We start from the raw sequence: 72,089 nt of genomic DNA on the forward strand, positions 1-72,089 counted from the left end.
GATTGAAAAAATACATCTGTATGCTCAAGTTACAATGAAAAAACTGACAGGGCCCCTGGAAATTCATTAAAAAAAATTATTTTATTTTAATAAAAAAAAAATTTTAAAATGTGCCACCGCTTGAGTGGTGGTGGAGTGGCACTAGAATAGAAAAGTTGCAGCTACAGTGGCTAGTAGGAGGTGGTCCGCTACGGCGGAGCCACCATGGAGCTGCTAGCGAAGCCACTAGCAGGCCACTGAGTGATGACTGCTAATAGTGTCACTAGCAATTAGTAAACTACAGCATCCCAAAGCCTTGTGATTTTAATTTTAATTTTAATTTTTTGAAAAATATTGCCTTGAACTATGTGTAGAGGCCATATGGCCTTGTCAAGCAAAAAAATTTTGCCTCTTGGATCAACGTTGTCCAAAATGGACAAACTTTATATGGAAACTAGGGTTTTGACACCTTTTGGATCCATTTGTGAAGTCTATTTGGCCTCAAACTACTCCAAAAATTAGTGACCACCCTATTTTCTTAGGAAATACCCAAAAAACTCCAGATCTAATCCATAAAACTCTCATTCTCCCTTTTCCTCCAAATACTGAACAAGCTACAACAAATCTAACTCTAATACCATGTAGGATTTGAGAAAATATGCAAATCAAATCCACGAAGCCCAAGAATACCTACATGTAGAAAACCTATCATGGAGAAGAAAAAGACAAGAAGAGGCAAGGGTTTGATCTGAAAAACATGAAAATTGTATATTCAAATGAAGAATAGAATGAAGAGATTATAATTACAAAGAGATCAATCCTTATAAAAGGAGATCAAAACCAGAAAAGCGTAACCTAATAAGTTACAAAGGGTAACCTAAAGGTGAAAGCTATTTAATAATTATTAAATAGAGAAAGCTAAAAAATGTATAAAATGAAATCTTAAGAAGGGAGAAAAGGTAATTTAATAAATGAAATGAAATTATCCTTTTTCTCTAACATAACTATTTAAAGTAAATATAATAGACTATTTTCCTATATTTTAGAATTCTAATATTGTTTTTAAGATATAAAAACTAGCCATTATATTCTTTTATCAATTTTAAGCATATTGCATATGGTATTAGAGCTTGGGTTCCAAAATAGATTTGGGGCTCACTATAATCCAAATTAAACCTTAATTATACTAAGAAATTTGGTTCTTACCACAAGATCAATAATTATCCATACATAGTGTAGAAGGGTACAACATCCCCTTACAACTAAACATATAAACACCTTATACACATACTTCAACTATTCTCAAGTAGGCTAGTGTATGGGAACCCACTAGAACCAATTAGGAGGATGAGGTCATCTAAGGCCTTAAATGGAGCAAAAGAATATTTGAGAAGTCTATTTGATTTGTTTTTTTTGTTAGCCAAGAAATAACTTCATAATTATGATTGGTTATTCCATTTTGGCATGTTTATAAGCCACTATGGGAAAATGACCAAATAAGGGGAAAATGGGTAATATAGGGTGTGTTTTTTTTGAGTTCATTAGGGATTATTTGGCATTTTAAAATGAGATCTTCCTTACCGATCTTAAAAAGTTTTCATTTTGACAACATTCTTGCAAAATCATAAAAGTTACATTTTTGCAATTTTTGAGAAACATGGAAGTCCAAGAGTTATTTCACATATAAAACCATATAAATCCATTATTCATGTGTACTTAAGCTCTATGAGATCAAATAAAGCCATCACATCTGTAGTAAATTAGATTTTAATCTATGAAGAAAGTGAATTGAATGAAAACATATAGTTTGTAGTCCATTTTTCTATAACAAGCACTTGTAGAGACATGTAGGGATTTGTCAAAGGTTGAAATAAATTGGGACAAGTGAATGTGTGGCTTAGCTTTCTTATGCATCAAGTTTGAGGTCTCTATGTGCTAAAGTTTGTGAGAGAATTAGATATTTGTCTTACCATGTATAAATTTACTTCTAAACCTAGGATTTCAGTAAAAATGGCTAATTTAACTCTACTTTTCATTGTTAACTCTTTACAAACCTTGGGAAATTTCTATCTTCAATAGGGTACTTGTAGATTATTGAAACCATTTTTGTGTTGGTGAAGTGAATTAATTATAAATTGGTGTCCTAGAGGGTATTTGATGACAATATGCAACATGCACTACACTACAAACTCATATATCTCAGAGAGTAGGTTGAATGAGGATCTATAACTTTGGATTTAAGATGTTTTAGGATCCTTTAATTGATCAAAGAATTATTTTCTCCATCCAAAAATTAGGTCTAATTGAGGAAATTAGGTCTCTACAAATTATCAATATTAGCATGTTTTTATTGGGGGTTAGAAATTGGCATTTAGAGTTTAGGTATAACCCTAAAAAAAGGTGTTTGTAAATCCCTTTTGTTTGAAGAGTTGTTTGGGGAAATTTATAATTAAGTGGAAAAAATAGGCTAGACATGGCTACTAGGAAGTTGACAATCTTAAGAAGTATAGTGCAATGGATTGGAAGATCAAATCTAGAAATTGAAATATGTTTTATGGGAGTTATTAACATAAAATCCAAGATTTAAAAGTTCCACATGATGTTGATGTTGGAAATGTAAGAGAGTAATTGAGAGGGGAGGGGTGAATCAGTTACCACAAAAATAAATCCTCATCCCTTAGATATCAATACAAACCTCCACTGATCATGCAATATTGAATAGCTTGGTTAAGACTATAATATTATTGATGCTTGATTGACAAAGAAATATTTAAGATTAGTTAAATGGTTTTATCCTTTAGTAACTTAGTTGCAAAAACATAAAGCATAAGAAAATAACATGATCATAGATGACACCAAGATTTAACATGGAAACCCAATTTTTGAAAAACTACCTTGTAGATAGTAACAATAATTTTCACTCTTCTAAAGTGATTCCTATTAGGAGCCAACCCTGTTAAAGGTTACAAAACATATTGTTAAGTATGGCCCTATTAGAGGATTTTGATCACCCTATTAGGAGTAGCCTAGTTAAAGGTCTTCAAACACTTCAATTTTGAAATATTACCTTGTTAGAGGATTTAAAATATGACTGTTAAGCCAAATCTATTAGGATATTTCTTTAGTACTAAAAAGGTTAGAAAGCAACATCAATTTGACCTGATTTATGAACCAACTTTCTTTGTAGATTCAGATCTCTATTCTAGCTTGACCTCTAGATCCTTCTTGATCAGATGTTCTTTGCATTTTATGTTCCACACTTTCTTTCTCTACCTTGCCTTTGCCCACATATCCATCTTATTTCATATTCTTCTTGTTACATCTTATTCTCAAACCTTAACCTTTCTTATATATCATAAGCTAGGAAAATTTGGCTTGAATACCCTTTCAAAACATCAATAAACATCCAAATAGTTGACCTCAATTAATAAAATACTTAACAATTACATTTTTTTGTCACTTGGTCAACATGAGAATAGAAAACTCAATTGAAATTGTGACTTCTTTCATGCTTGACCAATCAATTAATATTGTAAGTCTTTCAATGCCCGACCACTTGGTCAATACTACAAGTAGGAATCCTTTTATTAACTAATTGCTTGATTAATACTGGAAAGTCTTCTTTACCCAACTTCTTGATTCATACTAAGATATATAAGGTTAATATTGAAAAAATATAGATTTCATGGTTAATACTAACATTTATGTAAACATCAATAAAAATATACAATTGAAGAAATTTTCCCAACTGTTGAATGTGTTTTGAGGGTATTGAAACATTTATCTAGTTGAGGCCACCTCAAGAGATATGCAATTAATAATGGATTTAGGTTGTTTAATTTTGGATAAAGACTTATTAGAGAAGAGAGAAAGTATGAGGAGAGTTGAGGAAGTGAACTTGTTCAAAACTTCCCTTATTGATATATAAACCACTATTGAAGCTTCTTGAGTGCTAATCCCACAAGAAGTTTCCTAAAGGTATAGCTCTACATAATTTTTGGTATCAGACAAAGGTAACATTCATTGTAAAGAGTATTGAGGTGTATGTTAGGATTAGGGTCAGTGAGTCAAAACTCCAAGATGGTGGTAAATTTTCAATTGTATAAGGAAGTGAAGAGAAAAAGAGTTAGAAAAGATGGTTGAAAGTCTAATTATCAAAGGTAATAAAGAAATTGAAAAAGCTAGAGGTACTCTATGAGAGACCTAATGAGAAAAGGAGAGAGTGAAGGGAAGAAGAATAAATCCCTAAAATAGAGGCATAATTGAACATTCCTTTTGATAGGGCTATTTTCAAATCCTTAAAATTTATAGATTGAAGAGTGATAGCAAGGCATACAGAATTACTAGTTTTCTATGGTAAGATGGATGAAAATACAATTATGGAATGGATTCAATCTTTGGAGAACATTTTTTTAGTGTAAGGATACTACTAATATTGAGAATTTGAAGATTAAAAATTCAAAAATGAGAGGAGCAACACTAACATGGTGGAATTTCATCCAAGATAAAAGAGTGAAGGAATGAAAGAATAGAGTTGCCACATGGAAAATAATGATGGATATAGTGAGGGATACTTGTGTCCCTGATTATTATGATATACAATTACATAGTAGAAGGCATAATTTGAGACAAAAGGAGATGGATTCTAGTTCATACACTAAATAACTTCACAAACTATGGCTTAGGTCCAAGGAAATGGAGAGTGAAAGTGTTAAGGTAGAAAAGGTACCTAAAAGGGCTGAGAATAAGCATCAAAGAAAAATCTCAATCTATTAGGACCTAATATAGTAAAAAAATATTACCAATTATCTCTTAAGGTTAAAGAGATAATAAAAACAAGATAGGAACAAAATAACAAAGGTAGAGACATAAATTAATTTAGAGGAAAGGGGCAGTTAAGAGGTAGAGGATCAGGTTTTTTTGGAATATAATGAAACTAGTCAAGAACTAAGATAGAATGATAGTAGTGGGGGGAAATTTAGAGGAAGGAAGCCAAATTTCAAAGGTAGATTACCAAGTAGAGGATCAGTTTTAATAAAGTGTTTCGACTATCATCAAGAGGGGTACATAGCCTACAAATGTCCAAATAGAGTAGAGTCAAGTTCTCAAGGAGAAAGGATGACTTAACTAACACAAGAATTAGATTGCCAAAATATAATCATGAATGATTATTGATATCCATAGAATGGAGAAGCCCTTCTAATGATGAGAAAATTTCTCAAGATATTGGCAAATAGGGATTACCCATAAAGAAATTTCATCTTTAGAACCAATTACAATGTAGGATGAAATGTATGTAAAGTGTTGAGTGATTCTAGTTAAATTAAGAATTTTGTTTCACTAGAAATGGGAGAAAAAATAAAACTAAGAAGGAAAATCCACCCTTATCTTATAAGGTCTCATGGTTGAACAAGGGTCAACAAGATTTAGTGGAAGAGCAATCATGGGTAGAATTCCAAATAGGAGCCTATAACTTGGACAAGTTCTTGCTTGATATAGTTAGCATGGATGTTTGTCATCTTCTATTTGAGATACCATGGCAATATGACTTAAAATAATTTCATGATGGAGTTGAAAAAACTTATACAATAAATAAGGATGGTAAAAACATATATTTTTTCCCATTAGCATAAGGTAGTTAAGAAGAGCCAAAAGCTAAGAAAGCCAAAATCATGTTAATGGAAGGTAAAGAATTCCTCAAGTAGATCAAATCTAGAAGAAAGACTTAATTTTAATTAGTACCAATCCTCAAGTATAACATTAAAATTGGTAATAATGAGAAAAAGAGGTAAAGTATGATGAAGGGGTAGTTATGAGAGCATAAGAGTAAAACTAGAAGTTAGTGAAGTTGGATCAAGATGTGGCTAGTATACTTGACAAATGCAAAGTAATAGTTGTAGAAGGGATTCCTAGTATTCTTCCACCCATGAGTTAAATAATCCATTTCATTTATCTCATACTAGGAGCCACTCTACCTAACAAGGTATTATATGAATGTATCCCACAAAAGAATGAAGAAATGGCAAGGCAGGTTCAAGAATCTTTAGACTCAGGGTTAATTGGTAAAAGTTTAAGCTCATGTGTAGTGCTAGCTTTCATAGCTTTAAAGAAGGATGGAACATGGAAAATTTTTACATATTCAAGAATCATAAACAAGATTAAAATAAGGTATATACTTCCAATGACAAGAATTGAAGATTTACTTGATTGCTTGGGAGGTGTTAAGTATATTTTGAAGATTGATTTAATAAGTGGAAATCATCAAATCAAAATTAGGCCTAATGGTGAATCAAAGAAAATTTTTTAAAATAATGAAGGGTTGTATGAGTGTAAATTAATTCCAATTGGATATTTTAATGCTCCAAGTACATTCATGAGCTTGATGAATGAGAACCTAAAAGATTGCATAGACATGTTTTTGACAGTGTATTTAGATGACATCCTAATCTTCAACAGAACAAAGAGGAGCATTTCAAACATTTAAACATGGTGTTGATTAGGATATATAAGTAGAAAAAAATGATTAACATTGTTGGAATTATAGATGGAGTAACTAAGAGAGCGGGGGGCGGTGGGAATCAGTTACCACAAAAACAAATCCACAGATCCCTTAGATGTCTTTAATACTTATTTACTGCTGATACTCGATAAATATTGTAAGAATGCTATAACTCGGTAGATTAACTAGTTACTGATCATATAGAATTCATAATTATTAATATTCATGCAAAATTTAAATAAAATGAACACAAGAGACACCAAATTTAACTTGGAAACCTAATATGGGAAAAACCACTAAGTACCTAGCTACCAATTTTTCACTCTTCTGAAGTGAGCTCTGTTAGGAGCCAACCCTATTAAAGGTTACAATACACACTATTAGGTGTGACCTTGTTAGAGGATTTAATCACCCTGTTAGGAGTGGCCTTGCTAGAGGCCTTTAGAACAATTCAACTGAACTGTCACCTTGTTAGAGGATTTACAAAATGGCTATTAAACCAACTCTATTAAGAGATTTCAAATCACTACTACAATTGTTTGAAAGTAACCATGAATTGACCTGAATTAAGATGCAATTGGTTTTGCTGATTACAGGTCTCTGTTCATCATCATTAGATCCTCCCTAATCAAGTATAGCTTTGTTGTTCCTCAATGATCTCTGATCATTCTTCAAAATTCACTTCCACAATAATCAGTCTTCATATCACATCAAATCCATCTCTCACCCTTAGAATTCCCAACTTGACTTCTTCTTATTTATACCATTTAGATTATCAAGTCAGCCCATTCACATGTTACATTTACCAATAAATCATACATCAGTCGGCTACAAATATTACTTTAAACAAATAGAAATTATTTCAAAAATCAATGAAATCCTTCACTGGCCAACCCTGCTCACTAAATACTGCTTCCAAAAATTTCCTGAGTTAACTGTCTTGACTCGGTTAACATTACAACTTCTACAAAATCCTTTGGCTACCAAGTTGACTCGGTAAGAACTAAATTCCTTCTTTTTCCATGAGAGCTCGGTAAGAACAGTTTATTCTTTATTTCCCTTTGATGACCGAGTGAGCTCAGTAATAACTAAATTCCTTGAAAGCTCGGTAATGACTATCTACTTTTTTTACTAACCTTCTAAGCTTGGTAGACTCTGTCCTTTGCCTTGCTGACCAACTAAGCTTGGTAGACTTTGTCCTTTGCCTTGCTGACCAACTGAGCTCGGTAGACTCTGTTTGATGACTAATATGACATTTGTGTGACATCAAAGACAACACAAAATTGAATAATTGTATCCAACAATCCCTCTCTTTGGCATTGATGGCAACACAACATGTCATAGTAGAATGAAATTTGAAAACAAGTCTTTACTGAAAAAATACTTCACTTTCTTCTTCAAACATAGCAAACTTCATCTTTCATAATAATCTCTCCATCTTATACAAACTCTTATTATATTTTAAATGTTAGAAAGATATGAAAGTATATTCTCCCTCTTTGACAACACATGCCAAAGACAACATAAATCAACAGAATAGCATTGTACTTGATGTACTGATTCATATGCAATGTCTTCATTACTTTGCTACATCAACTGATAGATCTTTAATTCTATTTCTATTGATGCATCACTAAAACTATATTTTAGTGAGCTTCAGATAGGGGAATGACCCCTAACTTACCTCTAAGATACAAGAATGCATCCTTAAGTAAAGGCATTGTGAATATGTCAGCAATTTGTTCCTTTGTATGGACATATTCCATTCTGATTTCCTTTTCTTGTACCAATTCTTTAACAAAGTGATACTTTATGGAAATATGCTTGGTTTTTGAATGCATCATTGGATTCTTGGAGATATTAATTGCACTTGTGTTATCACAAAACATAACAATAGGTTTTTTTATTTCTTGCTTCATACCTTCCAATAATTATTTGAAGCACACAATGTTTGAATAGTTTACTGCTGCTGCAACATATTCAGCCTCTACTGTGGATTGGGATGTACAATTCTCCTTTTAACTTGTCCAAGAAACCAACCTTTTTTCATGAAAGAAAGCTCCTCCACTTCTGCTCTTTTTTTCATCAACATTCCCTACCCAATCTACATCAGTGAAAACTTTTAAATCTAGATTTCCTCCAAGTTTATACCTTAATCCATAATCTTCAGTTCCTTTCAAGTATCTCATGATCCTTTTGATTGCCATCATGTGATTTTCTTTTGGTTTTGCTGAGAATCTTGCTACAATTCCTATTGTAAGGGCAATGCCTGGTCTTGTATGCACTACATACTGCAACTTTCCAATCATAGATCTATACAATGTCTGATCCACTTCTTTTGATTTATCATCTTTGGTAAGTTTCAATCTAGTACACATAGGAGTTCCAACTGGTTTGCAGTCTTCCATACCAAATTTTTTCAGTATCTCGTTGATGTAATTGGATTGAGTAATGTAGATACCATTCTTACTCTGTTGAATTTGAAGACCAACAAAGAATTTGATTTCACCAAATATTGACATTTCAAATTCCTTGTTCATTTGTTCTAAAAATTCTTTGCAAAGATCATCATTTCTTGTGAACAATGTATCATCTACAAATATTTTTGCTAAAACAATCTTATTATCTAGTCCTTCCTTTATGTACAAACTATTGTTGTCATTAGTTCTTTGAAAACCAATCTGAATAAGATAGTTATGCAATCTTTCATACCATGCTCTAGGGGCTTGTTTTAGACCATATAATTCTTTATGCAGTTTGCAAACCATGTCCTTCTCGTTTGGATCAACAAAACCTTTAGGCTATTTAATGTGAACCTCTTCATCCAATATGCCATTGAGAAATGCTAACTTGACATCCATCTAATAAACTTTGAATCCTTTGAATGCAACATATGCAAGTAAGGTTCTGACACCTTCCAATCTTGCAACAAGAGAAAAAGTTTTTCCATAGTCTATACCTTCTTCTTGAGAGTATCCTTTGCATACTAGTCTATCTTTGTTCCTTGATACCTTACCATCTTCATTTAGCTTGTTTCTGAATACCCACTTAGTTCCAATCACATTCTTTTCTTTGGGTCTAGGTATAAGAATCAATGTTTTTTTTTTTCCTCTATTTGTTTTATCTCTTCATTCATGGCTTCAATCCAACTTTCATTTTCTAATGCATCTTTGACATTTCTAGGTTCAAAATTAGCAAGTAAACAAGTGCCTTTCAACTTACTTCTTGTCATTGTTCCTTCTAATTTATCTCCAATGATCTGATTTGGTGCATGATGCTTCCTAACATACTTGGCTAACACAGGCTCCTTAGCTTTTGAATGACTTCCATTGTTATCCTTCTATGTCTCAACTTCTGGTTCTAGATCTAGTTGCTCGAGCTTGGTAGATGTTGATTTGATAGCTTCTATTTGCAACTTGGGTTCTTGCAACTCAAGAGGCATTAGCTTGGTTTGAAATTCCTATGACTTGGTTACTGAAGACTCTAGAGTTGAGGATTCCTAATTAATAGGTATACTTGGCATTGTATCAAGTTCAATGTAAATAAATCTCCTATAGTCTTCAAGTTCCCTTTTTCTTTCTTCTTCAGATCTTTCTGCAAACTCATCAACTTTCACATGTGCACTTTCTATGACTTTGTGAGTAGATAGATTCAAACATCTATATGCTTTACTTTTGCAAGAATATTCCAAAAATATTCTTTCATCACCCTTCACATCAAATTTACCTTTTCTAGATTCTTTCAAAATGTAACATTTGCTTCCAAATACTTTTAGGTATCTTACATTGAGTTTGTAGCCATACAATAACTCATAGGGAGTCTTGAATGAGTCCTTTTTCAACTGTACTTGGTTCAAGGTATGAACTGCAGTGCTGATACCTTCTTTTCAGTATTTGATAGAAATGCTCTTCTTAATCATTAAGGTTCTTGCATAGTCCATGATAGATCTGTTCCTTCTTTCAACTATTCCATTTTGTTCAAGAGTTCTTGGTGCTGAAACCTGTCTTTTGATTCCCCTTTCAATGAAAAAGTTATTGAATTCATGTGAAATAAATTCACCACCTCTATCAAACCTTAAGCATTTTAGCCTTTTGCCTATTTCCTTTTCCACTCTGGCCAAATACCATTTGAATTTTTCAAATGCTTTTGATTTCTCTCTTAGGTACATGACAGCCATCATTCTTGAATAATCATCAACAAAAAGAATGAAGAATTTTTCACCAGTATAACTTTCAATGCCAATAGGCCCACATAAATTAGTATGCACAATTTCTAAAATTTCTTTAGACTGATAGTTCTTGCTTTTAAAGCTAGTCTTTCCCATTTTACCAATTTGACAATTCTTGCATAGACCAACCTCAGGTTTCTTTATGTTAGGAATGCCTTTTACTTTCTTGAATTTACTTATTTTTACCAAGTTTTCAAAGTTTACATGACATAACCTCCTATGTGATAACCAACTCTCTTCAACTTGAGCAATAAAACATGAACATTCACCAAGTTCAAGATAAAACAAGTTACCTTTAGTTTGAGTGCCTGATCCAATCAGCTTTCCTTTGCCATCTAGTAGTCTTTCTTTTCCATGCATAAATTCCACTTTGAATCCATTATTGAGTAGTTGTGCCACACTCAACAAATTATGCTTTAGTCCTTCTACCCAATATGCATTATCACATACAAGTTCCTTCGTCAGTGAGATTCTTCATTTTCCTCTTATACAACAAGGTTCATTGTTACCAAATCTTACACTGCCACCATCATAGTCTTCAAAGTGTTCAAACTTAATATTATCACTAGTCATGTGATGAGAACAACCACTATCTATAATCCATGTATCATTTTTTCTCACATGAGAAATGAGTTCAATTTCTTCGTCACTGTCAGATTCATCTTTTACAACTATGTAAACAATTTCATCTTCTTCTTCATCATCATAATCATTAGAATCTTTAGCGATGAAACATGTTTTCTTACCTTCGTCCTTGAATGATTTGAAGTCTTTCTTGCCATTTCACTTGTGACCCTTTTTCTCATCCTTTTTTTGCTTATTTGGGCACCCAGCAGCAATATGTCTAATTTCTTCACAATAAAAATAGATTAGAGGAACCTTACCTTTATATTTTCCTTTGCCTCTTGAATATTTTCTTGCTAGCAGAGCTTCAACCACTTTAAGATCACTATCTAAACTCTGTTCTAATTCTTCATCACTATCTGATTGAGGATCCTTTAAATTTTTGCCTTTTTCTTTGAGTGAAAGCTTGGCTTCAAATGTTGATTCAATGTTCTTGGAAATTGAAACATAATTATCATAGCTGTCTAGATCAAATGTAGTCAATTTTCCAACTATGGCCTCTAAATTTATCTTATGATTTGCTTCACATCTTCTTTCTTGAACTATAGAGACTCTAATTGCATAAATGGGAAGTAGAGTTCTAAGAACTTTACTTATAATTGTCTCCTCCTTGATATCTCTTCCAGATGGTTTGATTGCACTAACACATGCTTTAACTCTTTCAACATATTTTGCAATGTTTTCATCCTCTCTCATCCTCATTTGATCAAATTGTCCTCTCAAACTTTCTACTTTGGCTCTTCTCACATTATCATCTCCTCCATAGATTTCTTTCAACTTGTTCCACATTTCAAAGGCAGTTTTGTATTCCTTGATGTCATCAAATTCTTCATAACTCAAAGCAAATGCTATATCTATCATCATGTTGTTATGGGTCCTTTTTTCAGCAATATCATTGACAAATAATGTACCAACAAGTTCTAAATATTTTTCATCAAGGTACTTCAGTCTTATATCTCCAATAGAAGCTAGATGAAGTCTCATCAACCCTTGCCATGCTGAGAAGTTGTCCCTGTTAAGTCTTGGAATTTCCCTTTTATAAGACATCCTAACCTTTGGCTTAGATCCTTGAAATATTTCCCTATAAGCACCAAAAGCTCTAATACCAACTGTTGGAATTATAGATGGAGTAACTAAGAGGGGGGGGGGGGGGGGGGAGAGGAGGGGGGGTGAATTAGTTAGAACAACAAAAAATCCACAAATCCCTTAGATGTCTTTAATACTTATTTACTGCTGATACTCATTAAATACTATAAGAATGCTATAACTCGATAGATTAACTAGTTACTAATCATCTAGCATTCATAATTATTAATATGCATGAAAAAGTTAAATAAAATGAATACAAGAGACACCAGATTTAATGTGGAAACCCAATATGGGAAAAACCACTAAGTAACTAGCTACCAATTTTTCACTCTTCTAAAGTGAACCCTGTTAGGAGCCAACCCTGTTAAAGGTTACAATACACACTATTAGGTGTGACCCTATTAGAGGATTTAATCATCCTGTTAGGAGTGGTCTTGCTAGAGGTCTTTAGAAAAATTCAACTAAACTATCACCTTGTTAGAGGATTTACAAAATGGCTATTAAACCAACTCTATTAAGAGATTTGAAATCACTGCTACAATTGTTAGAAAGTAACAATGAATTGACCTAAATTAAGATGCAACTAGTTTTGCTAATTAAGGGTCTCTAATCATCATCATTAGATCCTCCCTGATCAAGTATAGCTTTGATGTTCCTCAATGATCTCTGATCATTCTTCAAAATTCACTTCCATAATAATCACTCTTCATATCACATCAAATCCATCTATCACCCTTAGAATTCACAACTTGACTTCTTATTTATACCATTTAGATTATCAAGTCAGCCCATTCACATGTTACATTTACCAATAACTCATACATCAGTCGGCTACAAATATTACTTTAAAAAAATAGAATTTATTTCAAAAATCAAAGAAATCCTTCATAATTGGCCGGCCCTGCTCAGTAAATACTGGTTCCAAAAATTTCCTAAGTTAACCGTCTTGACTCGGTTAACATTACAACTTCTACAAAATCCTTTGGCTACCGAGTTGACTCAATAAGAACTAAATTCCTTCTTTTTCTGTGAGAGCTCAATAAGAACTATTTCTTCTTTATTTCCCTTTGATGACTGAGTGAGCTCAGTAAAAACTAAATTCTTTGAAAGCTCAGGTACAACTTTCTACTTTCTTTACTAACCTTCTAAGCTCAATAGACTTTGTCCTTTGCCTTGCTAACCAACTGAGCTCGATAGACTCTGTCCTTTGCCTTGTTAACCAACTGAGCTCAGTAAACTCTGTCTAATGATTGATATGACATTTGTGTGACATCAAAGACAACACACAATTGAACAATTGTATCCAACAAACATAGATAAATGTAATTTAATAAAAGAAGAACTTACATATTTGGGATTTTTCATATCCAAGGGAACTTTGAAGATGGATCATCATAAAGTAAATACTATTCTTTCTTGACCTACTCCTAGAACCATTTCTAATGTCAAAAGTTTTCATGGTTGAGCTACATTCTAAAGAAACTTTATAAAGAGATTTAGCCAAATTTGTGCACCTATTTTGGATATAATAAAGGGGAGATATAAATGTAAGTTCAATTGGACCAAGGAAGATGATGAAGCCTTTGAGTTATGCAAAGAAAAGGTGGAAAAATAACCTTTCCTTGCATTTCCTAATTTTAATAAATTCTTTTAGATTGAGTGTGATGCCACACATGTGGCTACAGGAGGATTCTTGAGTTAGGAGGGCAAACCTATAGCATTTTTTAGTGAGAATCTCTATGAGGCAAAAAAGAGTTATCCTTCATATGACCTAGAGATGTATGCACTAGTTTAGTCTCTTAAGAAATGTTGATACTATATGTTACCAGGAGAATTTATAGTTTACATTGATAAAAAAGACTTAAGTTTCATTAATAGTAAAAAAAAATCTAAGTCATAGGCAAATGAAATGGGTAGATACCCTACAAGAATTTACCTTCTCCATAAATCACAAGAAAAGAGTTGCAAACAAGGTGGCAGATGCATTAAATAGAAGGGAACTTAAAATAGCAGAGATCCACCTCAAAAGTGTAGGATTGGATGACTTAAAAGAAATTTATGTAGAATATGATTACTTCAAAGAGATAAATTAGGTATATGTTGATCTAAGTGGCAAATATAATCATGAATATTCTTATTTTTTTGTACAAGAAGGACTCCACTTTAAATATAGGTAGTTGTGTGTACTTGAATGTTACATGAGAACTAGTATTATATAAGAAAATTATAACGAAGCCATGTATGGTCATTATTGATTGGATAAGACACTAGAGTTAGTGAGGTGACACTATTTTGGCTCAGCTTACAAGTGCATATTAGGAAGTTTGTTGAGACATGCACTATTTGTCAAAAATCAAAGGGGAGAGCCACTAATGTAGACCTTTATTAGCCCTTACCTATTCCATCAAGGCCTTGGGAAAGTGTAAGCATAGATTTTGTGATGAGATTACCAAAAACTCAAAGAGAATTTGATAACATTTATGTTGTGGATGGATTCAGTAAAATGAATTATTTTCTATAAAGGAAACTAGGTACCAGGCTATCTTTTTATATTTAACCTATCTTCCACAAATAGATGGGTAGATAGAGGTTTTAAATCGATCCTTAGGAAAATTTCTAAGATTCCTAAAAAAGAAAACATGGATATAAGTGGGACTTTGTACTTCCCCAAGAATAATTTTCATACAATGATGTTGTCAATAGAACCATTTCATATTGTTTATGTCATGTATCCTAGGAAAGTCTTGGAGTTGAGAGAATTACCTCACACATATAAAATTAGTGTAGATTGAGAAATATTTATAAGGACAATTAAAGAGTTACATGATCATGTCAAATTACAACTTCAAAAGTCATCAAGAAAATACAAATAGTGAGTAGACTAGAAAAGGAGAGAACTTCAGTTTGAAGTAGAAGACTTGGTTCAGACATACCTAAAGAAGGAGAGGATGCCAAAAGAAAAATATATAAAAATGATAAAAGGAAGATTAGACCATGTAAAATCATTTATAAATATGGACATAATGCATATAATATTTTGTTACCAATAGATATAGGGATATCTCCAATTGTAAATGTTTTTTATCTAACACTTTTTAGAGGATAAATTAAGGATGATCTTTCCCACAAAGTATGAGATACCGATAAGGATCTCATTGATATTCCAAAATTGGGACCACTAAGATTTAAGAGGATATTAAACACCAAAGTAAAGAACATAAGGAGGATAATACCTAGTAAAATGAAAAGACAATCCAAAATTTGAGGCCATTTGGATGAAAGAAGACAAAATCACTAAACATGGCACTTCACTACAAGAGCTCATCTCAAGTGGACTTGAGACCTTGTTATCAAGATAGTCTGGTACAAGGTACCCATTGGAACCAATCAAGATGATGAGATAATCAATGTCCTTAGATGCAAAAAAAGAACATTTTTGAAATATGTTTGATTTGTTTGTTTGCTAGTCAAGAAATAAAGTATTAATTATGATTGGCTTGTCCATTTTGGCATGTTTATAAGCCAATATGTAAAAATGACCAAATGAGGACAATAGGGGATAATGTAGGATATTTCTCTTGTTATGAGTTTATTAGGGAATTTTTTTCATGTTGAAATGAGATCTACCTTATACATCTGAAAAAAGTTGTCATTTAAGCAACATTTCTTGTAGAATTGTTAAAGATACATTTTTTCAACTTTCCAATTTTTTGCAGTTTTTTATGCAATTTAAATGTCCAAGAGTCATCATTTAGGTGTATTAAATCTCTAGTAGGTAAAATTAACCCATCATGGTGGCATTAAGTTAGATTTTGATGTATGAAGAAAGTAAATTGAATGAAAACATATTTTTTTAATTGATTTTGTCATTAGAAACACCTATATGAACATGTGTAGATTTTTTAGAGGTTAAAATAAATTGGGATGCATGAAGGTGTGGCTTAAATTTCTTATGCATCAATTTTGAGGTATCTATGTGCTACATTTTATGAGAAAATTGGGAATTTGTGTTACCGAGTCTAAATTTACTTCTAGACCTAGGGTTTCATTAAAAAATGCTAATAGCTCTACTTTCCATCGTTAACTCTTCACATCCCTTAGGAAATTTCTAGATAATATATAGTGAAATTGAATATTATCTAAGTCTTTTTTGGGTTGGTGAAGGGAATTAATTATAAGGTGATGTCCTATAGCATATTTGTGACTAGTTGCAATGTGAACTACACTACAAACTCATATATCTCATAGAGTAGGTTTAATAAGGAGATATAATTTTGTATTTGGAATGATTTTAGGATCCTCTAACTAATCCAAGAGTTATTTTTTTAAATTGAGTTTGGTACTCAATAGTTGCTTCACAAATTAGGCCTAATTAGGGAAATTAGGTCTCTATAAATTATTAGTATTAGGGTTTTTGTATTGGGGGTCATAAATTAGAATAGGGAGTTTAAGTAGAGCTACAAAACAAATATTTTGAAAGCCCTTTTTTTCAAGAGTATTTTGGAGAAACTAAGAGTTGAGTGAAGAAAATAGGTTGGGTAGGGCTACTAGCAAATTGAGCACCTAAAGAAGGAAGTATATTTTAGTGGATTGGGAGACCAATTCTAAAAGTTGGAACATTTTGTTTTGGATTTATTGACATAAAATACAATATTTTAATGTCTTGCGTGGTACTGAGTTATTTCACTAGTTGAGGTCACCTAAAGAGACATGGGGTTAATGATGGATTGAGGATGTTTGGTTTTGGTTAAAGATCTATTAGAGAGGAGAGAAAGTAGGAGGATATTTGAGAAAGTGATCTTATCCAAAATTCCCCTTATTGATGTGCAAGATCCCATTGTTGAAGCTTCTTGAGTGTTAATTCCACAAGAAGTGTCCCAAAGGTGTAGCTCTGTGTCATAGGCCCTCCTTTAGTTAATGAAACCTTGGTTGTAGCTATACCTAGAATTAAATGACTAAAATGAACTTGAACAAAAAATATTATGCATGAGATCAAAGAAGCCATACTAGTGGAGCATAAATATACTTTAGAGCCAAAAATAGTAACTCAAGATACTCTTAAAAATAAATAGATGCCCTATGTTGATTATAAACTAGTTCAAGCTTAAATTATAATAATACCATCCCTATTTTATTCCATGGGAGCCAACCCCTAGTTTTTGATTCATGCCCTCTAACTTTAAAGGTCATGGGGGAGTCCATCACATATAACTTGAGGTTGGTGAGAAATTCAAGGGTATTCCTTGTAGGAGAGACCCATGTAATTATGTAATAATAAATTTTGTTATGACTATATAAAGAAAAGTTAGTGTAAACAATTTTGATGTGATCAATGAAAATAAAGCATTTATGTTTTGTGTAAAATTGATCGTAATAAATTTATATGTATGTGATGTAACACCTCAACCTTGCTTCCAAACCCCAAGCTCTCTCAGGGCTACCTTAGGTCATTCACTAGACCCACTAGGGCTTCTTCACACCCTATTTTTACTAGGACCTTGCTCAAGAGATCCTAATCCTTCAGTTGGGGGCACACCAACAAAGTAACATCAAATTTCTTACTAGCCGGCTCTAGTCCACTACTAACCCTCAAGTCCATCTATAGCTCCAAGGGTACTAGTTCTTCATACAAGGTTTTTTTAGACTCCTTCTAACATCCATAACCCTAAAAAATGCTGATTTCATAGGTTCATTCAATCTACTAGGGAAAATACACCAAATTGCTCCAAAAAGGCTACTAGGCTACTAGGAATTAGCCCTCCTAAATAGTTGGAAACAAGATTTCTTGAAAAAATTCTTAACAACACTGAAAAAAAATTACATTTTTGGATACCCTTTTTGGAGTACTTCAAGATTCTATGATTGTTCAACCCCCAAAATATTTGTACAACCAAAGTGCAGTTTTATGCCAAAAATGAGGATTTCAAGTGCTTTATCGCTGTTGTGATGGAAAACCACCTTTAAAAATGTTTCAAGACCTCTCCCTTGGACTGAATCAAGGTTATACCTTCTCCTTACTTGCTGTGTGGCTGGATTGAGGTTTTTGCATTGTCAATCCCCTCCATAGCTCATTTTTCCAACTATGATTCCTAGCCAAGTTGCATTTGGCTTGCCTACGGCATCACTTTAAAAATGCCTTCCATGCTTCCCAAGGGATCTCCTTTGATCTACATAATTTATGAGGAGTCTAGTTCCAAATCCCAAGAGGCCGTACATTTTATATAGTGGGGAAAGGCCCTAAGACTCCATTTTTTATTTGCTGCCCAGTTCAGAACAACAACCTGCTAACTTACAAAATAATTTATTCAACCACACACAACTCTCTGTAAAAACACAAAAACTAAAAACAAAATTGAATTAAAACTAATACTAACACTTCAAACTCAGAAAAACCTAAGTCTAATTTGTACAAAGCATGAAAAACACTCCAAAGCAAGAAACTATTGTAAAATAGTAAAAAATGCTGATTACAATTCTTAAACTCTCATTTCTCCTTCCTCCAACCTCTTGAAAAGGTTGAGTTCAACCTAATATAGTCTTGGCATGTAAATTTCTAACTACTTTAAGTGCTTAAAGGTCTCCCACAAAGAAGTTTCTCTTTTTGCATAAAAGTTACAAAAGTTGTCAATGACAACTTTGAAAAAAAATGAGCAATTTTTGCAATTTTGCAAATTATCTATCCAAACTTTCTCTACTTTCTACCAAACTTTATAAAAGGCTTAAGATGGATCCAAAACACCTAATAAGGACCCTAAAACACTTTCTTTTCCTATTTTTCCCTCAAAAACCAAAAATTCTCTATTGAGCCAAATGAGCAATTTTTAGCAATTAGGAGCAATATTGCATTGTGGGACTCTTCTAACCTATCTAACCTCACCTTAGGACCTAGTTGATCCTATTATTAGACTGGTGATGTGACTAGCATCACTATAAGCCAAAAATAAGGAAATACCTAGGTTGCATGCTTAGCCTACCTAGGTGCTCTTGCACCATACTGCCCTCTCCAAGGAGCTAATAAGAACTTGATGGTATCAGGTCCACAGGTATGCCAATCTTCTTGAAATCTACCTAAGAAACCCTAGTAGCCTCTGAACTTGGTTTTCCCTTCCACTTGATGAGGTGCTACATATACACCTTATGCCTTGTAGACTTCTTCACCCTTGAGTCTAACACCTTTTCTACCTCCAACTTTCTATTTGTAGGTGTTGAAGCAGGTTCAAGATCTTCATGAACATCTGGACTAATCTAAGGTGAGTCACCTTTGTATGCCACCAAGTCTTGCACATTAAAAATAGGGGATATGCCCAAATCGGAAGGTAAATCTACATTATAGGAATTTTCTCCATATTTAGTCAATAGTTTGCAAGGCCCTACCCTCGTCATTTGTAGCTTACTAGGAATACCTTTTTGAAGCCTTGCTTTGTTCAAATGGACCATCACATAGTCCCCAACAACAAATTGAACATCCTTCTTCTTTTCATCCACCTTGGCTTTGAGTTTTAGAGTGTTGTCTTGAATAGTCTTCTTGACTTGCTCCTGAATCTCCTTCATGTTTTGTACAAAGTCTTCAGCTTGACCACTAATCTTATCCATGTTTCCAAGACACCTTAGTTCACACACACCTCTTGGATGCATGCCATAAACAATTTCAAAAGGACTCTTTCTAGTAGTCCTGTTCTTGCTATCATTGTAGGCATATTTCTCTTGTGAGAAGATAACATCCCAAGTCTGACCATACTCCTTAGTTAGGCACCTAAGAAGGTTACAAAAAGTCCTATTAACTACCTCAGTTTGACCATTAGTTTGAGGATGGTAAGCTGAACCAAAATACATGTTAGTGCCAAGCTTCTTCCATAAAGTCTTCCAAAAGTGACTCATGAATTTCACATTTCGATCCAACACAATGCTTAATGGAAGTCCATGAATCCTTACAACCTCTTTGAAAAACAAATGAGCTATATGACTTGCATCATTAGTTTTCTTACATGGAATGAAATGCCCCATTTTACTGAATCTATCAACAACAACATAGATGCTATCATATCCTTGCTTAATTTTAGGCAAACCTACAACAAAATCTATACTTACACAATCCCATGGCCGGTTGGGAATTCATAGAGGCTGATAAAGACCTACATTGCTCATTCCTCCTTTTGCCTTCATACACACCATGCATTGCTCCACATACTTGGTTACATCTTTGACCAATTTAGGCCAATAATAGAACCTTTTCACTAGTTCTATTGTCTTGCTAATACCAAAATGCCCACTCAAGCTGCCATTATGCTTCTCTTGTATTAGGTTCTCTCTCATGGAACCTCTTGGTACACACAACTGGTTACCCTTAAATAGAAACCCATTTTGCAAAGTGTATTATTAAAATCTACTATGAAAGTGGTTTTCAAAGTCCATGCATACCTTATAGGCTTCAACAAAGTCCTCATCATTCTTGTAAAGATTCTAAAAACTCTCCACTCCAATGCTATGGAGCTGAATCTCTTGGACTATTAAAACCCTTCCACTTAATGCATCAGTAACCTTGTTCATTTGTCCTTTCTTATGCTTGATTGTCAAGGTGAAGGCTTGCAAATATTCCATCCACTTTAAGTGCATGTTGCTCAACTTCTCATATGTGTTGATGTAGCTAAGAGCTTGATTATCTGTAAACACAACAAATTGTTTTGGCAACCAATAGTGTCTCCATTTCCTAAGACATTGGACTAAGGCATAAAGCTCTAGGTCATAGGATGAGTACTTTTTCTTCCCCTCATTTAGCTTCTCACTATAGAAGGCTATTGGTCTACCTTCTTGACTCAAAACCCCACCCACTGCTAAGCCACTTGCATCACATTCTATGGTGAATAGCTTGTCAAAACTAGGCAATTGTAGGATGGATTGAGTGGCTACTTGGTTATTCAACATATCAAAGGACTTTTCAGCTTCTAAGGTCCACCTAAACTTAGACTTAAATCCCCCCTTTATGGTATCAAGTAAGGGTGCACAAATACCACTAAATTTTTTAATGAATTTCCCATAAAATTGGGACAATCCATGGAAGCTTCTTACCTCAGTGGTAGTGGTAGGTGTAGGCCAACTTAGGATAGTAGTAACTTTTTGCTTGTCCATCTTCAAGGTTCCTTTCGACACCACAAATTCTAGATACACCAACTCTTTCTTGAAAAAGTCACACTTCTCAAGGTTGATAGCTAGCTTCTCCTCATGAAGCCTCTTCAAAACCACTTCTACATGCTTGACATGTTCCTCTTTGGTCTTAATTTAGATGAGGATATCATCCAATTACACCACCACAAATCTACCTATGAAGTCTTTGAGCACTTCATTCACGAGCCTCATGAATGTGCCAAGGGCATTGGAAAGACCAAATTGCATCACAAGCCATTCATAAAGACCATTAGTAGTCTTAAATGTTGTCTTCCATTCATCTCCCTCCTTTATTTTGATTTGGTGATACCCACTTTTCAAGTCCAACTTAGTGAAATACATAGCACCTCCTAGATAATCCATAAGATCTTCAATTCTTGGAATAGGAAACCTATACCTAATTGTAATGTGGTTAATGGCCCTTGTGTCAGTACACAACCTCCATTTTCCTCCCTTCTTAGATGCCAAAACCATCGAGACTGCACAAGGACTTATGCTCTTTTGGATCAGACCTTGGTCCATCAACTCTTGGACTTGTCTTGCCACTTCAAGGTTTTGATCTGGAGTGAGCTTATAGGCTGCCTTATTAGGAAAAGAGGCACCTCGTACAAAGTCAATTTGATGACTTATAACCCTCCTAGGAGGTAGGGTAGTTGGGGTACCATTACTCACTATATCCTTATACTTTTTAAGAAAAGTTTGGACTTCAACCAGTAACGGTTACTTGACTAATTTTTCTTCATTAGTGAACTTCAGTATCACTACAAATCCTTGGCTCTCCTTATGCTTAATGTCTTTTACAAACTCTTTCTCTCCACATAGCAGCACTCTAGGTAATTGGGACTGTGGTTCTTCCCCTTCCAACAAAGACTGAATTTTGAAAGTCTTGGTTCCTTTTTTGAACATTATGGCATTAGCCCTACCATCATACACCACCTCCCTATCAAATTTCCATGGCCTCCCTAGCAAAATATGACAAGCATCCATTGGAAAAATATCACACAATAATCAGTCTTTATATCCTGCAATTGAGAAGTCCACTCATGCTTGCTCATTCACTAGGATGCTTTGCCCTTTGTTAAGCCATGTGACCTTGTAAGGGTTATCATGAGGTATCTTCTTTAGTTTGAGCTTTGTAATAGCCTCCTCTGATATTACATTATCAATTGATCAGAATCAACCACCACCTTGCATACTTTTCGTAGGATCTTGCACTTGATCCTAAACAATGCCCTCCTATGTCTAGGCTCATCAGGAGCTGGTTGCTTGATCAGAACCCTCCTAAACATGAGGTTCTCACCTTTTTTAGACTCAATATGGTCTATATCAGCATCCTTTCAACCTGTATTATCTTTTTGTGCATATGCTAGCCATTTATCTTGGCTTGAGGAAGAGGGTTTGTCCGGGCACCTATAGGTAGGATGGCCTAGTTGACCACAATTGTAACAATTCATTGTTGCAAAGTAAGAGCTGCTCCTACCTCCTCTACCTCTCCTTGATCCTCCTTGATTGCCTCTCCCTCTATTATAACAACCTCTTGAAGAGTGGTCACTAGTTTTCTCCATGGGCTTGAGTTCTCCTTGGTTCTTTTGATCACCTTGGTAGCCTCCTCTTTGATTTTTCTAATTACTGCCTTTGCCTCTATCTTTGAAGTTAGAATCTCCTTTCCTCTTGTTCTTTTCTTCTACCTTCAAAGCTAGCTAATGACATCTTTGGATACTGGTAGGGGCCCATAAGCTAAGCTCCTCTTGAATGTCCCACTTCAAGCCACCGAGATACCTTGCCACCTTGAGTGACTCGTCTTCTTGCTTCTTGGATCTCAAACACAACCTCTAAAATTCTTCAATATAAGAGGTCACATCAAGATCTTTTTGCTTCAGTCCTTTCCTTTTTTTATGTAGTTGGATCGCAAAGTTTTCAGGTAGGAAGTTCTCCTTGATTGTGCTTGCCATAGCACTCCAATTTGCAATTGGATTCTTGCCCATGCTGACTCTTTCATCTTGCAAATACTTCCACCATGTTAAGGCTAAGCCTCTAAGCCTTGACTTAGCCACCTTAACCTTTTGTGCCTCTAAGATACCCTCACACTCAAAGTGGTTCCCCATACCCTCTAACCAATCCATAACTGCATCAATATCCATCTTACCACTAAAAAGTGGAACTCCTTCCAAGGCTTTACCTCCCAAGGCTTTGATTTCCTTCAAGAAAGGTTATTATTGCAAGATAGGATCAGGTTTAGGTATTATTTCTTCCTCTTCTACCTTCTTACCCTTCCCATCTTCTTCTTCTTCCCTTTTTCTGGCTTCCTCTAACACTGCATCCAGTTTTTTCTTCACCTCTTCCAATGCTTCTTCAAGAAGCCAATTTCTTTCCTTTTTTTCATTAATCTCTTTGGCTAATTCCATGTTAGTCACCATCATGGATTCTCCTACTAATTCCTAAATAGCTTCAAACATCTACTACCTTTTCCCAAATCTTTAACTTGCTCTGATACCACTCTGATGTAACACCCCAACCTTGCTTCCAAACCCCAAGCTCTCTCAAGGCTATCTTAGGTCAGTCACTAGACCCACTAGGGCTTCTTAACACCCTATACTTACTAGGATCTTGCTCAAGAGATCCTAATCCTTCAATTGGGGGCACACCAACAAAGTAACATCAAATTTCTTACTAGCCAACTCCAGTCCGCTACTAACCCTCAAGTCCATCTATAGCTCCAAGGGTACTAGTTCTTCATCCAAGGTTTGTTTAGACTCCTTCTAACATCCATGACCCTAAAAAATTCTGATTTCATAGGTGCATTCAATCTACTAGGGAAAATACACCAAATTGCTCCAAAAAGGCTACTAGGAATTAACCCTCCTAAATAGCTAGAAACAAGATTTCTTGAAAAACTTCTTAACAACCCTACAAAATAATTAAATTTTTGGATACCCTTTTCAGTGTACTTCAAGATTCTATGATTTTTCAACCCCCAAACTATCCATACAACCAAAGTACAATTTTAGGCCAAAAATGAGGATTTCAAGTGCTTTATAGCTGTTGTGATGGAAAAACACCTTGGAAAATGTTCCAAGACCTCTCCCTTGGACTAACACAAGGTTATACCTTCTCCTTACTCATTGTATGGCTAGATTGAGGTGTTTGCATGCTCAATCCCCTCCATAGCTCATTTTTCCAACTGTGATTCCTAGCCAAGTTGCATTTGGCTTGCCTAGGGAATCACTTTAAAAATTCCTTTCATGCTTCCCATGGGCTCTTTTTTTCTGTACATTATGTACAAGGAGTCTAGTTCCAAATCCCAAGAGGTTGTACATTTTATATGGTGGGAAAAGGCCCTAAGACTCCATTTTTTATTCGCTGCCCAGTTCAGAATAGCAACCTGCTAATTTAAAAAATAATTTATTCAACCACACACAACTCTCTATAACAACACAAAAAATAAAAATAAAATTGAAAGACAACTAATACTAACACTTCAAACTTAAAAAAACTTAAGTCTGATTTGTACAAAGCATGAAAAACACTCCAAAACAAGAAACTGTTGTAACATAGCAAAAAATGTTGATTACAATTCTTAAACTCTCATTTCTCCTTCCTCCAACCTCTTGAAAAGGTTTACTTTGACCTAATATAGGCTTGTCATGGAATTTTATAACTAATTTAAGTGGTTAAAGGTCTCCCACAAAGAAGTTTCTCTTTTTGCATAAAAGTTAAAAAAGTTGTCAATGACAACTTTGCAAAAAAATGAGCAATTTTTGCAATTTTGCAAATTATCTATCCAAAATTTTTCTACTTGCTACCAAACTTTCCAAAAGGCTTAATATGGATCCAAAACACCTAATAAGGACCATAAAACACTTTCTTTCCCTATTTGGCCCTCAAAAACCAAAAATTCTCTATTGAGCCAAATGAGCAATTTTTAGCAATTAGGAGCAATATTGCATTGTGGGGCTCTTCTAACCTATCTAACCTCACCTTAGGACCTAGTTGATCCTATTATTAGACTAGTAATGTGGCTAGAATCACTACAAGCCAAAAATAAGGAAATACGTAGGTTTCACACTTAGCCTACCTAGGTGCTCCTGCACTAGTATGTGTTGGAATTAAGTCATGTTAGTTATTAGTGACAACACTTATTTAGATTTTGTATGGTTACCAAGCTCTTTGATAAGCCTCTAGTTTTTGCCAAGAAATTCAATGGTTACCAAGTTTCATAGTTCATACCAAGAATTCCAATGGTTACCAAGTGAATTTAGGTAGTGTGAAGTTCAGCAGTTTAGACCGAGTAGTCAGTGGTTACCAAGCTTCGTTGTGTTTACTGAGTCATCAGTTGATGTGATGTGAAGCTAGTGTCAACTGAGTGATGGGATGAGTAGTATTTAACAAGTGTAGGCATGGTAAACATGGAATTTAGTTTCTATTGAGTGACACAGTATCTACCAAGTCTCTAGTGTATACCAAGTTCAAAACTATGTTGAGTGATTAGTATGAACTGAGCCTCTAATTCTACCAAATACATGATGATGTCATGTAATGCAATGGATGTTGAGTATTAGAAATTCACCCAGTCATTTTTTAGAACCCAAGTTTCTACATTTGAGCTAACTCAGTAATATTGGTGTTATCTTGTGTTTTGGCTAACCTTGTAATTATGAGAATTGGGTTGGTATATATGTAATGAATTGTATCTTACCCAATTGTAAGAGCAGTAATGTTTGATGCATGAGAATGTGAATGTGAATCAACAATAGAGTAAAGTGTTGTGCAAGGTCAAATTAGGAGCAGTCAAGTTACATCTATCACAAAGAGGTGATCAATACTTCAAAGATCTTAATCAACAAATCAGTTGTAAGTCAAATCTACTATTTCATCCTAATAGGTGAATTAGGTTCAAATCCTTTAATAGGGTAGACTTAATAGACTTTTCTTAAATATCTTTACGGAGTGCATACTTGATTGTATGTTTGTAAAACCTCTATCAAGGTGGATCCAGTAGTCCTAATTGCTCCTAATAGGGTAGATCATTTGAAGTGATCATTGTAAACCTTAATAGGCCAACTTTATACTATAGTATTGAAGTTTTGTGGATTTCATCCCCACCCCAGTTTTACTTTCTATTTGGAAGTGTTTTGTGCTTTCAATTTCTCATGCATGTAGTAAATTAATTAATGATAAATGGATTATGTTATTAAGTGCTAAATTTGTCAAAAGTTTTGAGGTTACTGATTCAACCCTCCCCTCTCAGTAACCTAGCTAGTCTTGATTATTTATAACAATTAGTATTAGAGCTTTGTGGTTCTTAGAATAAAGTTTGATAGCTTGAGCAAAGATCAAGGACAATGGATATATTCAAACTTGACAAAGCTATTGATAATAAAAAGCTAGATCTAGAGATGGCCATAGCTCAACTCAAGGAAGCAAAAGAGCATCTTTCCCTATCCCTAAAAAGAAGGAAGGAACTTGCAAAATAGATGAATGACCACTAGTATGTTGAAGAGAAGATTGATGAATTTTTCCCTTCAAGTAGTTCAAATGAAGCAAATGATGAAATCAAAGAACTCTTAGAGAAGAATGGATCCCTACAAGAAGAGGTAAGGAAATTGAAAAGAGAACAAGAAATCCAATCAATAAGATTATGTGAAATCTCAAAACAAAGAAATAAGGCAAAAGAAGACTTAGAGGCAAGGCACAATGAAACTCAAAATCAATCCCTTGAGCAATAAAGTCTTATCAATCAACTCTCCAATGCAAATGAAGAAATCATGAGTGTGAGATCTAAAAATGAAAGGTTAAGGAATGATTTAAGCCCTAAAAGGAAAATCAATGAATTGTTTTAATTTGATCTAAATTCTAAGAAGCAACTCAATGAAAGAATAATGAAATCCCAAGAAGACATGAATCAATTGAATCAGCAAAATGAGAAAAATATGTATAGGAAAAAGGGCAAAGCAGGACTTGGATACAAAGAAGAAGGTGAATCCTCCAAACAAGGTACTCAAAGGAATCAAAGGTCTACTTGCAATTATTGTGGTAAGATAGGTCATACATAAAAAAAAAATTGGAGCAATGGAAAGGAAAAATTTAATGGAAAATGCTACAATTGTTGTTAGCATGGTCATAAAGCTAATGAATGTAAGGAGAAACCAAAGTTTCAAAGAAAATGTCACAAATGCAAGAAATAAGGTCACAAGGCATTTGAATGTAGATCAAAACCATTCAATCCACCAGAACAATTTTTAAATGCAATATTTGGTTGGGACTACAATACTTGGTGTAGATGTCATTACCGTGGAGAATATGGACACATTGGCATAAACTATGCTAGGCATCACTTGAGAAGAAAGGATACCGCAATAAGATGTTACACATGTACTAAACTTGGTCATATAGGTAAGAATTGCATGAATATAGGTAGAGTTGAGGATGAAAAGAAAGAAAAAGCTGATAACATCAAGAAGCAGATAAGACAATAGTGAATTCCTAAATCTACTGAGCAAGCTAGTTCAAGTGATGATGGTCAAGTCACTCAAGAAGTAGGTGACTCCACCATCTCAAATTAAGTCCTTAAGGAAGAAATGGAACTATATTCTCAAGGACACATCTTAAATAGTTCCAATTAGAAGGAAGCAAAAGATCCAAATTAGTATTCTAGATATAGAGGGATCACAAGAGTTCAACATCAGTATTCATGAAGCAAGGTTGGGTCATATGCTCTATCAAGCAAAGTCGGAAGTAATAAAGTTTTGTTTGGTTCCCAAGTTACAAGCTTCTACCAATAAATCTACATAGATAGTGAATGATAGGGATCACACACTATGTCATTATGGCTCTCATCGTACCAAGAATTAAATAGTAAATTTTCATCAAAAGGCAGGATTTTGACTTCATTTCCACCATGATTTTAGTATATTTAGAGCAGAGTGATTTGCAAAGCATTCAAGTGATCTTGAGCAGTATTTATAGAAAAAAAATTTTGAAGAATTTTCTTAGTTTACTGAGTGATCATGGCATCCAATAGTAGAAGTAACTAAGAGAAGAGAGAGATGGAGAATTCATAATTATAGAGAGTGCTAAAAATATTCTGATAGACACTATAGGTGTTGATGTTAATTCTTCTCAACACATTTTGTTACAATTAGAAGAGGCAGTTAATAAATTCAATGAGGATTCTATGGGATAGGATAAGCTTATGGAGAAGGCAAAGAAGAAGTTTGGAAATTAAGTGCTTGAGCATATTGCTCAGCAGATAGTTATACATCAAGTAGAACTTTCTTCAATTTTGGAAAATCTTGAAACATCCTACACAAATGTAACATTTCTTTTTGCTAAGTTATGTGATTTTGTCAAGTATACAAAGGAAATTAAGGGCAAATTGAATAAGGTTGATGAGGATTTGAAAGTTAGTGCTCAGAAGTTGCAGCTTGACCCTAATTCAAGATCTACACACCACATGAGGATCAGATTCCTATCAAATATGCAAGAAAAGTTATTGAGAGTGGAAGCAAGGATCTAGTCTACACTTATAGACATCTAGAAAATGATCCTTCCTATCATGGATACAATGCACGAGCATATTGCTTATTCAAAAACATTGATCCATGACATCAATTTTTCAATTGCAATTCATATGATAGAGCCCTCTACAAAATTCCAAGTTGCACTTGAAACCTACAAAATTTTGCAAGAAAATTGGGATAGGACATTAACTCTTATTCTTAAGGTACATTCTGAGTTTCTCTCACATTTTGGTATCTCTATATAAGTAGATTGTGTATAAATCTTTGGCATTATTGTCAAAATGGGGAAGAGACATGTACTTAATAAAGGGGGAGAAATTAAGGAGAAGAGATATTTGTGGAGAGTGACATGTATATAAGAAGGAAAGATATTGGTATATACACTCAATATGATATCATGCCTAATATGATATGTACATTATATGGGGGAGATATGTGCAAATGTATATACAACAGAATTACAAAGACAAATTTTGAAAAATCAAAAATCAAAATTAGAATGTCAGTATACATAAGTTTTGGCTAATAAGTGTTTATGTCACTAATGAAAATGGGGGAGATTTTTTGGCATCAAGTCATGTTGTTTATTAGTGACAACACTTATTCAAATTTTGTATGGTTACCGAGCTCTTCAATCAATCTCCAGTATTTGCTGAGCAATTCAGTGGTTACCAAGTTTCATAGTTCATATCAAGAATTCTAGTGGTTACCAAGTGAATTAAAGTAGTGTGAAGTCTAGTAGTTTAGAGTGAGCAGTCAATGGTTATCGAGCTTCACAATGTCTATCGAGTCATCAATTCATGTGATGTGAAGCTAGTGTCAATTGAGTGATGGGATGAGTAGTGTTTATCAAGTATAGGCATGGTAAACATGGAATTTAGTTTCTACCAAGTGACACAGTATCTCTGAGTCTCTAGTGTATAATGAGTTTGAAACTATGTTGAGTGATTAGTATGGACTGAGTCTCTACTTCTACCAAATGCATGACAATGTTGAGTAATGCAGTGGACACTGTGTGTCAAAAATTCACCAAGTCAGCTTTCAAAACCCAAGTTTCTACATTTGGGCTAACTCAGTAATATTGGTGTTATCTTGTGTTTTCACCAACCTTGTAATTATGAGAATTGGGTTGGTATATATGTAATGTATTGTATCTTACCCAATTGTAAGAGTAGTAATGTTTGATGCATGAGAATGGGAATGTGAATCAGCAACAGAGTAAAGTGTTGTGCAAGGTCAAATTAGGAGCAATCAAGTTACATCTATCACAAAGAGGTAATCAATACTTCAAAGATATTACTCAAAAAATTAGTTGTAAGTCAGATCTACTATTTCATCCTAACAAGTGAATCAGCTTCAAATCCTTCAATAGGTTAGACTTAACAATCTTTTCTTAAATCTCTTTACTAAGTGCATACTTGATTGTATGTTTGTAAAACCTCTAACAAGGTGGACCTAACAATCCTAATTGCTCCTAACAAGGTAGATCATTAGAAGTGATCATTGTAACCCTTAACAAGACAACTTTATATTATAGAATTGAAGTTTTATGGGTATCATCCCCACCCTAGTTTTACTTTCTATTTGGAAGGTCTCTGGGTCACCAAATATTGTGTTCAAAGTGTTTTGTGCTTTTAGTTTCTCATGCATGCAGTAGATCAATTAATGATAAATGGATTATGTTATTAAGTGTTGAATTTGACAAAAAAATTGAGGATATTGATTCACCCCTCCCCTCTCAGTAACCTAGCTAGTCTTGATTATTTTCAACATTATGTTTATTACTTTTAGTCATTAAGTAATAAAATAAAATAAAAATTTAGATAATAAATATGGTTGATTCCAAATATGGGAATCCATTAGAATAGTACAGATTGCCAACAGAAAGTAGACCAAGTATTACAAATGATGAGGGATGCTTAGTGTAGGATTGGAATTTTAGAACAAATAATGAAAAGTATGAATGACACTAGAAATAGGGGGAAACTAAATCACATCCTAAATCAAGGGATTACATTTCTTTTCATTTAACTTCTATAAAGGAAAAACAAACTTGTAATAAGGCACACATTCTAGAGGGAAATTTTGGTTTCAATATCATATATGAGGATATGAAGAAGGTTAAGAAACCAAAGTATGATGATTTTGTACCAAGGGATGACACATCAAAATTGAGAAGTACTTTCAGATTTGGAATTATTTTTGAAACCCAAAAATTTGGATGGGTCTCCTATCAATTGACAAGAGAGGATGTTAGGTAGTGGGAGAGAAAAAAAGTTGAGATTAAATTTTTTTTAAAGTAATGTTACTTGGATGAATTTAATAGATATTTTTTAGGTAGATATGGTTTTTTAATCTCTTTTATTAGTGAAAAATATCAGATTCTAAGAATTTAGACAATGGGACTTAACAATGAATGAGTATACAAAGAAATTCCACTACTTGTTTAAGTACATCCCTGAGCTCCAACATATTCATACCTATCATCTTTGGAAGTATATTATGATATTACACATAAGGATAGGGGGACTAGTTAATGTTCTTTCTCTAACCACCATAGTCAAAGCATATGAAAAGGTCATTTGATGTGAACTAAAACTTAAGAAAGATGACTCTATCAGGGATAAGAGTCAAGGTAAAAGTAAGTGACCAAAAAATTCTCAATCTTTCAAAAATAAAATAGATAGAGAGGAGAAAACATCTAATGTAGACAAGAAATACAATGGGGATAGGCAAGACAATAGATGAAACAAAAAGGGGACCTCTCTCAATAAAAATGGAAATGGGTCATCGAGAAGGGAAATAACAAAGAAATGACTACAAGGAGGTCATTTTACTTGTGTAGATGAAAATTGTGTCAATCAATATCCTACTAGGACTCAAAGTAGATAATATCATAGAAGCACTCTCCCAAAACAACAAATAATCTTCCAACAAAGGATCAATATTATGATAGATAATAGACAAATGAACTTCTAGATTACTCCTAATGAGGCCCATTAAAGGCCTATACATTTCCTTATTTTATGATATTTTAAAGGATATTATAGTTATTTCCTAAGAGACTTTATGGACAATCTTTTGTAGAAACTAACATATGCTTGTATCTATTTTGGTTTGATGTTTTAACAAAATGGGGTTGTACTTCTCTAATGTTATGGATAGAAATTATGATCGTAATGAAATATAAGTTAGTGATAAATGTATAAATTAATTTTTAGTCTTCTATCCTAAGTTTTATGGGTAGATTTTCTGTAGCCAATTGCCATACATATCTGAGAGTTAGTTACTATGATGAATGCTTTCTATGGATTAATGGTCTAGATATGTGTTTCAAAAAAATTCATGTGCTACTAACCTTTTTCATGAACAAGTAAAATGGAGCAATGAAGATTCATCAAGAATGGAGTTGATAGATTCAAATAATAACTGCATAAAAGAGACAATTAACTGATAACCACTATCATATGATCTAGTCAAAATAATAACTAACTCCCTATACATGAATCTAGTGTCTTATTCTCTTATATTTTTGGAAGACTTGATCCATAGATGAGGAAATAAATCATGTTTTTGTAATTCATTAAATTATTTTCCTAAATAATTGTTGTTAAAGGGATCATAAAATTAGAAAGTTGTTTTTTTTTTAATCTTCTATGAATAAGATGTCCTCATGTACTTCTTTTAGTTAGTGAAGAGTTTAATTGTAATATAAATATCATTAGTAGTACAATAGTTCACTTTTTACCAACAATCCAAGGATGGAGCATGTAATCAAGAAAGAAGAGTGGAAGGGACATAGCAACAGAGACATCACACCTAGTTTTTGACCTAGGAACGAACTACCCCATAGGGCACCCACCAAAAATAATTTATAAGGGCCTATAGAAGTCCCATAAAATTTTAGGCATTGAACCAGTCATATGAGAGAGTGAAATGACTCATGGTATTTTAAGAATGAATAAAATGAAAGTGTTAATCTCCACTCTTTTATCTTGAGCATTCATTCATTCACTCATTCAAGAGGGATTGCTTGGTGAGTGAATCCTATTAGTATTTAGTAGTTGGAATTAGTTGCCTAGTTTTCAAGAAGTAACTTAGCACTTTCTATTCCTATAGCCACTTAGTAGTAGAACTGGTAATTGTTCTAGCAATATAGGTAGATGGATTAGACTCATGTAACTAAATTTATTTAAGTAGAGTAACTTGTTTTCTTTCCAAAGTTTAGCATTTAAGATGAAAAGTATTTCATTTACATAGTTTAGTGATGGAAATTAAGTTGGTTTAGATCATATACTTTGTAGACATTATTTCAAGTTAACCTCCCTAGTTGATACTATAAATGAGTCTGATAAGTCATTTAGTTACTACTTTAGGATGTCCAATCCACAAGTTATTATTAGCAGAACCTATTTTCCAACATGATCAATTGGAATTTGCATTTTTGTGCCATTTATGGGGACGGTATCAGTCTAAACCATTCCTAAGGCTCATTTTCCTAGTTTTCAAAGAAAAGAAGTGCTATTTACATCCACTTTTCATGCATAGAAGAAGAGAATTCCTTAGGAGATTCCTTCCTCAAAATGACCCCTTTGAAATAGAAGAAATTATTTACCTTGAGCTATAAATTCCCTAAGAAGAAGACTATGAAAGAAACCAATAAGAGAACCAACACTTTGAAGAGGGTCGATAATTTGAAAATATTTTTATAGACACTCAATAGATTTTCCTTCACCCCCATCTTTTGAAGGATCATTACACTTGAAAAACCTCTTTTTGAACCATAATACTAGGATAGTCCTTTATCCCTTGTCATCTATTAACTAGGACAACAAGGAGTACTGCCACTACCACCAAGGATGACATAACCTACTTTTTCCTTTCCTATTCCTAATCTACGTGACAAAAACAATTTAATGAACATTCCAACCTATGAACTCCCAAAATTTTATGGCCTAATCAATAAAGATCTTAAAAACCTCTTTTTTTTTAGTTTGACATTCTCTATAGAATTTATCATTATACAATGTCATTTTCCCTAATTATTGTAATATAGGTAAATGAAATAAAATAGTTTAATTATTTTAAATAAATATATATATTAAATTATTAGAGTAAATGACTATATATAAACATATTATAATTTCATGATGAATAAATGTAATTATAAAAATATGTTTTATAATATAATATATTATTAAAGAATAAAATAATATATTATTGATATAATAATAAGACGTTACTAATGTAATAACTAATAAAATAATAAGGTCAAATAAATACTAATCAATAAAGATAGAAATTAAAATAATAATCAACAATAATCAATTTTTATAAATATATTAATAACACTTAACCTTAATAAAAGATAAATATGTTAATAAATGAATAAAGCATATAGACTCAATTAATAATCAAAATATTGATTAGTCATGAAGAGTCGTGACTCATGGGTAAAAAGATATAAGTATCAGGGGAATGGAGGTAATTTGGATATACTTTAGGCAGATCAAAATCATAAAAATATGAATGGGAATGAATAAACTTATAGACTATTGATAAGATAATGCATATTTGAAGGGAAATTGAATACAAATTATTCAGGGACATTATAGTGGTACCAGAGTAGGTTCTTGCTAGCCTGTGGAGTTAGATCTAAGACAAAACTATAGAACTTTATTATCAAAATCAAAATTAATATTGACTAGAAAAGATTGTACTTTGAATATTAGAAGGAAAAAATTAAAAAGTAAATAGATTATTGTCGTGTCTGGAGACTATTGCATAGTTCCATAAAAATATTTTGGAGAGAAATTAGTATGCCTAACTATCGAGGAGAATTTTGGCATTATAAATTATATATGGTAGTGCCAACCTCGGTGTGAGAGAAGATTGATAGAGGACGAAGCAGTTTAATTAAGAGGAGAATTTATTTTTATCATTTTTAAAGGGGAAAGCCTTAATATTTTCAATAAAAGGTTATTTTTAAAATAAGAAAGTTTATAATAGGTTCAAAGATCTCTGAATGGTATGCAATGTTTGTGTGGCATGTTAAAATTTCATTTTATGGTTAGACTAATTCAGTGTTTGTATAGAATATTAAAGTTTAGTTTATATTCAGACTGTAATGAATTTACACTGAATGTGATGGGTGGAGGAGAGACAGACTGTCAAAAATAGAATGTTTTTTCTGAAAAGAAGATTAATTAATGACATGAAGAGTGAATGATCAGGCAGATTGAAATTATTATGGGTGATGTTTAGAATCGATTCATATCAACCAGGCTTATTTAGGTCTATATTTATGAGAATGTTACGATGGAACTATATCATGTCGTTGAATATATTTTGGGAAGAATATAAGGTTGTGAATGAATAATTTCATTGCCAAGTTGTTACAAAGAAAAGAATAAAAAATGAACAACTCTTCTCTTGAATGTTGTGGCTCATCATGTACTATGGGCAAGAATACTTGAGGGCATGCTAACATTGTATAGAGTATCAAGATACAAATTTTAAAAGAATTATGAGGAAGAATTGAATGACACACCTTTATGTTGAAGGTGAAAATTTCAAAAATGAATGTGATTCATATCCATGCTCGAGTGTCAAAATCCTTGCTTCTACCTGAAAGGGCAACCATATTTATTGAAATTGAAATCACTTGCCATGAAGAACATGATCTTTATATTTGAATGAGCATTTTACTATCAATGGTCTCCTTACTATAGATCACGAGAAGGAAGACATTGTACAAGAATTGGGAGGAAAAATTAGTACCAGTACCAATAAAATATGTGATTTCAAGACATCACAAACTATTATCAAATTTTTAAAAAAAGATTATATATATTTCAATCATGAAAAATGGCAATAGTCATAAACAAAGTTTAAAGAACATTTGACAAAATAAATATGGAGGAACATATTAAAGGAGCTCCCTCCTAGCTGACAATCCATAGGAATAATCAAAAAAGAAAGGACGGGTAGTGAAGGAGAAGGTACGGAGATCAAAGTCAACACATTCTACTATAGTTGTACTTGCACATAGTATAGGGCACCATGGGAAGAGATCACACCGCATAGCCCCACGTCAACCACACAAGATCATATTTTGACAATGGAACCTCATATGAACACCATGAAAAATTTATAGTTGAGATTAAATATTTAAGAAAGGCATTTATGGTGGCCAAATTATTTGAACAAGAAGTTGCTTGTGTCTCATTTGATTTGGAGTCCTCTTAGTAAAGGAAATAATAGACATCAAATGCTTTTTAAGTAATTAAAACTAAAGGTGGCCCACTCAAAACCATAAATGTAAGAGGAAACACATCCAATGCATTCCAAGTGATGATATCCACACAAAAAATAAAGTAAGGGACTTAAATATTGAATGAAGATAAGGACTATTTGGTTTCTTCAAACTACCATGCCATCACAAAAAGGATCAAACTAAAAGGAGATCCTAAGTGGACTAAATACAAAGATAAAGGGAAGTATTTATTTAGTTTTTGATTTCTTTACTTAGCATTTGTGTTGATTTATCTTATAAAGGTAATTTTATTGGTGATGTTTTATCTCTAATCATCCTTTGATTCTTGTGGAATTTTTCATTTTAGGGAAGAGTTAGAGAAATCACAAAAAGGTGACATTAACCTTGAATTAGAGAGAAAATATGGAGAAATATATGCAAATTTAGGTAAATTATAATTTAATGTCCTAATTGGGGACATTACAAGTGGTAATATAATGAAATGGTAATGATAAGAAGTAATAATATAATTAAATAATGTAATTATTTCCTTAATTATTAATTATCAAAACAAAATGATTCAAGATAAATTGGAAATGCATGTTAATGAGGAAAGGATTAGGTAAGTAAGAGGGTAGGGTTGATCCCTAAGGCGAGAGAGGGATGTATTCCACTCTTGGGTTTAGGCTTATCGAGCTATGGGACCCCACTACAATACTCAAGTACTCTAGTAAGGAAATCATTAAGAAGTAATTATTCTAAAATGATCCCAAGGTTAATTTTAAGTAGTAAGAAACTAGGTGGGTAAGAGGGTAGGGTTGAGTCCTAAGGCAAGAGGGGTATATACCAACTCTTGGGTTTAGGTTTATCAAGCTATGGGACCTCACCACAATGTTTTGAGGACTATGGTATGGTATAGCATCTAGGCATGGTGAGGGATGGAAGGTATCCATTTGAAAAGCGAGGACCAAGGTCTTGTCAAGAATTTAATGTGATTTCTTTGTCCAACCCCTGGGTGACCTACCCTATACATACAATGTAATTGATAGGATATAAATATATAAATATATGAAGAATTATTTTGATTAGATAATGCAATGATAATCTTTAAAATTGATTCATTTGAAAAACAAGACAATATTATAAACCCTTACAAGTAGGGACATTACAATGGATGCTATTTTTCCTAATTAAATCTAGTAGTTTCTTTGAAAGTATACTTATATGTACTAACTTATATTCCTTGGTACAAGTATATGAATGTATATTAATGATTTTGTGGTTAAAGTTTCACAATCAAGGAATTGCATAACATGTGTATTGTGTGTCTTCATCATGTATGCTTCATGTCTTCATGCATTAATGTGTCTTCTTTGTGTATGCTTCATGTCTGCAAGTACTCATATATTCACTTCACCCATTACAACATTGAATACATGCATACCTTATGTATTATTTCATTCTAGTGTAGAACTTGTATATTGACTTCACAAGAAAGGTTTAGTGTAAATATTCATTGCTTGAGGACAAGCAATTTGAGGAAGGGTGGACTATCATATCCCCTAATTATGGTAATATAGGTGAATGAAATAAAGTAGTTTATTTATTTGAAATAAATATATATATTAAATTATTAGAGTAAATGACTATATATAAACATATTATAATATCATGATGAATAAATATAATTCTAAAAATATGTAAAATATAATATAATATATTATTAAAGAATAAAATAATATATTATTGATATAATAATAAGACATTACTAATGTAATAATTAATAAAATAATAAGGTCAAATAAATACTAATAAATAAAGATAGAAATTGATATAATAATCAACAATAATCAATTCTTATAAATATATTAATAAAACTTAACCTTAAAGAAAAACAAATATGTTAATAAATGAATAAAGCATATAGACTCAATTAGTAATCAAAATATTGATTAGTCATGAGGAGTTGTGACTCATGGGTAAAAAGATATAAGTATCAGGGGAATGGAGTGTTGGAAATATTCAAGATGAAATGTGTTACTGAGAGGGGAGGGGTGAATCAGTAACATATAAAATTTTATGCATTTTAACCATTCATCATTCATTCATCTAATCTACTGCATAAATGAAAGATCAATCATTCATAACACATGAACACAATGATTTGGTGACCCAGAAACCTTCCAATTACAAAGTAAAACTGGGGTGGGGATGATGCCCACAAAAATTCGTTATTGCAATATGAAGTTGGCCGGTTAAGGCTTACAATGATCACTTCTAGTGATCTACACTGTTAGGAGCAAGTAGGACTGCTAGATCCACCTTGTTAGAGGATTTACAAACATACAGTGAAGTATGCACTCTGTTAGGAGATTTACAAAAGACTATTAATTCTACCTTGTTAAAGGATTTTAAAATGGATTCACCTGTTAGGATGAAACAGTGGATCTACTTACAACTTGTTTGCTGATAAGATCCTTTTGCATTGATCACCTGATGTGATAGATATAACTTTTCTGCTCCTTATGCTAACCTTGTTGTATTCCTTTTGCTCTGCTGCTAATAGAAATACCTTCTTTACATGCGAACAATACTTTCTTATTTCATGCCAATATGTTCATATTCCTATTCATATATCAAAAATGATATCATACATTACATATATACCATTCCAATATTTTACAGTTACAAGGTCGGCTAAAACACACAAGTGAACAAAACATTACTGAGTCGGCCCATTAGTAAACTTGGGTTCACTAAATTGACTCAGTGACCTTCTGATACTCGGCATCCACTACGTTAGTTGGCATCATCATGCACTCAGTAGAAGTAGAGACTCAATTCATACTAGTCATAGAACATTGATTGGAACTCGGTAGCCATTGGTGACTCGGTAGATGTAGTGTTACTCGGTAGAAACTATCTTCTTTGTTTACCTTGCTTAGCTCGGTAAACACTGAATCCTTTGTTTACCTTTTTCACTCAGTAAACTCTGCTGATCTTTGATTACCTTTTTCACTCAGTAAACACTGCTAATCTTTGATTACCTTTTTCACTCAGTAAACATTGCTGAACTTTCTTTACCTTTTTCACTCAGTATCTTCTGAAATGCTCAGTGAGAACTATTTTCCTATTGAACTTCTCATTCAGTCGATATCTTCTAGAATTCTTGGTGAGAACTGTTTGCCTATTGAACTTCTCATTTAGTCAGTATCTTCTAGAATGCTCGGTGAGAATTTTTTACCTGCTAAACTTATAAGGTAACCACTGAATGCTTGGTATATACTTGAGACTAATAAGTAACCACTGAATGCTTGGTATATACCTGAGACTAAGTGATGAGCAAGATAAGCATTTAGGATAGAATAAGTGTTTGCACTAATGACAAATATATCATAATTCCAACATGGAGGTAATTCAAATATATTTCAAGCAAATAAAAATCATAAAAATATGAATGGGAATGAATAAACTTACAGACTATTGATAAGATAATGCATATTTGAAGGGAAATTGAATGCAAATTATCAAGGGACATTTCATACAACTAGCGCTCATAGGTTGAAGTTGTTTCCATCTACTCTAAAAGAAGTAGTCTTACTATGGTTTATGGGATTAGGTGTTAATGTTGTAGTTGATTGGGATGCAATGAAGAATTTATTCCTAACTAAATATAAAGAACATTTTAGGGGATATGATATGAAAGGAGATGATATTTTTAAAATGTCACAAAAGGAGGGAGATATATTGGAGAATTATTTCTCAAGTTTCATGTTCAATCTACAAAAATTGCTCAACATTAGTTCAATGAAGAATCTTAGAAGCATGTTTTCCTAAAAGGAGTCAATGATGCATGTATAGAAGCTCTAGACCTTATGTCAAGAGGTGATAATACCCAAAGAAGTTGGGATGATATCAAGAGGATATACCTCAATTAATCAAAGGAGGTTGTAAAGAAAGGAAGAGGAATTCAATCTATATCTAGTAAATCCAATGGTTTTGGGGTATCCAAATTAAATATTTCTAATCTCTTATCTAACTTCAAGAAGGACATCATCAATAATGTTTCTACCCAACTACATACAATACATGTGATGTATCAACTTCCAGGAGTCATAACATTTGACTCAGATATGGGTTTTGGCTGAAATTTTATAGGCATTCATGTGAGGAGGAGTTATTTGGATTTTCGATGGAGCTCAACTTGATAGGTGGCCATTTTGACATTTTTCCAAGAGCCTAAAATTTCATCTTGACCTTTGAAATTGAGTTTTTGTGTTTTTTTCTAGTTGTTTAGAAAGTTATTTTTTTTAATAAATCTAAAATCATACTCTTTATTTCATAGATTATTTGGCAATTCATCTTGCCTTAGTTGGGGGCTTTCCTTGGGAAAAATTAGGATTTGTAGGATAGATTTTGGAAAATTCTATTTTTTTGAAAATTTGCCAAATATGGTAATTCTTAGATTTGTAATAAGTAGGTGTTTTCTTTCATTGTAAGGGAGAATAGAGTCGAAGAAGTTGAATGAAGAATCTAGTGTTTTAAAAATCTATGTTGTGTCATTATTTTTTTAGTGTTATTTTGAAAGGGGTTTGGGCTACATCGTTTGGTATTAGAGAAAGAAGATGGCTAGGAGATGAAGAGGAGGTGTCACTCCAATGCAAAGATTTATGTTGGATATGTAGAGGCAGATTGAACGGCTGAATGAGAGAATAGATAATCAAGGAATACAAATAGCACAAGGAGAGGATGAATCAAATGAAAAGGGAAATAAAAGAGGTATTAATCATCACTTAGTCTCAAGTTGAAGATATTGTAGCTTAAATTATTAAACTATTTGAAGAAAATGACTATAAAAATAACATTGCTAGAATCTATCAAAGAAGTACGATTCTATATCAAGGTCATGAAAGAAGCTTGTGTCAAAAATCTTGGTAGAAAAAAAAAAGATCCCCATGCTTGTCATATCCTTGGTTTTTTAGCTGATTTGATGTTAGATTATTTGGTAGTACCTAAGTAATTAAATCCTAGAAGTCTAATTGTTATGATTTCCATCAACATAATTCAAGACTAGAATAACTTGGTTGATTTGGGAGTAGTTTTCAATTTCATGAAAAAATAAGTTTTTCTACAACTAAACATAATTGGTCTAAGAGAAACCCCTACTATCCTTCAACTTGTTGATATCTCTACTATTAAATTTGATGTCAAGGTTGATAACATGTAACATTAGATTTATAGAGTATCTAGTAGATTTTGTCATTTTGTCTACTAAATCCACTTTAGGATGGTATCATATCATCCTAGGTAGACTATGGTTAGCCATTATAGATTCTTGTATAGCCTATCATTCTAGAGGGATGACAATATCTGATAGGTTCAATACTAAAAATCTAGATAATCTCCCATTAAGTCTCAGTTAGAACCTAATCAATATTTTTGGATAGATCTAGGTGATAATGAAATAGAAGCTAACTAGGTAAGACAACTCATGGTAATAGACTATAATCCATTCATCTTATTTAGGAAGATGATGATATTCTCATAGCAATCCTTTCTAATTAATATGGTATTGATCCTCCACTATGTGATGATAATAATTATTCTCTTCAAGTAATACTTCCTCCTAAGAGCACACCTAACTTTCCTTCAACATCTTAACATCTTCAGAATTTTCTACTTTGTGAGATACCATCATTTAACTTTTTAGAAATAGTAATTTTAGATAAGGTGTTAAAGGTAGAATCTAGTCCAGGTAGGGAGTTGAATATTAATAAAAACCTTTCACCATCCCACCTATAAAATCTTCTCCAATTGTTATAGGAAATCCAATAGACTTTTGCAAGGGATTACATAGACACAAAGGAATTAGATCCTAAATTTTTAACCCATAGAACATACATATTCCCATAATGTGAACTTTTTCAACATCCAAAAAGGAGGGTTAATCATATTCTAAGGGACATAGTCAAAACTAATTTTTAAAAGTTAATTAATGTTGGATTTATTTATCCTATCTCTTATAGCCATTGAATATCACCTTTGGTCATAATACTAAAGAAGGGGGGGGAAAGAAGGGTGTGAGTGGAATTTAGAGAACTCAATACAACAACTAAGAAGAATTAATTTTTATTTCCTTTTATAGATAAAGTTCTTGATAACTTAGGTGGTAAAAAGTATTTCTCCTTTTTGGATGAGTTCAGTGGGTACAATCAAATTGAGATAGCACCTGGAGATCAAATAAAACCAATTTTACTTTCCTTGGGGTAGATTTTAATATTTAGTCCTATAATTTGTCTTGCGTAATGCACCTTCTACTTTCCAAAGAGTTGTAATCCATATATTCTCTTATATATCTACTATTTGAATGGAGATCTATATGCATGATGTTACTACTTATAGACCTACTTTTCAAGAAGCCCAAGATAATGGAGAAAATTTCCTTAAGAGGTGTCAAGAACATAATTTGTCCCTAAATAGTGAAAAGTGTTTCATGATGATGGAGTAGGGAGTTTTGTTGGGACACTATCTTTCTTCACTTGTCATTCAAGTGGGCCCAACAAAGATAGAGGTAATCAGTACTCTACCTAACTTAGAAAAACAAAAGGATTCTAGAAGTTTCTTAGGATATGTTGGTTACTAGATTAAGGTTTATAAAGGACTTTAGTCAAATTGAAACACCATTATATAATCTCCTTAAGAAAGAAGCAAATTTTTCTTGGACCTCAAATTGTGACAAATCCTTTCATTAGTTGAAATAAGTCTTAACTAAGGCACTTGTATTGAGAGGGCTTGATTGGAGTCTTCCATTTCACATTCAAACAGATGCTTTAGATTATGAAATAGGTATTATTATTGAATAGAAATATGGTGTTATAGAACATTATATTTATTATATCATAAAAAACTTACAAGGAGCATAACTAAACTATATAGCCACTAATAAAGAATAGTTTTTTGTTATGTATGCACTTAACAAGTTTAGGCATTATATAACTAGGTAGGAAATATTTGTGCATATTGATCATGAAGTAATTAAATATTTGATGCAAAATTTAGATATCTAAGGAAGGTTATATCAGTGGTTTCTCCTTATGAAGGAGTTTAATATAAAGATAATAGAAAAGCCAAGAAGGGAAAATGTAGTTTCATGTTTTCTCTCTTGGTTGCAAATTCTAGATGATCCTATGGATTTTGATGATAGCTTTCTAGATGAGAATATCTTCTCCATATCTTCTAATAATCGATGGCATGATGGTATATAAAACTATATTTCTATAGGAATAACTCTAGCAAATTTCTCCCAAAAGGGAGATGATTTCTTACTGTAGAGAATTTCAAATTTTCTTGGATAGTTGGATGTATGTTCTATACAGGTATAGATTAGGTGATGTATCAATGTGTCTATCAATATGAGACATATAAAATTCTTTATGCATGTCATGATGAACCATGTTTTGTTCACTTTGTGGAAAAAAGGACAACATGCATTATTTTGACCAGGTGTTATTATTGGCCTATGTTACATAGATATGTTGCAAGATTAACAAACAAATGTGACAGATGCCAATGGATGGGAAGATCTACCAAATCATATGAGATGTCCCTATAGCCATAGGTAATTGTTAAACTTATTTTTTTAGGACCTATTGAGACTTCATTGAATAGAAAATTATGTTTCCTAGTTTGCATTAATTTTGTCAGTAAATGGGTAGAGGCCAACCCTATGAAGCATGCTAGGGATAAAAATGTTGCTTAATTTTTATATGAAGTTATTTTCTACCATATTTGGTGTTGCTAAAGAGTTAGAAACTAATCAAGGTTCTCAATTTACATCCAATCTAATCACTACCTTGGTCAATGAGTATACCATTAAGCATGGTAAGTCTTCTCCTTACCATCCTTAGGCCAATGGTCAAGCAAAAATAACTAATAGGAAAATTAAAGTTATGTTGACAAAATCTATAGCCATGCACATGAAATATTGGGTAGTTTACCTTTCTAATTTAATTTGGGCCTATAGGACAACATGGAAAACTACTGCTAGCTTCACTCCTATTGAGTTAGTTTATGGAAAAACAACTATGATGCATATTGAATTTGAGCACACATCTCTTTTAATAACCTTAGAATTGGACATTGATCTTACTCAAGCTCAACATGAAAGAGACAACTTAATGGGTAGGATGAATATAGGATGTCTAATTTTCACAATACTAAGATAATTCAATAGAACAAAAAGAAATGAAAATATAGATTCATAAAAGAGAACCAATTTTTTGTAGGTGATTAGGCACTTCTCTATGATTCTCGCTATCAACATTTACTAGGGAAGTTTCAAACATGATGGTTAGACCCAATATATGAAATAGTCTCAATCTTTGCAAATGGTGTTGTGCAATTGTCTACCATATATCTTGTTCAATTCAAAATTTTAGTCAATAGTCATTGACTCAAAATCTATCATAAACCATTGACTGGAGACAAGTTCCTATAATAGTTTTAATTTCAAGAACATCTTAACTCTCTTGCAGCCAAAAGAACCAGGTCAAGTGCCCATGTTCTATAATCTCTTTGAATAATTCAAATATCTCATAATAAATAGGGACTATGATAAGATAGATAGAAAAGAAGTGCAAGAAGGTTTGGGTTTCATTACCCAAAAATGGATTAGGTTACTAGCAGATTTAAAAGTTAAGGAGCCACATTCACCTCAGAATTTGGTTATGGCCAATAGAAGGGAACCATGCTATATCATGCTTTGTAGAAGAAAAATAAGTTTTTGGATTCCTTTACGGTTTCAACCTCCTCTTCTTATGATGCCACTTCTTGGAATGAATGGAGATTTTGAGGACTAGGATATGGCAATAGAAGTACAAAGATGTGAACATCTAAGGAAAACCAAGGAATATTATTGGAGTAGAGAAGAAGCTAGTGCAGGAAAAAGTGTTGTAGCTAATTTGAGAGTAAATTCCAAGGTCAATAGTTTTATACTTTTTGGAAGATCGACAAGAGTTTAAGTTGGGGGGGATATTCAAGCTCATTAAAGGTCTATATATTTCATTATTTATGATAGTTGAAAATTTTTATGGTTATTTCCTAAAAGACTTTATAGACAATCTTGTGTATAAATTGACATGTGCATGTACCTATTTTGGTTTGATCTTTTAAGACTATGGGGCTATAATTAACTAATTATATGGATATAATTAATGATCTTAATAAAATATAACTAAGTGATATATGTGTAAATGTTTTGTCTTCTATCCTAAATTTTATTGGGTAGATTTCTTGCAGCCAATTGTCCTACATATGCAAGAGTTAGTTAGTATGATGAATTATTTCTATGGATTAATGGTATTGATATATGTTTTGACATTTGGCATGCACATGCTACTAAAAAATTTCAAGAATATGAAAAATGGAGAAATGAAGCACCATCAAGCATAGAGTTGACAAATTCAACTAGTAACTACATAAAGGAGGTAGTTAACTAACAAGCACTATCTTGTGATCTAGTTAAAATAGTAGCCAACTCCATGTACATGAATCTATTATCACGCTCTTCTATATTTTTGAAAGACTCATTCCAGAGGTGAGGAAATGTCTTATGTTTTCATAATTCATTAAATTCTTTTGCTAAATCCTTATTTCTAAAGGGATCCTAGATTTAGGAAGCTTTTTTGTTTAAATTATCTATAAAAAGCTATCATTTTGTAATGATTTTAGTTAATAAAGAAGTTGATTTTCATTTGAACAACATTAGTTATACAACCATTTACATTTCAATTTGTACTCATGATGTTTTAAGAGTGGATAAAATTAAAGTATTGATCATACTCTTTTATCTTGAGCATTTGTTCATTTACTCATTTAGGGGGCCCACTCACTGAGTGAATCCTATTAGTAATTAGTAGTCACAATTAGTTTCTTGTTTTTCTAGAAGTAACTTAGTGCTCTGTTACTCCTACAGCCACCTAGTATCAAACTAGTGGTTGCTCCTACAATATAAGAAGGTGGAGTAGACTCATGTTTGTAATTAAATTACTTTCAGTAGAGTAACATTTTTGCTTTCCAAAGTTTAGCATTTAATTTCCAAAGCACTTTATTTCCATAGTTTAATGATGGAAATTAAGTTGGTTTAGAGTATATACTTTCCATACCTATTTCAAGTTAATGTCCCTGGTTGATACTATAAATGAGTATAGTAAGTCATTTGGTTATTGCTTTGGGATGTGCAATCTATAATTTATGAGTAAAATACTCTAATTTCCAAGTTAATTAATTGGCCAGGCAAATCTAATAGAGGTGTAAGATATTCTCTAAGGAAACTCAATGTCAATTTTGATAGATACAAGGGCTACATAAAAATTCCATCACCTAGAATTCTTATTAGGTTTTCCAAAAGGATTTCTTATCTAATAAATGAATGGTCAATATAATACACAAACTATTCTAGAGCTCAACTACAGAAGTATCTATTTGAGGCCAAGGTTGAACTTCACAACTAATGGTAACATTTATGTAGCACCACTAGGGTCGTACGAAATAATTATGGGAATAAGATGGCTATTGGAACTTCTTCTTTTTTCATTTCTCCTGAATATTAGAGATTAAAATCTAAGCATCAACATCCTACATGAATTATTTATCATAACTCTATTGTAGAATGGTAATGGAAGATGATTAGTATAGAATGTGTTTAAGGATTATCTATATTAAAAAATAAGCACAAAATTATTCTAGTAGTGGTAGATAAACTCACTAAAGTACTACACTACATTATAGTAAGAAATCCTACAAATGTAGAACCCATAATAGTCCAAAAATTTGTTCAAGAAGCTTTTAGACTTTATAGTGTACTAGAAAATATTGTCTCAAATAGAGACATCAAAATGACTTCTAGGTCTTGAAAATTCCTTTTTACTTCCCTGTGAACTCGGCTAAATATCAATTTGGACTATCACCCAAAAAAAGATTGTCAAACTAGAACGGGTCCACCAAATCCTTAAGGATATACTTAGGTTGTCTTATATGGAAAATCATTACTAGTGTGGAGATGTAATGCCTCTAATTTTTGCAGTCTGTACCTTATCTATTTTGATTCAAAAGATACTTATTACTCTTATTTTGTACCTTATGATGACCTGAGGGTTAGATGTTATATTTTGACTCAGTTCCATAGATGTTATGCTGCTATGCTATTTAGTTTATCATTTTGCACGTTGATGCTATTTTGAGATGACAATAGATCTATGATGATATCTAGTTTTATGGTTTATTGGACATATTTGTTGAGTATGTTATGAGATGGATTCTATGTTATGGTTATTTACTTCATTCGTGTATCTTTACACTTCTACAAATGTGAGTAATGTAAATGGATTAAATAGGCATTTTAATACATTTTGCTTCAACTATGATATTATATGCAATTCCACTTGATCGTATGTTTTAGTGTGCAGGAATTATATCCCTAGCAATGGCCTATGGAGTTAGTGATTCAGCTATTCATATTTTACCAATGTCGTCCTTGTATGGTCAACGTACCCTTATTTTACTTGTTTAAATTAAAACCTTTTGGTGATTAGTAAATCTGAACTCATCTATATTATGTGATTAGACCTATGAGCATGTTTGTGCATTTAGAGGTTCACTCTATCACGAAAGTGTTAAATAATTTTCTATAATTTTGGTTTTTTGGGCTTTAAATCTTTTTGGATTTAATTTCTGGCAGCTTTCCCTTAAGTGAATCTTCATTATGGATAATAACCTATTTTTGTTTGGGTCAAATAAGAGTTTAGCTACTCCAGCTAGCTATTTGCAATAATCAACTATTCACTTGAAAAGTGAATAAGTATTGGAAAAGTGATTTTATTATTTACTTCTCACATTTTAGAAATAGAATCTGAGAGCAAATTTGAGAAAACCTCTTTTGAAGGATTGGCTTTTTGTTCATTCTGGTAGCTGTGAGTGTGGGAATTTTGTGAGATCAGTCTCATTAGATTCGGCTTGGGAAGACCTTGCTTTGGCCTCACTTTTGATAGATTTGGCAGGGTATTTGTTTTATCTTTCAGTATTTGTCCCTTTGTTGACAGGTAGGGCTTTTCTATTTTATTGCTTTTACTCTATTTGAGCTTCCATTTCTTTTAGCAGTATGTTAGGAGGCCGAGAACTAGTGTTCCTCTCCTTTTTTGTATGTTGGTTCTACCAGTTGGTCTAGTATGAATGTTTTCCCTATTTTTGGAATGGGGTTTGGGTTTTTGACCCATTATGCTGGCCATTCTTGCATACAATGTCCAATTTTAGTTATTTTTGAATTTTCAAGGTTTTTGTACCCAAAGGCCAAATGGGTTTTAATTTTAGAATTTTTCCAAATTTTGGGGTTTTTGCCTCATTTTGTGTGCTACCTTATTTTCTTGGGTTTTCTTGGCACAATGTGGGTCATGGACTTGGATGGTCCATTTAGATATTCATCATACCACTTTTGTACTTTATGTTGCATTGGGTGCATGTAGCATCTACCATCTCGATTATGTTTTCAGTTGATTGACTTTTTGTTTGTGTTCTCATCCAGTCCTTGTGTTGATCTTCGTGATGGTGGTGTGCCACACATGAGTACAAATTTTAGGTGACCTGTGGGCCCCAATATTTCATGGTATTTCTAGAAGTTATGATCATTGGGGTTGGGTTGGGAGTTTGCATGCCTACGGGCACTCATCACTGAATGAGCATGGGTAGGGTAGGGTAGCATATGGAGGGGCCTTCTATCTCGTAACCTAGTGACTTTGTCCCATTGGGTTGGTGTGAGGAAGTTTTATCTAAGTGATAATTAAATAAAACATTAGATGGTAATAAAACTTAAGATAATGAAATAGTTCTATGCATTGGCCTTGAAGGGAGTACCTTGAGTGAGTGTCTACATTCATGTGATGACCTCCAAGAGAGTACCTTGTGAGTGTTTCCACATGTGATCCGAGCTTGGGCTTTTAGATGTCAAGTGACTCTCTATGATGTCAGTCCCTACATAGTAGCCCATTGAGATGTCTAACTAAGACCTGTAGTTTATGCATTGTCTTTGTCTTAGATTCAGTCATCATATTGCTTGGCATGTATGTTAGCCATGGATGTTTTTCTATGTGTTGTTATGGTTGGATCATTATCTCCATCAATATGGTGAGTGTGGACCTATGGGTACCATGTTATTGGGAGGCATAGCTACCTTCACCATTGCTAGGGACCAGTGTACAGAGACCATCTATTGTCCTAGTGTGACCATTGTTGGATGTGTTCACTTGGTACTTCAGGTTCTAGAGTACGCTTTCTTGTGATTTATGCTTTCATTGGGATGTTTTTTTATCATGTTAGATGATCTTAGTTTTGATGCATTCCTTATTATGATGTTTAGTATATGATAGATGATGTATCTACCAGTAGGATTATCTTATGCTCTTTTACTAGCATGTTAGATTTCCTTTGCTTTTGTAGCATGTTTAGTAGTGACATTTTTTTTATGATAGTATCGATGATCCAATCGATAGCTTGGGAATGTTACACGTGGGGGATGGCTAGGGCCTACGATGGTTTGATGGAGTTTTTATGGTTGGGAGGAACCATGTACTTAGTTTAGTTATTTTGCTCATTGCAATTTTATTTATGTTTTATTCCAATGTTGCTTTTAGTATATTGTGATGTTTCTTTTTGTTATTTCCTTTGATGTTGATTAGATGGTTAGGTTCTAGCTTTTTGTATTTCTATTTGTGTCAAGTGTTATTGCTTTGAAATGTGGATCCAGTACTCCTTGATGTGGAGGAACTTTGTTTCATAGTTTCTTTAGCTTTCTATTGTGTTTCGTGTTTGTGTGCTGATTTAAGATCTCACGTGAGATTGCACTTTCTCACATAAGAATGCAAGTCTTCATGCAAGACAATGGGTTCCTTTGTGTAGCTTTATACTTCTTTGCATGAGAAGGCACTTCTTCGCGCAAAACCCAACAACAATTTTGTTTTTGGAAATGCACTTCCTCACACGGGAATGCACTTCCTTTTGCAGCACTATACACTTCTTTGTGAAAGAAAGCACTTCTTCATGCAAGAACCTACTATTCTTTTCCTTCGCGCAAAAAATAGGGGCTATCTAGGGTTGTTGGAAAAAAGTTTGAAAACTAGTTTTGGAAACCCTTTTTGGTTTTATACCTTCCTAGTTCAAAGTAGATTTCCTAGGGGTTTAAAATATATCATTTAAGTATAAGTTTCTTATACTTAAGATATATTTTAATATATGTGATGATTCATTTGAGATAGGTTCTAGACCTCTACGGGCTAAGATAAAGATTCTAGAAAATTTTAGGGCTTCAAAAATTTAGACTTAGCCAAATTTTAGGGCTTCAAGACTTCAGTCTTAGCCAATTGTCAGGAATCTAGGTTTATCTTTTAGCTTGGTTGATCTCTTAAGTTTTCTTGTTCAAGTTTGGTTAGTGGTGACGCTTGGAGATCTTTAATGTTTGGTTGTTGGTAAGTCTTTTGTGGTGATCTATGTGATCTATGTATATTTTTGTCTTGTACACTTACACCTTTAAAAAAAAAATCTTGCTTGTATTTCATCCTTGTTCCAAGGATCTCTAGGTGGGGCATTACATCTAGTATTAGAGCCCATGTTGCAACATTGAGATCTCTATGTTATGTTTCCACTATGGTTTTTATTTCTGTTGTGTACTATTATATTATATTTGATTATTTGATATCTCTTGAGTTCATGTTTTGACTCTTATGCTTGTGATCCTTATGTTTGATTTTTCCTTGTTGCTTCCATAGGGATGCCCCCTACAAGTAGGTCTAGTCAGGGTGGTAATTGACAAGTTGTTCAAGAGGAGGAACACCATGAAGAGGAATGTCATGATGGAGAGGGAGAATGAGGTAATAATGCTAATTAGGATGGTATGGGGGTATTATTGCTAGTACTCCAAGAGATTCTTGCTCAGTTGGGCCCTTGAGTTGAGGACTAACAACAAGATCATAATTAGGAAGAGGGATCTCATCATGGGGATTCCCATCACTCTGAGCATAGAGAGGAGGAATGTGAACATGAGCATTTTCTTACTCCACCAAGTGGCAAAGGGCACTTTCGGGGTGGTCAAGACCATGATAATGAGGATTCCATTAGATTGGACATCATGAAGTCCCTTCAGAGTTCTAGACCACCACCATACAATGGCAAGGGAAGTGGCCTCAAAGCTAAGACTTGGTTGTTGGACATGGAGTGTTACTTCACCATGTATCCATACTCAACCAACATGAAATCCCTTTGTGCACTTATGCAGTTGAGAGAGCATGGTTCCATTTGGTGGAATATTGAGAGTCAGAAGTTTCAAGTTAGTGTTGTAGATCTCACCTAGGAGATCTTTGAGGAGAGATTCTGAGATATATTCTTATCTCCTCAGTTTAGAGAGGCCCGTGTTGATGAGTTCCATGCAATCTGGCAAGGAAACATGATAATGGATCAGTACAAAATCTGATTCTTTGAACTTAAGCAATATGCATGCTACAACAATGATGATTTTCTCTTAGCTCATCATTTCATCTAAGGCCTTAAGGATTCCCTCATTGGAGAAGTGTTCATTCATCAGCTTAGGACTCTTGCTCTTGTTTTTGAGAAGGCACGTATTGCTAAGGAAAATCTAGCTAGAGGTTTCAGTAGCAGAGCTAGTTCTCAAAACCAGAGTGCAAAGAATTCAATTTAGGATGCACAGTATTCTCAATCCTTAGGGAAGGGATAGACCCAGTCAACACCCTCTCAGGGTGGGTCTCATCATAACCAACAGAAGGTTTATTGGACCAAAGGTGGTCAAACTTCTAGTACCTTAGGAAAGAAAGGAGATACTTAGAATCAAGGACAAAAATCTCAGCAGGATTGTCCTCCACAAAGTGTTTAGTAGAATTCTAGCAAGGGTAGTACACCTTACCCTAGTGCTACTCAAGGTGGTCATGGAATAGGTTCCAATTTTTCAAGGAACTGTTACTCTTGTGGGTAGCCTAGCCATAGATCTTTTGAGTGCTCCATCAAACCATCTTTAGAACTTGGTAAGGGCAAAGTGAGATCTAAACCTACTATAGGAGATGTGGGTTAGAATCATAGAGTCTTTGTGGTATTTGACAACTACCAAGCTAATCATCAAGGTATGATAGTTGAGGCTACAGGTACGCTACATGGTATTTCCACTTTTTTTTTGTTTGACTTTGGTGCTTTAGATTTTTTCATTTCACCATCTCTTGTTCAGCGATGTGGGCTAGTGGCAATGTGTCAGGTTGATAGGTGGTAAGTTGAGTCAGCCATAGGTTCTAAGGTGGCTATTGACTCATTGGTTAGGAGTTGTTGTTTGAATTTGGGAACCTTCACCACCATAGTGGATCTATGACATATTGATCTATTCGAAGAATATGGAGGAGCATGAAGTCCATTTATGTTAGGTATTGTAGTGCTTGAGAGATCATCAGTTGTATGGTAACTTGAGTAAATGTGGGTTCTTCTAGTCCAAGGTGAAGTATTTGGGACATATCATCATTGGTGATGGAATTGTAATGGATCTGGAGAAGATTCATGCTATCATGGATTGGCTAGCACCCACTAATGTCTCAGAGGTTTGTATTTTCATGGAATTGGTGGGTTACTATTGTCACTTCATGGCGGAGTTCTCACAGGTAGCCCATCCCATCACTTCTCTTCAGAGGAAAGGGAAGAAGTTTTTTTGGTCAGACTAGTGTGAGGTAGCATTTAATACTCTTAAGGAGTGTTTGACCTATGCACCAGTCCTTGCAGTGCCTAATCTTGTAGATGATTTCATGGTTTGCACAGATGCTTTGTTGGAAGGCATGGGTGCAGTATTGATGCAAGATGGTCTAGTGATTGCATATGAGTCTAAGAAACCCAAGGACCATGAGCTCAACTACCCCACTCATGATTTGGAACTCATGACCATATTGCAAGCCCTTTTCTATTGGAGGCATTTTCTTTTGGGACATAGGTTTTAGCTACATAGCGATCATAGGCACTTGCAGTATATCTTTACTCAGCCAAACTTGAATGCATAACAACCTCATTGGATGGAGCTCTTGTGCTAGTATAACTTTGATATTCATTACATTAAAGGGAAGGAGAATTTTGTCACGAATTCTTTGAGTAGAAAGTGACATGAGGTATCAGTGTTGTCATTGGGAGTGGATTTGCAAGGCCATATCTTGGAGGCCTTGCCTAGTGACACTTTGTATCAGGAGGTGAGGGTGGAGATCGAGTCCAGACATACCCTTGAGGGGAGGTTTTTAGGTTATATGCTTGAGTCTGATGGACTACTGCATCACATGGGGCATATCTATGTACCCATGTCAGGTGATCTTCATACCTTGGTTTTGTCTAAAGCACATTATGCACCGTATTTTGTACATCTTGGTGTTAAGAAGATGCATGCTGATCTCAAATAGTTGTACTTTTAGGTAGGGATGAGACGCGATGTTACTAATTTTTTTGCTAGATATCTTGAGTGCTAGAGAGTGAAGGCAAAGCATCAACATCCAATAGGTCTTTTGCATCCACACACCATTCTACAGTGGAAGTGGGATATGATATCTATTGATTTTATCATAGGATTGCCTATGTCATTGCCTAGACATGATTGTATCATGGTGATAGTGGACAAGTTGTCCAAGGTAGCACATTTTTTACAAATGAGAGCATCCTACATAGCTTCTTCTATAGCACATATTTTCTTAGTAGATATTGTTCATTTGCATGGGATTCCTCGTTGGATCATTTTAAATAGAAATCCAATGTTTACTTCTACACTATGGATGTTGCTTCAGCATGCTTTGGGCATGTAGCTCAATTTTAGTTTAGCCTATCACCCAGAGACTGATAGTCAGACTAAGAGAGTGAATCAAGTTTTGGAGGATATGCTTTGCATGTATGTTATGGATAGGCAGGTGAAGTGGGAGGACTATTTGTACCTTGTTGAGTTTTCACACAACAACAGGTATCATAGTTCTCTTGGCATGTCACCTTTTCAGGCCTTGTATGCTAGACCATGCCATACCCCTTTGAGTTTGGATCATTTAGAGGACAAAGTTCTTTTGGGTCCAAAGATGCTTCAAGATATGGAGCAGTAGGTTGTTCATATTAGGGAGCATTTGGTTATTGCTCAGGACAGGCAAAAAAAGTATGCAGATGCTCATAGGTTGGATCATCACTTTTCTATTGGTGATAGGGTGTTTTTGAGAGTGCATCTAATGAAGAGCACCATCCATAATGGGAAGGCTCTAAGTTGGTGCCACATTTTGTCAGACCTTTTGAGATCCTCAAGAGAATTGGTCCTATTGCTTATCAACTAGTATTTCCACCTAGCTTATCACACATTCATGATGTTTTCCATGTTTATATTTTGAGGTAGTATATTCAAGACGTGACCCATGTTCTTGATTGGGATGTTTTATAGGTAGCAAATGGGTAGCTTACTTTGGAGCCCATTTGTATCCTACAGTAGTAGAGGCTACCCTTGCGAGGTTGTGACATAGAGCAAGTAAGGGTCCAATGGGACCTGAGCGATAAGATCTCTTCAACTTGGGAGGATGCTTCATGATTGAGGGGATTGTACCCATACCTTTTTGCTAGCTTCCAGAAGTAAGCCTATGCTAGTGGGGGAGGATGTAATGCCTCTCATGTTTGTAGTATGTACCTTGTCTATTTTGATTCAAGAGATACTTGTTACTCTTATTTTGTACCTTATGATGACCCAAGGGTCAAATTTTATATTTTGAATCAGTTCCATAGATGTTATGCTGCTATGTTGTTAAGTTTATCATTTTTCATGTTGATGCTATTTTGAGATGACAATAGATCTATGATGATATCTGGTTTTATGTTTTATTACACATATTTTTTGAGTATGTTATGAGATGGATTCTATGTTATGGATATTTACTTCATTCTTGTATCTTTATGCTTCTACAGATGTGAGTTATGTAAATGGATTTAATAGGTATTTTAATACATGTTGCTTCAACTATGATATTATATGCAATTGCACTTGATCGTGTGTTTTAGTGTGCAAGAATTATATCCTTAGCAGTGGCCTATGGAGTTATTGATTCAGCTATTCATATTTTACCAATGTCATCCATGTATGGTCGATATACCCTTATTTTACTTGTTTAAATTAAAACCTTTCAGTGATTAGTAAATCCCAACTCATCTACATTATGTGATTAGACCCATGAGTGTGTCTGTGCATTTAGAGGTTCGCTCTATCGTGAAAGTGTTAAATAATTTTCTGTAATTTTGGGTTTTTGGGCTTTAAATCTTTTTGGATTTAATTTATGGCAGCTTTGCCTTAGGTGAGTCTCCATTATGGATAATAACTTGTTTTCATTTGGGTCGTATTGGAGTTTAGCTACTCTAGCTGGCTATTTTCCATAATCGACTATTCACTTGAAAAATGAATAACTATTGGAAAAGTGATTTTATTATTCACTTCTCACATTTTAGAAATAGAATTTGAGAGAAAATTTGAGAAAACCTCTTTTGAAGGATTGGCTTTTTGTTCATTCTAGGAGCTATGAGCATGGGAATTTCACTAGATTAGCCTCATTGGATCTGGCTTGGGAGGACCTTACTTTGCCATCACTTTCAACAAATTCAGCAGGGTATTTGTTTTATCTACCTACTTTCAGTATTTGCCACTTTGTTGACAGGTAGGGCTTTTCCATTTTATTGCTTTTACTCTATTTCAGCTTCCATTTCTTTAAGCAGTATGTTAGGAGGCTTAGAACTAGTGTTCCCCTCATTTTCTGTATGCTAGTTCTTCTCGATTGGTTGGGTATGAACATTTTCCCTATTTTTGGAATGGGGGTTTGGGTTTTTGACCCATTATATTGGTCATTTTTGCATACGGTGTCCAATTTCATTTATTTTTGGATTTTCAAGGTTTTTGCACCCAAAGGCCAAATGGGTTTTAATTTTAGAATTTTTCCAAAATTTGGGGTTTTTGCCTCGTTTTGTGTGCCACCCTATTTTCTTGGGTTTTCTTGGCACAATGTGGGTCGAGGACTTGGATGATCCATTTGGATATCCGTTAGGCCACTTTTTCACTTTATGTTGCATTGGGATGCATGTAGCATCTATCATTCTAATTATGCTTTCGGTTGATTGACTTTTTGTTTGTGTTCTCATCTAGTCCTTGTGTTGATCTTCATTATGGTGGTGCACCACACATGAGTACAGTTATCAGGTGACCTGTGGGGCTCGATCTTTTGTGGTATTTTTGAAAGTTATTATCATTGGGGTTGGGTCGAAAGTTTGCATGCCTACAGGCACTCATTGCTGGATGAGTATGGGTAGGGTAGGGTAGCATATGGAGGGGGCTTCTATCTCATAGCTTGGTGACCTTGTCCCATTGGGTTGGTGTGAGGAAGTTTTAAGTGATAATTAAATAAAACATTGGATGGTAATAAAACTTAAGATAATGAAAAGTTCTATGCGTTGGCCTTCAAGGGAGTACCTTGAGTGAGTATCTACATTCATGTGATGGCCTCCAAGGGAGTACCTTGTGATTTTTTCCACATGTGATCCAAGCTTGTACTTTTAGATGTCAAGCGACTCTCCATGATGACAGTCCCAATATAGTAGCCCATTGAGATGTCTAACTAGGACCTGTAGTTTATGCATTATCTTTGTCTTGGATTCAATCATCATATTGCTTGGCATGTGTGTTAGCCATGCATGTTGTTCTACGTGTGGTTGTGGTTGGATCATTATCTCCATTAGTATGGTGGGTGTGGACCTACAGGTGCCACATGGTTGGGAGGTGTAGCTACCTTCACCACTACTAGGGATCGGTGTACAGAGACGGTCTATTGTCCTAGTGCAATCATTGTTGGATGTGTTCACTTGGTACTTCAGGTTCTGGAGTATACTTTCTTGTGATTTATGCTTTCATTGGGATTTTTGTTTATCATGTTAGATGATCTTAGTTTTGATCCATTCCTTATTATGATGTTTAGCATATGATAGATGATGTATCTACCAGTAGGATTATCTTATGCTCTTTTACTAGAATGTTAGATTTCCTTTTCTTTTGTATCATGTTTAGTAGTGACATTTTTCTTATGATAGTACCAATTATCTGATTGGTAGCTTGTGAATGTTACACGCGAGGGATGACTAGGGCCCACGATGGTTTGATGATGCTATTATGGTTGGGAGGAACCACATACTTGGTTTGGTTTTTTTTTCATTGCGATGTTATTTATGTTTTAATGCAATGTTTCTTTCAATATACTGTGATGTTTCTTTCTATTATTTCTTTTGATGTTGATTAGATGGTTAGGTTCCAACTTTCTATCTTTCTATTTATGTCAAGTGTTATTGCTTTGAAATGTAGATTTGGTACTCCCTGGTGTGGAGGAACTTTTTTTTGTAGTTTCTTTAGCTTTCTATTGTGTTTCATGTTTGCGTGATGATTTAAGATCTCGTGCAAGATTGCACTTTCTCACATGAGAATGCAAGTCTTCGTGACACCGTGGGTTTCTTTGCACAGCTTTGCACTTCTTCACGTGAAACTTAGCATTAATTTTGTTGTTGGGAATGCACTTCCTCATGCAGGAATGCACTTCTTTGCATGGCACTATGTACTTCTTTGCATGAGAAAGAACTTCTTCATGCGAGAATCTACTGTTCTTTGTCTTTGCACAAAAAAGAGGGCCTATCTAGGGTTGTCAAAAAAGAGTTTGGAAACCCTTTCTGGGTTTATACCTTCCTAGTTCAAAATAGATTTCCTAGAGGTTTAAAATATATCGTTTATGTTTCTTATACTTAAGAATATATCATTTAAGTATAAGTTTCTTATACTTAAGATATGTTTTAATATATATGACGATTCATTTGAGATAGGTTCCAGACCTCTACGAGCTAAGATAAAGACTCTAGAAAATTTCAGGGCTTCAAAAATTCAAACTCAGCCAAATTTTAGGGCTTCAAGATTTTAATCTTAGCCAATTGTTAGGAATCCGCTTTTGTGTTTTAGCTTGGTTGATCTCTTATGTTTTCTTGTTCATGTCTAGTCAATGGTGACACTTGGAGATCTTTGGTGTTTGGTTGTTGGTAAGTCTTCCATTGCGATCTATGTGATCTATGTATATTGTTGTCTTGTGCACTTACACCTTAAAAAAAAATTATTGCTTGTATTTCATCCTTGTTCCAAGGATCTCCAGGCAGGGCATTATAGGAGATTATTTACCACTAGTTGAGTTTTTCTATAGTAAAACTTATCAATCATCTATAGAGATGGACCCTTCAAAGAATTATATGTGATTAGCCCTATTTTTTCACATTTTGGGATCATATTTTGAATAATTTTTATATGTCGTAAAGAATGCTTCACATTAAGTGATAATTATGGATAATATATATTGCCTACCCTTAGTTTAATTTTCTTTTTGTATTACTAGACTCTTTTAGGCCTATTTTATGATTAGCGGTACTTGCTTACCAAAATTGATTAGATATTATTTCATATTTAGTTGATATATTTGATGACCTACTTAGTACATGATTATTTCATGTGTATATCTTTATCTTTTCGATGATGATGTTTTGTATGTTCATATAGTGATTTTAGTTATTTCATGATGGTAGATAGATGGATGATTTATATATAATTTTCTATGGTTACTTAGCACATACTTGCATGTGTATGGTGTACTTGTATGTTTTACTTTATGATTGACATTTCTAATGTGGTTGAGAGAGGGATTCATAGTCACCTGCTAGTTGAGATCTACATGATGCACCACTTCCTATCATTGTCTATTTAGTTTAGATTATATGTGTCTGTACATGCTTGGATATTATGTATTTTATAGGTATCAAGCATCGACTTCCCTGAATTGCTAGGATAAGCATGCCCTATCACAATATCTCAATGGTAAAGGAGGGGAGATAATTCTTGAGTCCAAATCCTAACTCTAAGACAATTGTCCTAGAAAGTAGGACAAGGATCTGAGTTTTACCCTTCTAAATTCATCAAGTGATGTAAATTCATGATTTTGACCCTTGAGTTTGGTCTAGTACTTTGTTCTTTAAATTGGGCTTTCATATATAGTCTTGTGGTCTAATCTGAGTTTTAGTTATAATTTAATCAAATTCAAAAGATAATTTAATGAAAATTTTATAAAGAAAAATTGATATTTAATGATATTTAATTAATTGAGAAATTAATTAAATAAAAGAATTAAATTTACAAATTTAATTAAAGTTATGATTTTCACGTAATCATATTTATTTAATTTAATAATAATATATTTAGGAGTTTCATTTTTATAATAAACTCTAAATATTATTATTAGTTAAGTTAATAAATATTTTTAATAAAAATGTCTTGTGATTTAATAAGAGAGAGAAAGAATTAATTTAATAAAGTTTATTTTAATTAAATTGCAAAAGGTTGCACATTAAATTAAAATATAATAAAATAATTAAGAAAAAAATTTTGTGTGATTGCAAAACTGAAGCCCTAATTGGATAAAGCTCTTTATTAAGAAATTAGAGCTCATTTCTCCACACATAGATTTGGAGGGGCCAATTTATGAGAAGAGCATTTTTGAAAGAAAGGAAATTTTCTTACAAGACCTATGGATCTGTTGTTTAGCATCATATCTAGGTAGGATCTTGTGGGTTTTGCTCAATAGATTCTTTCTTTGAAATATTTGTCTTCTCCATGTCTAAATGGAATTGTTTTCAGAATTTAATTGGATTGAAACCCTTGTTTGTGAATTTAATTGTTCTTTGTTTCAAAAACATTTGTAAATGAATTGAAGATTGGAATCTCTTGTTTTGTAAGTTTAGAGATTTATATTTTTATTCGGGTAGGGTTTGGAAAAGAAATCAAAATTTGATGTGCAAAATTCAATTAGTTGCTCATGTTTTCCCTATCCGATCTATTTTGTAAATTTATTTTAAAAATATGTTAATAAAAATTACTACAATAAATATTTTAATGTGATAACTTTGTCACATATTATATTATTGGAAATTGTGAAATTTTTCTTTTTGAAGGGGGTTTTATGTTTATTATTATTATTATAATATATATATATATATATAAGATCAAATTATAATGGGGTCGAGGTCACCACTTTCTCATCCCTAGACTGCGATAGTAGCTTGGCAAAAAAAGGTAGCCAAAGCTGTCATGAGCAGTCAAAGCTACTACGACAGCTAGGGCCACCTTAGCAACCGAGGGCTGCTAAAGTAGTAGTTTATGGGCCTTTACAAATATGCCGCATGAAATTTTTTAATATTTTATTATTAGATTTTTTTAGTATAGTTTTTTTAATTTAAAATTTTAATATATTTATTATTATTAATAATTATTTTAACTAATATTAAATGTTATTTATAATTATAAAATAATTTTTATTATATTATTAATTAATAATTATAGTTATTAATGAACTAGAATAATTTTATTAATAATGAAAATATTTACTTTAAATAATTTAATAATTATTATAAATTTATTTATTTTATAATATTTAATAAAAGCATGAGCTTTATAAGTTAGCAATAAGTTGTATTTTTTTGGTTAAAAAGGAAAATAGATTCAGTTATAAGGGAAATTTGTAAACTTTATTAAATATGAGACTTAAAATGAAACAAAAACTTGAACCTTGTTGTTTAAACAAAATCTTATGTTTTCAAAACCAAACAAAATTATGAAACTACACTGCTATGTTGTATGTTTTCTTTTGTGTTGGGTTTGAGGTTGACTTAGAGTGTTGACTAGTTTTGGATGTCTACTAAAGGTCAGGAGTTACTATTTTGGAGTTCTTGTTCTATGATGATGTTATGTATATGATTTTTTATACCCAACCATGGTGACATGTCACATATTTTCTATGATGAGTTTTCATTAGTGCTTGTTAGTGCTTTCCAATTGCTTGTATAGAACTGAGATGATTATGGTATGATTTCCTAGATTAAGCTTTGAGTCTTTGATTAGTTATCTTTTGATGCTTTCCAGTTGCTTGTATAGAACTAAGGTGATTATTGTGTTTTATCTTTTGGTGTTTTCCAGTTGATTGTATAGGACTGAGGTGATACTAATTTTTATCTATAGGTTATTTCCAGTTACTTGTAAAGGACTAAAGTGAAAATTATGATTTTATGAGTTGTACTTTTATGATCCTAGGGTAGATAATCTATGTGTATGTTGGGAAGTTCCTTGCAATGGAGGTCGGAGCCCTAAGTGGTTTTCTGGGTAACCCATTGCAATTTTTTTAATAAGTGATAACATTTCATTAAATGAGAGTAAAATGAATTAATAAAATTCATTATTTTTCCTCACTCATGCCTTGAGTGCTAGTTCAAGCTAGTATGGGAGTAGAGAGGATGCTTGGTTGTGACCTTGCTTTGTTAGTATGCCTCGTTTGTATGACAAGATATTGGTGTTGCATAGAGACACTAAGGGGCCAGAGTCCAAAGAGGCTACCAGGGTAACCTTATAGTTGGCTCATGCAATGATACTTACCCACTTACATAGTAGATTTCCTATGTATCTTTGTTGCCTCTCGATTTAGATGTTACTTGTGTCTTGGTACCTTTGAGATAGATTGCTATCAGGATTTCCTAGATCTAGATGTTGGTTATGACTTGTAGATTGATATATGTATGAGAATTGAGACTATCTCCTTAGCATGTGGGAGTGGACCATATAGGTTCCACGAGGTCAGGTGGTAGTAATTTTTACTTAGACCATTTAGATCCAACCATTGGATCTCATTGTTGGATGTACCTATGCAACTGTTCCTTTCTATTTGATCTTGCATTTTTGTTAAATGGTTATATCTTTTTATATTTTATTTTATTATCAGATATCTTATGGATGATGTATTTTATTGATAGTGTATATTCTTTGAGCTTTTCATACCCTATGACTTGTACAATAGATGATTATGAATTCTGGTTATGCCAAGTGGCATCATATGTAATTGTATATTATTTAATTGAATTAAAACTTGTGGTTATTTGATGATTTGGATTTTTGTTATGTGTTAGACTTAATATTAATAAACTTATACATGTGATTTAATTTCATGGAAACCTTAAGAGATGTAATTTGTTTTGGATGGTTGTATACATGTGAGTCATTTCTTCCACTCTATTAAATGTTGATGTTATTATCTTTAAATAAAAAAATATTTAACAAACTTAGTGAAACTTTAGGTTAATTTATTTTAGGTTACCTAGCGAGGTGTTACATAATATGTGAATATATATAAGGATTTTATAATTAGTATAATATGCTATTATGATGAGTCTCTTTATATATGTCCTTGGTATTACTTGATGTTTTTCTATTTATGAAAAAGTATGTTATGAGTTCATGAGATGAAACCCCTTTCCTATAGTCATTCCTACATAACTATCCCAAAATTATAGAAAAAAATATTGTTTTGTTCTTATTAATGTCTATAAAAAATACGTGGATAAGATACTAAATAATTTAATGAGAAAAAGTGTGAAGCTAATTTTCTGGTACATGAATAGCTATACATTTATGTAGATTCTAGGCCTTGAAGAGGAAATATAGAAACCACTAAATCATTGCAGAACTAGTACAAAGAACAATATAACAAGATGAATCAAGGATATTTAGAAGAACATCCACTACAATAGGGGAAGTCTCATCAAGATCAAGAATAAGTATTGAGGTGCTCCATGAATCCAATAGACATAACCTTAAGAAATGACAATCTAAGATAGTGGTCTATTTACTCCTAAGAACTAAATTGACTCATTTATTATCCTCGTTCTTAATTCTCATTGTAAAGAATCAAAATATGCAATAAAAATTCCCTATTTCTTTGGGAGTATTTAATAATTTATTATAAATTTATTGAATAAATATCCACACTCTCTTTGAGACAAAGATGGGCTTTTAGATTATTGTTGTCTCATTACAGTTGAAGTATCGTGTACTTGCAATCTTACATAAATAAAGAGGATGTAAGAGTTCATGAGTTTTATTTCTCAATTAGTTTCATTTTTAAAGCACTACCTAGGGGGGCCACTTAGGGAGTTGGCTCTCTTTCAATTTTAGTAAGTAGATTAACTACTCTTATTTTTCATTATTTCTTTCTTAGCATCTCATTGTGAACATTCTAAAATTAGACAAAGCTATAGAGCTAAATATTATTCTTATTTTCCCTTGGGATAGAGAATTTTTTGTCCTTAAAATTGAGATTCATTTATATTTTAGTGGTAGGGTTAAAGTTTTTTTTTTTAGTACTTCAATTCCAACATTTACATTTCAACATGATAATCCTTAGGATAGATTCCATGTCTAGCAAGAGTGATTGGTGTGCATACAATTTTGTCTCATTCCAAGTAAAACATTCTTGGGTTGATGATTTAATTACGATCTAGAAGAGAATATAGCTACCAACAACAATTCTTAATCCCAGAGTAGAGGAATAATTGGGTCCTAGTTTACATCCTAGTTTAGAACAACATTTTTTTGGAATTGTTTTAGGGGATCCAATTTCAAACTAAGAAAATTTTGTATATGTGATAGTAATTTTGAATTCCATTCTATGGTTATATTTATTTTTACTACATGCATAGAAGGGACCAATTTGAAACATTTATTCCTCGAGAAAACTCCTATGAGGATATACATTTCCCTAAAGTTGAACCATAAATTCCTCAAGAATAAGAACCTTATGAAAATGTTGACCTGAATTTAGTACCCTCATATTCTACTTCTAAGATAGAAATGAACATATTTGAAGAGTAAGAAGATCTACATCCACTCATTCAACACCTAGACAATATTCAACCATTTGGAAATCAAGTTCTAGATGATAATACTCTTTCCCTTGTGGCCTATCAACCCAAGAGTTAATCCTATTAGGATTAAACCACGGATAGAAATAAAAAATTACATGCAAATATAACCAAGAACAAAAAATAATAGATCACATGGAAAAGAACACAAAGTACCAAGATATAACATGGTTCACCCAATCCATGGGCTACGTCCACCAAATAGCAAGTCCAATATTTTTATGATATAGTGATTACAACTTGATTACAATCTATAATCCCTTACAGCTCAATACCACCACAAGAACCAATTTTGCATCACAACTTATGAAATAATCCCTAACCCTAAGCCCTTTTATACAAGTGTTTTAACCACTTTAGGGTTATAATTAATAATTACATATCGGCCCAAAATTCTGATACAAGTATGTACAATACTTTCATGATCAATCATCACAATCTAACAATCTCCCACTTGGGGACTGGTCAGTCTCCACACTAAACAAAAATCTCTCACTTGGAGGCTGATCTTGTAGCAATACCGCTACCACATGGGGCTCCCACTAAATAAAACCACCCTAGACTCTGTTGTTCTTTTATTCATGTTCAGTCTAGAAGACCAACTGACGCTGAAGAGCAATTCAGCTTCTCCCTTGTTACTACCTTTGTCAACATATCTGCTAGATTTTCATCGGTATGTATCTTCTCCAACTTTAACTATACATCCTCCAAAACTAACCGAATGAAATGGTACCACAACTATATGTGTTTGGTCTTTGAATGTAGAGCTAAATTCTTTGCAAGATGAATGGCACTTTGACTATCTGTGAACAAATAATTATCCTTCTGAGGATGTCCCAATTCTTCTAAGAAGAACTGAAGCCATATCATCTCCTTGGTTGCCTCTGTAGTAGCTACATACTCTACCTCTATAGTGGATAAAGCATTAACCTTTTCTAATCTAGAAACCCAACTCACAGCTGCCCCACCAACAATAAAGACGTAACCTGCCTGGTATCAACATCCCCTACCAAATTTGAGTCAACATAGCCCTATAAATTAGTAGTAAAAACCCCAAAGTGTAAACACTTATTGTATGTTCCTCTCAAATATCTGAGAATTCATTTGATTGCATTCCAATGCTTAGTTCCTAGATGACTCATATACCTGCTAACAACTCTTACTGCATGTGCAATATCTGGCCTAGTACATACCATAGCATACATCAAGTTTCCTACAACTAAAGCATAGGGTACCTTGGACATATTATCCTCCTCTTCTTGTGTCTTGGGACACATCTCCTTAGTCAATTTTAAATGACTAGGTAAAGGTGTGCTAACAGCTTTAGCATTATCCATAGAGAAATGTTGCAACACCTTCTCAACATAATCAGCTTGAGATAGCATCAATGTTCTATTTTTTCTATCTCTACAAATCTTCATACCAAGGATTTGTTTTGTTGCCCCCCAATCCTTCATAGCAAATGCATGTTCTAATTGGCTTTTTAGCCCCTTTAATGTGATCCATGTTAGACCCAGCTACAAGCATATCATCAACATATAAACATAAAATATTGTAGCTATCATCATCCAACCTCTTAAAGTAGACACAATGATCTAAATGACACCTACTGTAACCATACTCATGCATAAAACTGTCAAATTTTAGATACCATTGTCGAGGTGTTTGCTTCAAGCCATATAAACTTTTCTTCAATTTTCACACTAAGTTCTCCTTACCTTTGACCACAAATCCCTATGGCTAAGCCATATATATCTCTCCATCCAAATCACCATGAGGGAAGACTATTTTAACATCCATCTTCTCTAAATGTAAATCTTTAGTAGCCACTACACTTAAAATAGTATGGATAGAAGTCATCTTAACAACAAGAGAAAATATCTTATCAAAATCAATTCCCTTTTTTTGTGCAAATCCTTTTACAACTAACCTAGCTTTAAATATTTTCTTACCTCCTTCCTCTTCTTTCAACCTTTAAACCCACTTATTCTATAAAACCTTTTTACTTACAAGCAACTTGCACAAATCCCATATCTTATTCTTCAGCAAAGAGTCCATTTCATCTTTCATTGTAGACTCCCATTAAAACTTAGTACCCACCTACATAGCTTCATCATAACTTTCAAGTTCACCAGCATTAGGAAGTAAAATAGAATACAAAGAGGGAGAAAATCTTTGTGGACGTCTAATTTGCCTTGTTGACCATCTAACATTCACTGGTGTGTGTGGTATTTTTTGTTGCAGTTGTTGTACATCATGAGGATTGGCTAGAATATCAGCTTTTGGAGTATCGTCCAGCACTACATAATCATCTTCTTTATTCTCATGTTATTGCAGTAGATCTATGTACAATACTTTCTCATTGAATATGACATCCCTGCTTCTTACAATTTTATGATTTTCAAAATTTCAAAGCCTATAACCAAACTCATTAATGCCATATCCAAACAATACACATTTCTTTGACTTATCCTCTAGCTTGGTTCTATTTTTAGAATCTATGTGAGCAAATGCTTCACAATCGCAGGTTTTGAGAAAAGAATAACTCACCTTCTTACCAGTCCATGTCTCTCTAGAATACCACAGCCCAAAGGAGTAGAGGGACCTCTATTAATCAAATATATAGTAGTATTGACAGCCTCCACCCACATGTGTAAGGGCAATCCAGCATGCAACCTCATGCTCCATGTGCATTCCATTATAGTCATGTTCATGCATTCAACCACTCCATTTTCCTATGGAGTCCTTGGAACAGTTTTCTATCTATGAATACCATTAGTGGAGCAATAATCTTCAAATTCATGACTGCAATACTCACCACCATTATCAGATCTAAGACATTTTAATTTCTTACCAGTCTCATTTTCAACGAAGCATTTCCATTTCTTAAAAGTTTGGAATACATCATATTTCTTTCTAAGGAACTAAACCCATACCTTTCTTGTTGCATCAGCAATAAATGTAACATAATAATGAGAGCCTCCAAGGGAAGATACCTAAGCTGGTCTCCATACATCAGTATGGACAAGATCTAATTTCTCCTTCTTTTTTTCCTTCCCAATCTTTGCAAAACTTGCTCTCTTTTATTTTCCATACACACAACTTTCATAGAAATCCATATTAACACATTTCAAACCTGGTAAAAATTTCTTTGAATGAATTACTTTCATAACTTTCTCACTCATGTGCCCAAGTCTATTATGCCACAACACTATATCAGAATCTATAGAAGCTATTTTTTCTCCCTGCTCAACTGCAGCAATTGTTCCTAAACATTCATTTTTCTCTAAAAAAATTAAAGTAGAAGGAACAATATGACCTATACAAAGATATAAGGTGCCTACTTTCAAACATTTTTCTACTACAAGGGAACCTTTTGAAACCTTCCAATTTTTATCATTAAAAGTAACTACACAACCCTCTTCACAAAGTTGCCTTGCTAAAATTAAATTCCTACTCAACTTTGGAACATGTCTTACCTCATGTAGTAGCCAATGATTCCTATTCTGCAACTTAATCTTAATTTTTCCCGTTCCAACAATCTAAGAAGGTTCATTATCCCCTAAATGAACAAGCCCAAAATCCCCTTGGACATAATCAATGAAATAACCTCTATGAGGTGTAGCATGAAATGAAGAACCAGAATCTAAAACCCATTCATCATCAACACTTTCTAAAGATAGAAGCAAAGCATCCTCTTCAGATTTGTTACTTACCACATTTGCCTCCTTTTCTCCATCTAATTTATCTCTTTCATTTTTCTTTTCATTCCAGTAATCTTTCTTTTTGTGCCCTAGTTTCCCATAGTACCAGCAATTTTTCAGTCCTCTTGATTGAGACCTCCTCCACTTTAACTTTCCTCTTGATTTTTCATAATTTCTAGAATTATTTCCTCTCTCAGTTGTTCTACCCCTACTTTGTGCATTCAAAGCACTCCCTCATGTAGATCCACCTGAGGATTTCCTATGAGTTTCCTCACTCAAAATAACACCAATCACATCATCATATTTTAGGGTACTATATCTAGGAACAAAATTACTCAACGCCATTACCAAGCCATTCCAGCTTTCAGGCAAAGAACAAAAAATCAAGAGCCCTAATTTCTTCTTCAAAATTGATACCCACAGAAGATAACTAACTAGTAATAGTATTAAACTCATTTAAATTATCTGTAATAGATCCACCTTCTATCATTTTCATATTAAATAAATGCTTCATGAGAAATACCTTGTTTGAAGTGGAGGGCTTTTCATATAATGTCACTAGGGTTTCCATCAACTCTTCTATCATCTTCACTTTTGTAATATTAAATGTCACTAATGGTGCCAAGCATAATCAAATGCTTCCAAGTGCCTTTCTATCCAAAAGATCTCATTCATCATTTGACATAGATCCCTAATTCTTGGTTTTTCCTTCCAACAGCTTTCATAAATACTTCTGATACAGATAGTCTTCCATTTGCATCTTCCATAACTGAAAGTTCTGCCCATTAAACCTATCAACCCTCAGCTTAGCCTCATCTACCATTGCTCCCACTCAATTGTGAGACTCCCACTCAACCAAAAAACTTTCCTACAGAGGATAACTAAAAAGAAACCTTTCTCTGATACCACTTGTTAAGATTAAACCACGAACAGAAATAACAATTACATGCAAATATAACCAATAATAAAAAATAATAGATCACATAGAAAAGACCACAAAGCACCAAGATCTAACATGGTTCACCCAATCCCTGAACTAGGTCCACCAAATAGCAAATCCAATATTTTTATGATCCACTAATTACAACCTGATTGCAATCTGTAATCCCTTACAGTTCAATACCGTCACAAGAACCAATTTCACATCACAACTTATGAAACAATCCCTAACCCTAAGCCCTTTTATACAAGTATTTTAATTTCTTTAGGGTTATAATTAATAATTACATGTCGGCCCAAAATCTTGATAAAATAGGGCCCAACAAGAAATTTTCACAGTACTTTCCTGATCAGTCACCACAATCTAACAAAGCTAAGCAGGCCACCAAGGATGACACAACCTATTTTTCCCTTTCTTATTCCTAACCTACATGACAAAAAAGTCTTAAGAATATACCTAGTTCTAAACTCCCAAAGTTTTATGGCCTTATTAAAGAAAATCTAGACACCTTTGTTTCTGAGTTTGATGTCATTTGTAGGAGTTATGACTATATAATGGACACATACAAGATTATGGTGTTTCCCTCTAACTTAAAGAAGTCAACCTTAAAATAATTTATGAGGTTAGGAGTTGATGCAACAAACACTTGAGATGAATTGAAAATTTTATTCTTAGGAAAGTATAAAGAGTATTGTAGGGTAAATGATATGAGAGGGGATGAAACCTTCAAGATATTACAAAAATAGGATGAAACCTTCTATTATGCCACTACCACCATACATGAATTGAATCCATCCAAAGAGAAAGCTACCCAACCTATCACATAAGAATCATAAAATCCTATACCAACTGAAATGCCAAGAGCAAACACTTGATCCAAAGGTAACATATGTATCCATAGTTTTTAAAATCCATACATGAAATAGCACCCACAATAAGTGTTAAGCCATCCAACTATCTGTACCTCCAAAGATATACCAAGTAAATCTTACAACATCAACATATCCAATTTGTACCTTACAATCATAAGCCTCAAGAGAAATGTCTACCACATATATACCAAGAAGCTCCTACTACAAAAGACAAGGTCAAATATATAACCAATCAACTCACAACATCTCATAGAAGTGAATCCATGTAGTATTAATGACATCCACAATACATAAACTAATGAGCTACAAGAATAACTCTCATAAAAAGTCTCCAACATTCTCCCAAGTTCCCCACAACCAATAAAGGAAACAGATAATGGGATAACTATGCCATCTCTTAGGTGAAATATATGAACACAAACTAGTGATCACAAGCTCCAACCAATATCAAATATAATGTAGGTGAAACTAAACATGATGGAAGATAACCAAGACCAAAGAGAAACTATATAAATCATAACCTATATTATATCCTTCTACACACACCTCTAGATGTAAATTGTGACAAGTAATATCTCCTCCATAAAACCCCAATAAGAAGCCACAACAACACCCAAACCATACCATATAACTAATCATGTATAGTATCCTTTCACAAGAAGATAAAACTCATAAACCATTCCTAAACCAAGGAATAAACATTCCTAATCCAAGGAATATTCCCAATATAAACCACCTCAAAAACTAAACCAACATAACAACATATGCACAAGGAGATAATAAATTTTAAACCATCTCTCAAATGAACCCCCTAGAACTAACTCATGTACCATAACTCAAGATCTATATGAATGAAAGATAAGCATAAGCATAATGCACTTGAGAGAAATAATGGGCTATAAATCTCTAATCACAAGAGAAATCAGCATCACCTTCATCTCCAAGTATCAAGGAGAACCTATAACTAGCTTATCCATGCCAACTCCAAATGCAACACATCAATATCATGAAGTATCCAGAAAATGATCAATATACTCAATACCAAGAGACTAAACCAAGATCAATATAAAATTTCTAATCATGGCATTAGGAACATAAACATGACAACATGATCTAAACCATCTCAACCATAGAGACAACATGTCTATATGAATATACCATAACATGCCAAAACTCTAAACGCATATCAAGAGTATACAATGTTGCTCCACTATTCACCCTATAACCATTTTGTAAAAGTGGAAAATTTTGTGTCTTAGTCAAGCCTAGGTATGTCTAGGTCTAGTTTTAATTTCCCATAGGTGAAAAGAGTCTCCATCGGATCTTCCATCTTTCCCTTCTCCCACATTTCATGGTCAAGTGGTTTTCCTTGATGTTGTGAGTTTATTGGTAGCTTAGTACCTAATTTGATGGGGATTATTACAAAATTCAAAAGTTATTCATAAAGATGGGCTTGTTTGTGGCTTAGCATGTTTTCAATAAAAGAAGTAAGCTTGCGAAAAATCAAGCATTGCCTTCTCCTCAGCAGGTTTTCTACCCATGAAGGTGATTTTTCACGAAGAGCAATAAATAATGATTACGGGCCTATATAAGAAGATAATTAGCTATTTTATGGAAAATCCCTATTTTCATTACAATATTCTACCTTGGAAAACATTCAGGATTCATCACAACACTCAGAATCATCTTAAGCAAAAAACTCAAAAATGACTTCTCCTCAACGGAATTTTGACCCATGAATTTCATTTTCCACCAAAGGCAGTTGTAAAGGAAAGAAACAAGGAAGTGGGAAGATTTTTGACTTTCACAGTCCTTTCAAGATTTTCTAAACCCAAAGGAAATATTAACTCAAAAGATAAAGTTTAAAGGAAAGCTTGGGCAAAAAAAATGAGAATTGTCTTCTCCTCAGTGGGTTTTCAACCCATGAGGATGATTTTCCACATTCATGAGAAAATCAACTTTGTAAGTGGATTGGGCCCACAAATTACACACAAAACATCTTGAGATGACAATGGAAACAATCTAACCATTGCGAGAAAGGTATACTGAGTAGAATTCAGTTAGGCAGATATTTCCTTACGGGGTACTTTGTTTATAATTCTCCAAAACTTAATGAGAAACAAAAAAGTAAGTATGAAAGAAAGGAAAGTTACTATTGGACCAATGGAAATAGTGAAAAGACACTAAAATATTTGTTAGAGCTCCTGCATTTACTATTTCAATAGATTTATCCTTTACTTAATTCATGTGGCACGAATCCTAAAAATCAACAAATAAATTGAGACTCCTATATAGACTGAAACATAATAGTTATTCAAACAACTACTTT

This window comes from Cupressus sempervirens, chromosome 8, assembly GCF_028749045.1.
Source record: "Cupressus sempervirens isolate cs-2001-9-10 chromosome 8, ASM2874904v1, whole genome shotgun sequence".
NCBI lineage: Eukaryota > Viridiplantae > Streptophyta > Pinopsida > Cupressales > Cupressaceae > Cupressus > Cupressus sempervirens.